Source organism: Elephas maximus, chromosome 7 (assembly GCF_024166365.1).
Source record: "Elephas maximus indicus isolate mEleMax1 chromosome 7, mEleMax1 primary haplotype, whole genome shotgun sequence".
Taxonomy (NCBI): Eukaryota; Metazoa; Chordata; class Mammalia; order Proboscidea; family Elephantidae; genus Elephas; species Elephas maximus.
The window spans coordinates 112706479-112778567 of NC_064825.1; the positions used below are offsets into that span (position 1 = coordinate 112706479).

The window sequence follows — 72089 nt, forward strand, 5'->3', positions numbered from 1 at the left end:
CAACAGTGGATAAGGCATTCTGTATGTCCGTGGATGGTTATTTTGGCAGAGAAGGCAAATCAGCAATCTGGTAATTGTGCACAAAGAAGGCAGATCCATATCCAGAGTAAGTGTCTATCCCAGTAAGTACAGAACACTGCTCATTCCATGATGGAAATGTTCCAGTTTAATCAACTGCCACCAGTTCATCGTCTCTAGGAATGGTGCCATATCAGGGACTCAGTGTTGGTCTCTGCTGATGGTAGAGTGGGCACTCAGCAGTGGCTGTAACCAAGTCAGCCCTGGTGAGTAGAAGTCCAGATTTGATTCTCAGTCCATTATGCCAGCTTGACTTTATACAGCAGAGTTGAACTTTGGTTTGCCTGAAGGATGGAAATTAGTTTCACGTCTGTTTTTGGAATCTATCATTTCAATTCTTGAAAAAACCAGTCACATAAATACTCTTATAGACAAACAAGCTCTGTGGTAAAAGCAAAAGTCTATGGACACTTTATTTACACTTGAAGTGCAACACATATTGCTGAGTCATTCAATGGGTACAGCACTAAGGGTGACCTACCATAATTAAACTCATTTGGACTTCAATCATAATTCAGAGAATAGATTCTGCATCTCCAGGTCCTAGGGGGAATAATCACAATGGAACAATCTGAGGTCAAATCATCCAAAAGGGAGAGTCCAGGGTGGACAGAATTTAAATATACGAAAATCATCACCTTCAAAATAGGCAGTCCTATTGGGTGTGTAAGTGTAAGCTATAAATTTTCAGATGACATCTGAACTCACTCCCAGAGGACCATGAAAGCTTATTTCAGAGCAAGTCATTGAAAACTTGATTCAAATGCATATAAATCAGAGTTCTCACCTGTTGTGAATTGAATTGTGTCCCTCAAAATGATAAATCGTAACCCTCGTATCTGTGAATGTGACTTTGTTTGAAAATAGGGTTTATGAAGATGTTCTCAATTAAGTTAACGTTAGGTTCTGCTGGAGGAGTGTGGGTCCCACCGTATTCCTAAAATGAGGAGAAGATACACAGAGACAGACAGACATGAAGGTTACCATGTGATGCGTCAGTTGCAAGCCCAGTAATGGCTGGAACTACCAGAAACTAGGAAAGAGGAGAAGAACTACTTTTCAGTCACAACCTCAGAAGTAATCAAGTTACCCTAAGGTAGGATTCTCAGCCTTCAGAACTGTGAGACAATAAATTTCTGTTGTTTAAATCTACCCACTTTGTAGTATGGCGTCCCGAGGAAACTGTATCCCCCAACCAGTCTTTAGTTTGTCACAGAAAGAGTTTCAGACAGGCAAATTGGTAAGATTTGTACTGAACATGGAGAAAAAAGTATAAAATATTTAAAGGGTAACTTCAAAATCCATGAGTTCTTAGCCCTTATCATACAGCCCTTTCTGAGGAAAATATTACCACTCTTTGTGTCTACACAAATTTTCAAAGATCTGTGTTGGTGTGGGAAAAGGAAATTCCATCACTTGGAAATGTGCATAAAGAGAAGGAAGACTAATAGGATTTGTAGAGTTCTGGTTGTTTTCTTTACATTTTCTCCCTTTCTGCCTCGACTATCCAAACCAAATCCACTGCTGTTGAGTCAATTCCGACTCAAAACAACTCTGCAGGACAGCGTAGAACTGCCCCACAGGGTTTCCAAGACATAAGTCTTTACGGAAGAAGACTGTCACATCTTTCTTCCTTGGAAAGGCAGTTAGGTTGGAACCTCTGGCCTTTGAGTTAGCAGTGCTGAAGCACTACACCACCCAGACTCCTTTCTACATTTTTATTAAACCTTATATTTTCAGGGAAAGCCATAGTCCCAGAATGAAAAATCACATTTCATGTCATCTTTTGATAGTTAAAATGTGCAGTAACGTACAAGTTAAGTCATTAATTGTGACTTGCAGGAAGAGAGATGATTCATTGGGAAGTCAAATATCCTTTTACCCTTTCTCCTTGATGCTTCTCTAGATCTCAGACAAGTTGTCCAGAGCTCCAACAGCCATCCTGTGGCCGTGTTGGTACCATAAAAATGCAAGTCAAGAGATTGAGAAATAAGAGTCCTCCTCTGCTTCCCTCTCCCCTCCCTAATATTGCTTACGCTTTTGGGGGCCCTTGGGAGGTACATATAAATTTGAGGAATGATAAAAAAAAAGCTATTGGAATTCTGAGCAGGATTGCATTGAATTTATAGATTGTTGTAGGTAGTATTGACATCTTGACAATATTGAGTCTTTGAATCCATGAGCATGGAATGCCCTTCCATTTATTTAGGTCATCTTTACTTTCTTTTGGAAACCCTGATGGTATAGTGCTTAAGAGTTTGGCTGCTAACCAAAAGGTCAGCAGTTTTAATCTACCAGGCACTACCTAAATTGTTTTAGTACTGTTTTGTTTTTGTTTTTTAATAATTTTTATTGTGTTTTAAGTGAAACTTTACAAATCAAGTCAGTCTGTAACACATAAGCCTATATACACCTTACTATATACTCCCATTTACTCTCCCACTAATGAGTCAGCCGCTCCCTCCCTCCAGTCTCTCCTTTCATGACCATTTTGCCAGTTTCTAACCCTCTCTACCTTCCCATCTCCCCTTCAGACAGGAGATGCCAACACAGTCTGAAGTGTCCACCTGATACAAGTAGCTCACTCTTCATCAGAATCTCTCTCCAACCCATTGTCCAGTCCCTTCCATGTCTGATGAGTTGTCTTCAGGAATGGTTCCTGTCCTGGGCCAAAAGAAGGCTTGGGGACCATGACCACCAGGATACTTCTGGTCTCAGTCAGACCATTAAGTCTGGTCTTTTTATGAGAATTTGGGGTCTGCATCCCACTGTTCTCCTGCTCCCTCAGGGGTTCTCTGTTGTGCTCCCTCTCAGGGCAGTCATCGGTTGCTGCCGGGTACCATCTAGTTCTTCTGGTCTCAGGATGATGTAAGTCTCTGATTCATGTGACCCTTTCTGTCTCTCGGGCTCATAGTTATCCTGTGACCTTGGTGTTCTTCATTCTCCTTTGATCCAGGTGGGTTGAGACCAATTGATGCATCTTAGATGGTCTCTTGTTCGCATTTAAGACCCCAGACGCCACACTTCAAAGTGGGATGCAGAACGTTTTCATAATAGAATTTACTTTGCCAATTGACTTAGAAGTTCCCTTAAGCCATAGTCCCCAAACCGTTGCTTTTGCTCCGCTGACCTTCAAAGCGTTCAGTTTATCCCGGAGTCTTCTTTGCTTTTGGTCTATTCCAGTTGAGCTGACCTTCCCTGTACTGAGTATTGTCCTTCCCTTCACCTAAAGTAGTTCTTATCTACTAACTAATCAGTAAATAAGCCTCTCCCACCCTCTCTCCCTCCCCCTCTCATAACCACAAAAGAATGTGTTCTTCTCAGTTTATACTATTTCTTAAGATCTTATAATCGTGGTCTTATACAATATTTGTCCTTTTGCAACTGACTCATTTCACTCAGCATAATGCCTTCCAGGTTCCTCCATGTTAAGAAATGTTTCACAGATTTGTCACTGTTCTTTATCGATGCATAGTATTCCATTGTGTGAATATACCATAATTTATTTAACCATTCATCCATTGATGGACACCTTGGTTGCTTCCAGCTTTTTGCTATTGTAAACAGTGCTGCAATAAACATGGGTGGGCATATATCTGTTCATGTAAAGGCTCTTATTTCTCTAGGATATATTCCGAGGAGTGGGACTTCTGGGTTGTATGGTAGTTCTATTTCTAAATTTTTAAGAAAACGCCAGATAGATTTCCAAAGTGGTTGTCCCATTTTACATTCCCACCAGCAATGTATAAGAGTTCCAATCTCTCCACAGCCTCTCCAACATTTTTTATTTTGTGTTTTTTGGATTAATGCCAGCCTTGTCGGAGTGAGATGGAATCTCATTGTAGTTTTAATTTGCATTTCTCTAATGGCTAATGATCGAGAGCATTTTCTCATGTGTCTGTTAGCTGCCTGAATATCTTCTTTAGTGAAGAACGTGTTCATATCCTTTGGCCCATTTTTGATTGGGTTGTTTGTCTTTTTGTGGTTGAGTTTTAACAGAATCATGTAGATTTTAGAGATCAGGTGCTGGTCGAAGATGTCATAGCTGAATTTTTTTTCCCAATCTGTAGGTGGTCTCTTTACTCTCTTGATGAAGTCTTTAGATGAGCATAGGTGTTTGATTTTTAGGAGCTCCCAGTTATCTGGTTTCTCTTCGTCATTTTTGGTAATGTTTTGTATTCTGTTTATGCCTTGTATTAGGGCTCCTAAGGTTGTCCCTATTTTTTCTTCCATGATCTTTATCTTTTTAATCTTTATGTTTAGGTCTTTGATCCACTTGGAGTGAGTTTTTGTGCATGGTGTGAGGTATGAGTCCTGTTTCATTTTTTTGCAAATGGATATCCAGTTATGCCAGCACCATTTCTTAAAAAGACTATCTTTCCCCAATTAACTGACACTGGGCATTTGTCAAATATCAGCTGCTCATATGTGGATGAATTTATGTCTGGGTTCTCAGTTCTGTTCCATTGGTCTATGTGTCTGTTGTTGTACAAGTACCAGGCTGTTTTGACTACTGTGGCTGTATAATAGGTTCTGAAATCAGGTAGAGTGAGGCCTCCCACTTTCTTCTTCTTTTTCAGTAATGCTTTACTTATCCAGGGCTTCTTTCCCTTCCATATGAAGTTGGTGATTTCTTTCTCCATCACATTACAAAATGTCATTGGAATTTGGATTGGAAGTGCATTGTATATATAGATGGCTTTTGGCAGAATAGACATTTTTACTATGTTCACTCTTCCTATCCATGAGCAATTTATGTTTTTCCACTTATGTAGGTCCCTTTTAGTTTCTTGCACTAGTACTTTGTATTTTTCTTTGTATAGGTGTTTTACATCTTTGGTAAGATTTATTCCTAAGTGTTTTATCTTCTTGGGGGCTACTGTGAATGGTATTGATTTGGTGATTTCCTCTTCGATATTCTTTTTGTTGATGTAGATGAATCCAAGTGATTTTTGTGTGTTTATCTTATAACCTGAGACTCTGCCAAACTCTTCTATTAGTTTCAGGAGTTTTCTGGAGGATTCGTTAGGGTTTTCTGTGTATAAGATCATGTCATCTTCAAACAGAGATCATTTTACCTCTTCCTTGCCAATCTGGATGCCCTTTATTTCTTGTGTAGCCTAATTGCTCTGGCTAGGACCTCTAGCACAATGTTGAATAAGAGCGGTGATAAAGGGCATCCTTGTCTTGTTCCCTTTCTCAAGGGAAATGCTTTCAGGCTGTCTCCATTTAGAATGATGTTGGTGTTGGCTTTGTATAGATGCCCTTTATCATGTTGAGGAATTTTCCTTCAATTCCTATTTTGCTGAGAGTTTTTATCATGAAAGGGTGTTGGACTTTGTGAAATGCCTTTTCTGCATCCATTGATAAGATCATGTGATTTTTGTCTTCTGTTTTATATCTAGGGTGTATTACATTAATGGTTTTTCTAATATTGAACCAACCTTGCATACCTGGTATAAATAACAGTTGATCGTGGTGGATTAATTTTTTGATATGTTGTTGAATTCTATTGACTAGAATTTTGCTGAGGAGTTTTGCATCTATGTTCATGAGAGATGTAGGTCTGTATTTTTCTTTTTTGTGGTGTCTCTACCTGGTTTTGGTATCAGGGATATGCTGGCTTCACAGAATGAGTTAGGTAGTATTCCATCATTTTTTATGCTTTGAAATGCCTTTAGTAGTAGTGGTGTTAACTCTTCTCTGAAAGTTTGGTAGAACTCTGCAGTGAAGCCGTCCCGGCCAGGGCTTTTTTTTTTGTTAGGATTTTTTTGAATACCTTTTCAATCTGTTTTTTTGTTATGGGTCTATTTAGTTGTTCTACTTCTGATTGTGTTAGTTTAGGTAGTAGTGTTTTTCTAGGAATTCGTCCATTTATTCTAGGTTTTCAAATTTCTTAGAGCACAATTTTTTGTAATAATCTGGTATGATTCTTTCAATTTCAGTTGGTTCTGTTATGATATGGCCCATCTTGTTTCTTATTCAGGTTATTTGTGTCCTTTCTTGTATTTCTTTTGTCAGTCTGGCCAACGGTTTATGAATTTTGTTAATTTTTTCAAACAACCAGCTTTTGGCTTTGTTAATTCTTTCAACTGTTTTTCTGTTCTCTAATTCATTTAGTTCAGCTCTAATTTTTATTATTTGTTTTCTTCTGGCACCTGATGGATTCCTTTGTTGCTCGCTTTCTATTTGTTCAATTTGTAGGGACAGTTCTCTGATTTTGGCTCTTTCTTCTTTATGTATGTGTGCATTTATCCATAGAAATTGACAGCTGAGCACTGCTTTTGCTGTGTCCCAGAGGTTTTGATAGGAAGTGTTTTCATTCTCGTTGCGTTCTATGAATTCCTTTATTCCCTCCTTAATATCTTCTATAACCCAGTCTTTTTTGAGCAGGGTATTGTTCAGTTTCCAAGTATTTTGATTTCCCTGATATTTCTGTTATTGATTTCCAATTTTATGGCCTTGTGGTCTGAGAAGATGCTTTATAATATTTCAAAGTTTTGGATTCTGCAAAGGTTTGTTTTATGACCTAGTATGTGATCTATTCTAGAGAATTTTCCATGTGCACTAGAAAAAAAAGTATACTTTGCAGCCGTTGGGTGGAGTGTTCTGTATAAGTCTGTGTGGTCAAGTTGGTTGATTGTAGCAATTAGGTCTTCAGTGTCTCTACTGAGTTTTTTACTGGATGTCCTATCCTTCTCCGAAAGTGGTGTGTTGAACTCTCCTACTATAATTGGGGAGGTGTCTATCTCACTTTTCATTTCTGTTAATGTTTGTTTTATTTATCTTGCAGCCCTGTCATTGGGTGCATAAATATATAATATGGTTATATCTTCCTGGTCAGTTGTCCCTTTAATCATTATGCAGTGTCCTTCTTTATCCTTTTTGGTGGATTTAACTTTAAAGTCTATTTTGTCAGAAATTAATATTGCTACTCTCGCTCTTTTTTGCTTGTTGTTTGCTTGATATATTTTTTTCCATCCTTTGAGTTTTAGTTTGTTTGTGTCTCTAAGTCTAAGGTGTGTCTTTTGTAGGCAGCATATAGATGGATCGTGTTTCTTTATCCAGTCTGAGACTCTCTTTCTCTTTATTGGTGTATTTACTCCATTTACATTCAGTGTAATTATAGATAAGTACGTATTTAGTGCTGTCATTTTGATGCCTTTTTGTGTGTGTTGTTGACAATTTCATTTTTCCACTTACTTTTTTCTGCTGAGACATTTTTCTTTGTAAATTGTGTGTTCCTCATTTTCATAGTACTTGAATTTATGTTTGCTGAGTTGTTATGTTTGTCTTGGTTTTTATTTTGAGTTATGGATTTGTTATACCTCTTTGTAGTCACCTTAGTATTTACCCCTATTTTTCTAAGCAAAAACCTCACTTGCATCGTCCTATATCACCTTGTTTTCCTCTTCATATGGCAGTTCTATGCCTCCTGTATTTATTCCCTCTTTTTGATTATTGTGATCTTTACATAATGACTTCGATGATTCCCTGTTTTGAGCATTTTTTTCTTTTTAAAATTAATCTTAATTTGTTTTTGTGATTTCCCTAGTTGAGTTGATATCCATATGTTCTGTTCTGTGATCTTGTGTTGTGTTGGTATCTGATATTATTGATTTTCTGACCAAACAATTTCCTTTAGTATTTCTTGTAGCTTTGTTTTGGTTTTTGCAAATTCTCTAAGGTTGTGTTTATCGGTAAATGTTTTAATTTCACCTTCATATTTGAGAGAGAGTTTTGGTGGTTATATGTTCCTTGGCTGGCAGTTTTTCTCCTTCAAACTATTTCTCAAGATCTTATAATAGTGGTCTCATACAATATTTGTCCTTTTGCCTCTGACTAATTTCACTCCTCATAATGCTTCCAGGTTCCTCCATGTTATGGAATGTTTCACAGATTCATCACTGTTCTTTATTGATGCGTAGTATTCCATTGTGAGAATATACCATAATTTATTTATCCATTCATCTGTTGATGGATACCTTGGTTGCTTCCAGCTTTTTGCTATTGTAAACAGTGCTGCAGTAAACATGGGTGTGCATATATCTGTTTATGTAAAGGCTCTTATTTCTTTAGGATGTATTCCGAGGACTGGGATTTCTGGGTTGTATGGTAGTTCTATTTCTAACTTTTTAAGAAAACGCCAGGTAGATTTCCAAAGTGGTTGTACCATTTTACATTCCCACCAGCAGTGTATGAGAGTTCCAATCTCTCCTCAGCCTCTCCAACATATATTATTTTGTGTTTTTTGGATTAATGCCAGCCTTGTTAGAGTGAGATGGAATCTCATCACAGTTTTAATTTGCATTTCTCTAGTGACTAATGATCGAGAGCATTTTCTCATGTATCTGTTAGCTGCCTGAATATCTTCTTTAGTGAAGAACGTGTTCATATCCTTTGCCCAATTTTTAATTGGGTTGTTTGTCTTTTTGTGGTTGAATTTTAACAGAATCATATAGATTTTAGAGATCAGGTGCTGTTCGAAGATGTCATAGCTGAAATATTTTTCCCAATCTGTAGGTGGTCTTTTTATTCTTTTGGTGAAGTCTTTAGATGAGCATAGGTGTTTGATTTTTAGGAGCTCCCAGTTATCTGGTTTCCCTTCGTCATTTTTAGTAATGTTTTGTATTCTGTTTATGCCTCGTATTAGGGCTCCTAACACTGTCCCTATTTTTTCTTCCATGATCTTTATCGTTTTACTCTTTGATCTACTTGGAGTTAGTTTTTGTGCAAAGTGTGAGGTATGAGTCCTGTTTCATTTTTTTGCACCTGGATATCCAGTTATGCCAGTACCATTTGTTAAAAAGACTATCTTTTCCCCAATTAACTGAGACTGGGCCTTTGTCACATATCAGCTGCTCATATGTGGATGGATTTATATCTGGGTTCTCAATTCTCTTCCATTGGTGTATGTGTCTGTTGTTGTACCAGTACCAGGCAGTTTTGACTACTGTGGCTCTATAATATGTTCTAAAATCAGGTAGAGTGAGGCCTCCCACATTCTTCTTCTTTTTCAGTAATGCTTTACTTATCCGGGACTTCTTTCCCTTCCATATGAAGTTGGCGACTTCTTTTTTCATCACATTAAAAAATGTCGTTGCAATTTGGATCGGAAGTGCATTGTATATATAGATGGCTTTTGGTAGAATAGACATTTTTACTGTTTTAAGTCTCCTATCCACGAGCAAGGTGTGTTTTTCTACTTATGTAGGTCCCTTTTAGTTTCTTGCACTAGTACTTTGTAGTTTTCTTTGTATAGGTCTTTTACATCTTTGGTAAGATTTATTCCTAAGTATTTTATCTTCTTGGGGGCTACTGTGAATGGTATTGATTTGGTGATTTCCTCTTCGATGTTTTTTTTTTGTTGATGTAGAGGAACCCAAGTGATTTTTGTATGTTTATATTGTAACCTGAGACTCTGCCAAACTCTTCTGTTAGTTTCAGTAGTTTTCTGGAGGATTCGTTAGGGTTTTCTGTGTATAAGATCATGTCATCTGCAAATAGAGATAATTATACTTCTTCCTTGCCAATCCGGATACCCTTTATTTCTTTGTCTAGCCTAATTGCTCTGGCTAGGACCTCTAGCACAATGTTGAATAAGAGCGGTGATAAAGGGCATCCTTGTCTGGTTCCCGTTCTCAAGGGAAATGCTTTCAGGCTCTCTCCATTTAGAAGGATGTTGGCGTTGGCTTTGTATTATGTTGAAGAATTTTCCTTCAATTCCTATTTTGCTGAGAGTTTTTATCATGAATGGGTTTTGGACTTTGTCAAATGCCCTTTCTGCATCAACTGATAAGATCATGTGATTTTTGTCTTTTGTTTTATTTGTATGGTGGATTACATTAATGGTTTTTCTAATATTGAACCAACTTTGCATAGCTGGTATAAATCCCACTTGGTCGTGGTGGATTATTTTTTTTGATATGTTGTTGAATTCTATTGGCTAGAATTTTGTTGAGGATTTTTACATCTATGTTCATGAGGAATATAGGTCTGCATTTTTCTTTTTTGTGGTGTCTTTACCTGGTTTTGGTATCAGGGATATGCTGGCTTCATAGAATGAGTTAGGTAGTATTCCATCCTTTTCTATGCTTTGAAATACCTTTATTAGTAGTGGTGTTAACTCCTCTCTGAAAGTTTGGTAGAACTCTGCAGTGAAGCCGTCCCGGCCAGGGCTTTTTTTTGTTGGGAGTTTTTTGATTACCTTTTCAATCTCTTTTTTTGTTATGGGTCTATTTAGTTGTTCTACTTATGATTGTGTTAGTTTAGGTAGGTAGCGTTTTCCTAGGAATTCATCCATTTCTTCTAGGTTTACAAATTTGTTAGAGTACAATTTTTCATAATAATCTGATATGATTCTTTTAATTTCAGTTGGGTCTGTTGTGATATACCCCATCTCATTTCTTATTCGGTTTATTTGTTTCCTTTCCTTATTTCTTTAGTCAGCCTGGTGAATGGTTTATCAATTTTGTTAATTTTTTCAGAGAACCAGCTTTTGGCTTTGTTAATTCTTTCAATTGTTTTTCTGTTCTCTAATTCATTTAGTTCAGCTCTAATTTTTATTATTTGTTTTCCTCTGGTTCCTGATGGATTCTTTTGTTGTTGTCTTTCTATTTGTTCAAGTTGTAGGGACAGTTCTCTGATTTTGGCTCTTTCTTCTTTATGTATGTGTGCATTTATCAATATAAATTGGCCTCTGAGCACTGCTTTTGCTGTGTCCCAGAGGTTTTGATAGGAAGTGTTTTCATTCTCGTTGCATTCTATGTATTTCTTTATTCTCTCCTTGATGTCTTCTATAACCCAGTCTTTTTTGAGCAGGGTATTGTTCAGTTTCCAAGTATTTGATTTCTTTTTCCTGATTTTTCTGTTATTGATTTCCACTTTTATGGTCTTGTGGTCTGAGAAGATGCTTTGTAATATTTGAATGTTTTGGTTTATGCAAAGGTTTGTTTTATGACCTAATATGTGATCTCTTCTAGAGAATGTTCCTTGTGCACTAGAAAAAAAGTATACTTTGTAGCTTTTGGGTGGAGGGTTCTGTATAAGTTCATGATGTCAAGTTGGTTGGTTGTAGCAATTAGATCTTCCGTGTCTCTATTGAGCTTCTTACTGGAAGTCCTGTCCTTCTCCGAAAGTGGTGTGTTGAAGTCTCCTACTATAATTGTGCAGTTGTCTATCTCACTTTTCAGTTCTGTTGAAATTTGTTTTACGTATCTTGCAGCCCTGTCACTGGGTACATAAATATTTAATATGGTTATATCTTCCTGGTCAATTGTCCCTTTAATCATTATGTAATATCCTTCTTTATCCTTTGTGGTGGATTTAAATTTAAGGTCTATTTTGTCAGAAATTAATATTGCCCCTCCTGCTCTTTTTTGATTGTTGTTTGCTTGATATATTTTTTTCCGATCCTTTGAGTTTTGTTTGTTTGTGTCTCTAAGTCTAAGGTGTGTCTCTTGTAGGCAACATACAGACGGATCGTGTTTCTTTATCCAGTCCAAGACTGTCTCTTTATTGATGCATTTACTCCATTTACATTCAGTGTAATTATAGATAAGTATGAGTTTAGTGCTGTCACTTTGTTGCCTTTTTGTTTGTGTTGTTCACAATTTCCTTTTTCCACTTTCTTTTTTGTGCTGAAATTTTTTCTTTGTAAATTGTGTGTTCCTAATTTTCATAGTAGTTGAATTTATGTTTGCTGAGTTGTTATTTTTTTCTTGGTTTTTATTTTGAATTATGGAATTGTTAGACTTCTTTGTGGTTACCTTAATATTTGCCAGTATTTTTCTAAGTAAAAACCCAACTTGTATCATCCCATGTCACCTTGTTTTCCTCTCCATATGGAAGATCTATGCCTCCTATATTTATTTCCTGTTTATGATTACTGTGAACTTTTACATAATGACTTTAATGATTCCCTGTTTTGAGCCTTTTTTTCTTTTAAAATTAATCTTAATTTGTTTTTGTGATTTCCCTATTTGTGTTGATATCCGGATGTTCTTTTCTGTGACCTTGTGTTGTGTTGGTGTCTGATATTATTGATTTTCTGACCAAACAATTTCTTTTAGTATTTCTTGTAGCTTTGTTTGGTTTTTGCAAATTCTCTAAGCTTGTGTTTATTGGTAAATGTTTTAATTTCATCTTCATATTTGGCAGAGAGTTTTGGTGGCTATATGATCCTTGGCTGTCAGTGTTTCTCCTTCAGTGCTCTATATATGTCATCCCATTGCCTTTTTCCTTATTGATTCTCCTTTGTAGGAGACTTTTCTTTTATCCCTGGCAGCTTTTAAAATTTTCTCTTTATCTTTGGTTTTGGCAAGCTTGATGATAATATGCCTTAGTGATTTTCATTTTGGATCTATCTTACATGGGGTTAGATGAGCATCTTGGATAGATATCCTTCTGTCTTTCATGAGGCCAGGGAAGTTTTCTTCCAGCAGATCTTCAGCTATTCTCTCTGTATTTTCTGTTATCCCTCCTTGTTCTGGAACTCCAATCACATGCAAGTTATTCTTCTTGTTAGAGTTCCACATGATTCTTAGGGTTTCTTCATTTTTTAAACTTCTTTTGTCTGATTTTTCTTCAACTATGTTGGTGTCAATTTCCTTATCTTCCTTCTCTCCCACTCTGCATTCCAGTTGCTTGATTCTACTCCACTGACTTCCTCTTGAGTTGTCTAATTCCATCATTTTACTGTTAATCTTTTGTATTTCTGAATGCTGTCTCTCTATGGATTCTTGCAGCTTATTAATTTTTCCACTATGTTCTTGAATAATCTTTTTGATTTCTTCAACTGCTTTATCAGTGTGTTCCTTGGCTTTTTGTAGATTGCCATATTTTATTTCTGAGGTCATCCCTGATGTCTTGAAGCATTCTGTATTTTAGTTTTTTTACTTTCTGCATATGGCAATTCCAGGATTGTCTCTTCATTTGGGAAAGATTTTGATTCTTTAATTTGGGGAGTTGTAGAAGCAATCATGGTCCACTTCTTTATGTGGTTTGATATTGACTGCTGTCTCCGAACCATCTCTAAGATATTATAGTGATTTATTTTATATTTGCCTACTGAGTCTTATCTTGTTTTGTTTTCTTTCAATGTATTTAGATGGGCTACTAGATTGTGCTGTCTTGATTGTTGTAGCCTTTGAATCACTTTTGTCCTATTAACAGCTGGTTTGGGCTGTTACCAGATATATAAGCCTAAGAGTCCTTTCACTATTCTTGAATCAGCTTAGGTGTTATGATGCTGTGTCACCAAATGTGTGGTATAGACTGTCACCTACACAATTAGAGAAGTAGTTGTGATAGTTGTGTGCATGAGACTGTAGTAGCAGCAGGGGTTAACACTCCATGGGGGGCAGGATGTTGATAGCCCTCCCCCACATGCCAGTGAGGTAGGTATGTCTCTATTCCTAAAGCACTTTGGTGGGTGGGCTCTGAAGCTGTACTTTAGGCACCCAATGTATGTACCTCTAAAGATTAGTAGGTGTCAGTATCCTCAGACCCCTTTGGCAGGTGGCTAGGTGGTTTGTGTGGAGCTTCAGCCCTCAGTTCCCCATCCTGTGTCAGTGAGGGCTCTTTTTAATAGGTAGAGATATCAGACCTGGAAAACTTGCCTTTCCAGTGATCTAGTAAAACAATTACAGTCAGATCTCTATCAGAATTGTCTTTCCACTATAATAGCCACCTTGTTCCCTGTAGGGATGAAAGCCAAAGACTGTGGATCTCATATGCTTGGCTGGAGCTGGTTCTGTATTTTTATTCCAATTTAGGGAACTCAGGGAAGGAACTTTTCGTCCCTGGGTTTTTAGTAGCTGCTTCTGTCAGGCCAGGAGAATGGGTTAGGAAAAGAAAAAAAGGAAAAAACAACAAAAAACTGCAGAGCACTTCACTCCCTGGCCAGGAAATTTCAATGTTAACAAAGCCGCCTGTGGCAGGGAGGGGAGGGATCAGATAGATAGGAGAGAGTAGCACCCAGCCATGTAGACAAAGTCACTTACATTGCTTGGTGATGACTTTTTTTATCTGAGATTTCCGAGGGGCCAGAGACTTGTAGACTGTGTGCGCTGGCTGGGTCGAGACTGCCCCTGTGGGTCTTGCCCACGGCTGGTGCTTGTGCTGTCTCAGAAGCCATGGTCTGCTCCTCCTCTCCCAGTCCAAAGCCCAGTGCCAAGTTTCCCCTGCTGGGACGCAGGACTCCAGGCTCCAAAACCAGTCACTGCCTCCTCGTGACTTCTCCTGTCAGCCGTGTCCTTGTGCTGTCTGCCTGCGCTGGCTGGGCTTCCCCCGAGATCACGTCAGGGGTCTAGGGCTGCATCCCGTGTTTGCGCCGTCTCAGGAAGCCGTGCTCAGCTCCCCTCTGCCCAGTCCAAAGCCCGGCACCAGGGTTTTCTGGCTGGGATGCTGGCTCCAGGTTCCGAAAACAGTCACCGCTTACCCATGGTTGCTCTTTCTCTCGTTAACCACATCAGTGTGCCACATGCTTGCACTGGTTGAGTCTCTTCCGAGGTTACCCTAGGGGGCTAGGGGTTAGGGCTGTGTCCCGTGCCTGCCCCGCCTCAGCAAGTCGCAATCAGCCCCGACACTTGGCACCCGGGAACTGAGAGGGCTTAAGGTTGTGGCACTGGAGGCCGGTTCTAGAGGCGGTCGCTGCTTCAATGTGCAGCTTTTTGCTCCCCTGTCACTCAGGTCAACTCTTTAGATCTTTCTTTGATGGTCAGAGTTCGTAGATTGTCATGTATGTGATTGATTCACTTGTTTTTCCGAGTCTTTGTTGTAAGAGGGATCTGAGGTAGCTTCTACCTACTCAGCCATCTTGGCCCCGCCTCGTCTCATAGTATTTTTGAGGAACGCTTGGTGGATTCTAAGTGCCAACCTTTTGGTTAGCATCCATAGCTCTTAACCATTATGCCACAGCAGCACTAGGTAATTAAGACACACAACAAATATTAAATATTTTTGGAACAGATTGTTTTGTTTTATGTAATGAATGCCTTTCTGATTCTCAGTAAAATAGACTACACATTCTTGTTGACTTAGGTGATAAATCACTGGTGTCTTCTGTGTTTACAATTGTTCTATAGTAGTTTGGTGCAATGGTTAAGTGCTTGTGTTCATTTCTCTCTTTTATATCTCAAAAGAGATTGACTTAAAACAACTTAATCTTGTAGATAGAGTCTTGCCTCATTAACATAACTGCCACTAATCCCGCCTTATTAACCTCATAGAGACAGGATTTACAACACACAGGTAAATCACATCAGATGACAAAATTATGGTCAGTCACACAATACTTCAAGTCATGGCTTAGGCAAGTTGGCAAAATTTTAGGGGGAAACAATTCAACTCATTACAGTAATTGGGACAATTATATAGATCAATTAGGCAAATAAAACAATAACTTTTGTTTGAATTACGTGTAAAAAGTGAGACTATCGGCTATTCCATGTAGGGAAAAGATAAACAGGTTGAGACTCAGGAAAGCTGAATTCTTATCCTTAATCTACCACCATCTGAATGTGCAATTTTGTAAATGTCTGTTTCTTTTCTCAATCTGTTATCCTCATTTGCAAAATGAAAAGAATCTACCTACTGACCCATCCATCCATCCATCCATCCATCCATCCATCCATCCATCCATCCATCCATCCATCCATCCATCCATCATCTATTATCTATCTACTTATTTTTTTTTATAGATCACATTCTGGCCTCCATGTGTTTAGTTTCTCAGAATATTCTCACTATAATATATGAGTAGGTTATTACTCTGCTCAGTAGGAAACATGGTCCAACTCTTTTCAGAGACTTCTGATTTAGGAGAAATCTTAAGTTAGATAGAGAACATAATGGAACTGAAACAGAATAAGCTGGCTTTTAGTTCTACTGCTTAGTAGTTATACGACACCGGGCAAGTGAAACAAAACATTCTGAACCTCAGCTCTCCCACCTATGAATTAGGAATAACATACTTATGGGGTTATTTGAGTTTAAATGTGAAAGTGCCTTGCAAATACTAAAAGATCAATATATGATACAAAAAATAAAAATCAAACCTATTGCCATCAAATTGATTTGCCTCATGGTGAGCCCATATATGACGGAGTAGAACTTCTGAATAGGGTTTTCTTGGCTGTAGTCTTTACAGAAGCAGGTCACTGGGCCTATCTTCCATGGAGCTGTTGAGTGGGTTCAAACCACCAACCTTTAGGTTAGTAGTCAAACGAGAACTGTTTATGCCACCCAGGGAACTACTTAGTTTTAATAACAAATTTAGGGTGGCTTAGAAATACTATTTTGACAAGGGTAGTAATGTGTTATTAGCTGACTTGAAATAAATAAGTATATACCCGTTGCATGCGAGTTGATTTCAGCTCATAAAGAACCTACAGGACAGAGAACTGCTCCATAGGGTTTCTAAGGAGTGGCTGGTGGATTTGAACTGCCAACCTTTTTGTTAACAGCTGTAGCTCTTAACCACTGTGCCACCAGGACCCCAAATAAGTATATAAGCAGTTCTAAATTCTCATTCTAAATTCTCGTAAAAGGGAAGATGGGAAATTCTCAGAGGAAATAGGGAGATAGGCATAGATCAAACCCCTGAGTGTTTTTTGAATCCAATCTTATGCCTCCATGAGTTAGGATGAGAGTCTTCTTAAAGCCTGTGTTGATACATAAATATTAAAGAAGGATCATGCTAACTACCTAGGTAAGGTAAGTTTTTACATGAGAAGTCACAAGTGATCAAGGTCAAGAGAAAAACTTGAGGCTAGAGAGGCTTGAATTAGGTCTTCAGACCTGCTCCTCATTAACCACATGTCCTGGGGTAAAAGGCTAAATCTTTTGTTGTCTCAATATTTCAATATGTAAAATAGAAGGAATAAGTTTCCTACTATATACAGTGCTTTAAAAAAAAATCAAAAGAGGTAATCTACGTGAAGTGTTTTGCACAGTGCCTAGCATATAAGAATATAAGAAGCAATCAATTAATATTAGTTTTTGATCATTGCATGTAATAATAATGTTTAACCTTTACATAGAACTTTATAATTTATGAAACATTTTAGTATCTCCTATGGGGAAAGCCGGCTTAATTTCTTCAGTCCTTTGTTTTCTCAGGACTCAGTCTGAGATTGCAAAAATGGAAGTAGAGAAAAGAAAGAAGCATTGGAAGGTGATGGAGGCCAGTGGACAGCAGAGATCTTTCTGGGGGTGGGGAATGCTGAACAGTAAGGTACAAAAAGGTGGGATTGAAGGGGAGGGCATCAGTGAGTGAGAACACTTGTAAGTAAATCTATATACTGATGCCAGAAAATTAGATGTGACATTCAGATTAAAACAGTAATCATGTGACAAATTTTGCCTCTATCTACTCTATGCCAAAATTAACCATTAATTCTGGTGATAGTGGTGGTGGTGTTGGTGGTTATGTGCATGTGTTTGTGTGTATGTGTGTGTTTGGAATAGCTTGTGATCACTTTGATAGAGAAGAAAAAAGATTCATGCTGGGTGTTTAAAAACCTTTCATAAAGAAGAAGAAAATACAGATTGCAGACAAATGAGAGAAAAATGTGTCCGCATTCTTTCTGATAACTAGGTGTTTTGGGGTGGCACAGATACAGCCTCACAGAAAGAACAGTATAATTTCAATAGTCACAGTCATGTTATCCACTTTCACAGGCAGTAACATAGATACCCTAGTGGTGTAGTGGTTAAGAGCTGTAGCTGCTAACTAAAAAGGTCAGCAGTTTGAATCCACCAGGCACTCCTTGGAAACCATAGGGGGCAGTTCTACTCTGTCCTATAGGGTCGCTATGAGTCAAAATCGACTCACCTGCAGTGGGTTTTGGTTTTACTCTTAAAAATTTCAATAGCAGATAAAAGCAGTTGACATTGATTGTGTACCTACTTTGGGCCAATTGCAGAGCTAGTAGCCTTGTCACTCTCACATCCATAGTTGTCCTCATTTGACAGAAAATAGTAGAGGGGTTCAGAAGCTAAACACATTCTCAGAATTACCTTTGTTAGCTCTTTATTTCAGTGTAAGTTTAGGGGTATGACCTAGTGACTAACATCAAAAAAGTTCCTTACCCTCTCTCTATCTTGGTTATTTCATCTACTAAATAAAGATAATAACAGTAGATGACTCAATATTGACACAAGGATTAAATGTGCTTGGCATTTGAAAAGCAGTCACGTAAAAGTTAGCCATGTTAATCGTGGCATCTGTACATGAAGTTGTCTCAATAAAGAGCAATACTATCTTTCAGAGGGTGAAGTCCAAAACTTTGGAATAATTTTTACCCTTCTTTCTTTCTGACACCCCACATCAAGTCCATCAGCAAGTATCATTGAAGCTACCATCATAATATATCTACCTCCGCTACTCCCATCCTGGTGCAAACCACCATCACATTCCTGCTCAATTGTTACAATATCTTATGTGTTTTAAATCATAATCTCTACCCATGGTAAAAGAGGATTAGTGTGTAACACCCTTCTTCAGGTCACATCTGTGATTCAGTGTAAAGGGAGTTTCCCTGGGGTGTGACCTGACAACCTTTTATCTTACAAAAGATGAAATGAAAGGGAAGCAAGCAGAGAGTGAGGGAACTCATACCTGCAAGAAAGCAGTGCCAGGAGCAGAGCATGACTTTTGGACCCGGGGTTCCTGTGCAGAGAAGCTCCTAGTCCAGGAGAAGATTGATGACAAGAACCTTCCTCTAGTGTCAACAGAGAAAGCCTTCCCCTGGAGCTGACCCCCTGAATTTTGGGCTTCCAGCTTACTAGACTGTGAGAGAATAAATTTCTCTTTTTTGAAGCTATCCACTTGGGCTATTTCTTTTATAGCAGCACTAGATTACTAAGACACTTTCTAAGGTACCTAAATGAACTGCCTATAGAAATAGTGAGACCTGTTTAAGATCATGCAATGAGATGGCGGCACAGTGAGAAAGAAAACCCATGTCTACTAATCCTGAAGCTGATGTTCTTAACCACCATTGTGTTTCAGAATCATAATAGCCTTGCTAAATATTGTTACATCATAGAGTTCTCTGACTTCTTCAGTAAAACATATGATACCCACGAAATGGAACTCTCTGTCAAAACAGGTAACTATAAAGACAACTATGACATACATTTGTCTCGTGGTAGCAGACTTCATTTCTGAAAAGAATCAGAAGTTATTTGCAACAAGCTCTTATGAGTTAGGTAAGTTGTTTAGCTGAGAAATCTTCCTTTGATCAACTGAGGAGTAATGATTTCTCTTTGCTTATAAGACTTATGCTTAAGCCATCTCTGAAAGCAGTTTGCTAGACGAGTCTCAGATATATACTTAACCATGTTAGATTCCAGTAACTAATTATATAGCGAAATTTTAATAATGAAATTGTTATGTTACCATGTGCTTTTGAAAAAAATCTGAACTTAATTACCACTAAGAAGTCCTAGTGGCCCAGTGGTTAAGAGATACAGCTGCTAACCAAAAGGTCGGCAGTTTGAATCTACCAGCCACTCCTTGGAAATGCTGTGGGGAAACTCTAATCTGTCCTATGGAGTCTCTATGAGTCCAAATGGGCTAGACGGCAATCTGTTTGTTTTTTCAATGATTTTATATCTAATAAAATGTCACTTCCTACCACATAAAGAGCCCTGATGGAGTAGTAGTTAAGAAGGGTTTGGCTGCTAACCAAAAGTTCAGCAGTTAAAATGCATCAGTTGCTCTTTGGTCTACAGGGTACTGTAGGGTCGCTAAGAGTACAGCATCAACTCAACGGCAGTAAGTATGACATACAATTAAAAAAAAAAATGGTTTTAAAAAAACAGGCCACAACTAAGTACCAGCACCAAAGAAGTATACATATAATGAAAAGTTCACAGGATGTGAAGTGAGAATATTTGAGCTCAAGGCTGACTTATTTGTTCTATGATCTAACTGTTTAAATTTTACAACCCTGCCCATTTTTTTATGTGTAAAATAATAACACTAACTGAATTTCAGTTTTATAGGGTCATTGTGACCACAAAAGGACACTTTAAAATTTCACATAGGTTTAAATGCAATTAATTTTTATTACTGTCAACTTTTACTCAACAGAAAAAGAAGCCCATATAATTTTAAACATTGGTATATTGACAGTGTACTGAGAGAGTATTTTCTTTCTAAACTGTATTGTGCACTCTCCTAGATACAAGTAGGGAATACAGGTTCTGAGTGCCAACAGCTTACACACGCAGGTCTGTTATACAACTCTGCTATTAGAGAAGAGAATTTTCCATTTGTAACAAAACAAGGAAGGCTTTGATAAAATTCTGCCTTTAATTCTGATACCATCTGAAATAGTGGAAAGAATGTGGGATTTGGAATTAAAACAATGCAAATAGCACTGACTCAGACTTTGGGCTGATCATTTAGCCTGTTTTAACTTTATTTCTCTTCATCTGTAAAATCAGAATAATTGTTGCAAAGTGTGGTGTGATGGATGACTTTTGTGAGGACTTTATAGCCATGGTCTTGTAATCCTCACCCAGGAGATTGGTGCGATTGAGTGGTGGGGTAATTATGGCCCACCAAAGGGATTGGTCAGTTTTGTCATCCTGCTGGGCTTGAAATCAGCCACCCCAGAGGGAGAAAAGAGAAGATCCCACCACTGCCAAGGAAGAACAGCCAGGAGCCAGTATGCCCTTTGGACCTGGGGTCCCTGTGCTGAGAAGCTCTAGTAAGCAGGAGACCAACAGAGAGAGTGAGCTGTAACCCTGAAGATGGTGAGAAGCAGTGGCAGAAAAGACCCAGTAGGAGACACCCAGCAGCAGGAGACGCCCAGCAGCAGGCAACTGCCCGGTGGGTTTCCAGGCTCATAGAGAAAGTTGAGTGCCTTTGGACATATGTCTAAGACCAGGGAGAGGTGTGCCTTTCAGCACAGCTGGAAAGAGGCTGTTCTTATGGAAGAACTGTATCTTGAATGTTATTGGGCCTGAATTGCAACTGTTACTTCCCTAATAAACACCATAATAGTGAGTATTGTCTGTGACTTCTGTGTGGTCATTGCAATGAATTATTGAACCCAGCAGAGAAGTAGAGACTGCCATAGGAAGGGCAGCTGGTGTCAGAATTAGTAAAGATGGTGGAGAGAGGAGGCATATCTGACTTCTGCAAGGAATCAGGCTTGGGTTGCTAATTTTGATTCTTCTTCCTCCTTGTGAAGATAGAGGAGGTCAGACACCACCTCCATGCCATTCTTGCGTAAAGGTTCTATGGAAGTTAAGTGATATATGTGAGAAAGAGCTACATATATATATATATATATATATATATATATATATACATGCACAAACATATACATTTTTACACATATATGTATGTAACATAAAACAAAAATGTAAAGATTATGATAGAAATAAAATCTTCATATTGGGTCATTTATTATCTGAAATTACATTTCTTTTCAATAATATTTTGATGGCATTTTTTACTTCTGCATTCCTTACTGTGTAGATAATGGGATTTAACATGGGAGTGACAAGAGTATAGAATACAGTTATGGATTTATCCATGGAGAAGGTGGCTACAGGTCGCATATATATAAAAATACAGGGCACAAAGAACAAGACAACAACAGTGATGTGGGAACCACAGGTAGAGAGGGCCTTTTTCCTCCCTGCAGAGCTCTGAGTCCTCAAGGAATATGGGATGACGACATAGGATATCGACAACATTAAAAATGATATTCCACAGATTACCCCAACATTGGTAGCAACTAAGAGACCAACAAGGAAAGTGTCTGTGCAGGCAAGTTGTATCAGAGGAAAGACATCACACATGAAGTGATCCATGATGTTGGGGCCACAGAATGGGAGCCAGAAAGTGACAAGAATCTGTCCAATAGAGTGGAAAAAACCCACTGTCCAAGATACCCCCACTAAAAGGCAGCATACATGGTGGTTCATGATGGTCACATAGTGCAGAGGTCTACAGATGGCCACATAACGGTCATAGGCCATGACCACAAGGAGGGCAACCTCAGAACCACCTAAGAAATGTTCAGTAAAGATCTGTGTCATGCAGCCATTGAAGGAGATGGTTTTTGTCTCAGAGAGCAAGTCAACTAGCATTTTAGGGATTATGGAAGAGGAGTAGCAGGCATCTATCAAAGATAAGAAGGCCAGGAAGAAATACATTGGGGATTTCAATGTCTGACTGCAGATTATGGTGACCACAATGAGCAGGTTTCCTGTAACAGTGACAATGTAGGTGATAAACAACACAGCGATTAGAATTCTCTGCATCTGAGGATTCTGTGTAAGTCCTATTAGAATTAAATCGGTCACATTCATCCTGTTTTCTTTCACTTCAGGGCTGATGATGGACACACAAATTGGGATTATCCTGTAAAGACAACATTTTTAATAGCAGGGTGATGAGATTTTGGGTTTGCAAATAAGAACAAAACATTTTAAAAATACAAACTCTTTTCCTTTACGGTATAAAAAAAGAGAAAAAAATATGCAATTTCTATTTTACAAAAAGATTAGAACCATTGAGGCTGTCTAATCCAGCTTTTTCTGTTGGTGCTGGAATGCCATCTACAACATCTTGTGACAAGTGGTCACTGGGCATTTGCTGGAGGATATTCAGGCACAGGGAGCTCATCATGTAATAAACCCAACTCCTTCTCAGCCAGCAGGAAATGTTAGGGAACTCATCTATGTGTGGGTGTGGAGCCCTGGTGCCACGACAGTTAAGCACTCAGCTGCTAACCAAAAAGATTGGCAGTTCAGACCTATGAGTCCCTCTGTGGGAGAAAAGACCTGGCCATCTGCTTTCATAAAGATTTCAGCCTAGGAAACCCTATGGGGCAGTTCTACTGTGTAATAGAAAGTCACTATGAGTAAAAATCAACCCCACAGCACACGACAAAGGCAACAACACATACACATAGAAACATACACATATATAAGTATATATATACCTGTATATGAAGGAAAAAAAAGGTTTTTATATGAAGGGCCCTGGTGGGGCAGTGGTTAAGAGCTATGGCTTCTAACCAACTCTTGGTTCTTGTTTTAACTGTTGATATACAGATTAAGACTGAATCACCTCACTCTTCCATTCAAAAACTGTTTAAATAAGCCACAGAGAAGGAAAGCTGTATCTGCCTTCTCCACCTCTTTATTCCCAGATCTACTTTAATGTTTGAACCAGAGTGAAGGTCAATAAACATTAATTGTACAAATTTAAGTTGGAAGACAATTTACTTATTTCTCCCATGTTCTCTGTTTTCCAAAATAGGAATGCTCACCATCTTACCTAGGAAAATAATTTAATAAAGTGTTGGAAAGTGAGCAAGATATACTCCTCTCAGCCCTTCAGGTCTATTCTCACTCTTCTCTTCCATGGTGGGCTTCCATGGTGTTCCTCAACCAGGCCTCCTTCTTCTCTGGTCAACAGGAAGTACTAGATGAATGTTAGAGGACAGGGTGGGAAGAAAAGAATGTCAGGGTTTATTCTCCTGGGTCCCTCCCATGGTTTATCAGTAACAGGGTACCTTAAACTAGGGTCACAGGTCTTGTTGGGTAGGCGTCTCCTACTTTCATATTTCCTTTTGTAATCATTCATTCTACTCATTCCCTCAGCCATAATTGTGGCAATGGTTTCCTACTGGTAGCTAGGCCTGGAATGCTTTATCATCATCCCTAATTAATTCCCCTTAAACTTTTTCATACATCAATAAATAATCTTCTTTAATTTTTTTAATCTGCCATTTTGAGTATGTTTCTTGTGAAGACTCCAATGGATATAGAAAGTTTGCACTTTTCCTTTGTAAATAATAAAAATAAATGGAAAAATAGTTTTCCCTTTATATAATTTTATGTTATTTCAAAATAATTTCTACTTCTTTTGATGTATAGCTGCTAAAGAAATTTAGCTTCTGTGAGAAAAAAACTGTGAAAGACTTTGAAATATAAAAAGATTACTGGCGATCTTCAATGAAAGCTATGTGTTATCTATAGCACTCCCCTTGGGGATACATGATTCTATGAGGATTATGCCTTTCAGTGTCTTTGAGATATTTTATAACTCTTCGAGTTATTGAAAACTGATAACACAAATAATTCTTGTCCTTAACACTGAAAATGTTGTCTGATGGAAGTGCAATTGATTTCCCTCAATCATTGTGGATAAAGTCAGTTTTGCATCTATTTGTAAATTCATTACACATCCCTGACTGAACAAATGTGCTACACTGGATTCTCCTTTAAATGGATTACAACATATTCCTGGTTCATTCATTAATTAATGTGTTAAATAAACACTTTGCCATGTGTTCATTTTAAATTTGTATGAGAGCCATGATTTTATCTTTTTCGGAAAAGTATTTGTCTTTGTATATTAGAATTACTTTAGAAAGTAAGCTGAAAAACTCAAAAAATCCAGATTCTCTTTCTCTGTGTGTTATTGCATCATGAGTTTTTCTGTTTTATTTTAGTGCGGAGAGGGGGGGACAGTTTTAATCAATTTATAAAATCTCTTTTTGAGATTTTGAAGTCAAACAGAAACAAGATATAATATTAAGGAACATTTTATCAGTCTGCCGAACATCCATACAAAATTAGACAAAATGAATATTCTTATTAATGAAAATAAAACCTGTAGAGTCTGGGGAGAAGGATTACCTAATGAAATATAGCTTTAAGCTCCATTTAATAAGTCATTTACCAAATATTTATGAATCATCTACTATGTGCCCAATACTCTAGAAAGTTGAAAGATAGCAGTGAACAAACAGATAAAGCCTCTACACTGATGTAGCTTACATTCTAGTAAGGGAAGACAGAAAGTAAGCAAATAAAACAGAAAGTAGATAGTATTTCAGATCATAATATCTGCTATGGGGAAAATTAAGTAGGGTAATGGATATTTGGAATCTGGGGGTAGGGTGTTATTTTCTATAAGGTAGTCGCAGAAGGCTTCATTGAGAAGGGAATATGTGAACTAGACTAGAAAGAAGTGAAGAAAGATGCAAGAAGACATCTAAGGAAAGAACATTCCAGACAAAAAAATCACTAAGTGAAAACACTCTGAGGAGGGAATGTGGTTGGCATCATTGTCTAAAGGAGATCAGTGTAGCTGGAGAGCAATGAACAAGGACTGATAAGTGGCAGGTCTGATAGGGCTTTGTAGGATCATTTTAAGGGGTATGAATTTATTCTAAGTGAAAAACAAAGCCTTTGAAAGGTTTTGCACAGCAAAATGGCATGGTCTGACTGAATCTTAGAATTGATTGTTCTGGCTACTGAGCGGGGAATAGACTATGGAGGGGCAATGGTAGAAGCAGGGAGATGATTAGTTAGGAGGATATTGTAACCATTCAGCAGAAACGTGATGGTGATTTGCACCAGGACGGGCTTAGTGGAGAGAGATGTATGATGAAGGTAGCTGCAGTAGTATCTGCTGATGGACTTGATGTGGGGTGTCAGAAAAAAAGAAGAGTAAAAATTATTCCAAAGTTTTGGACTTCACTCCATGAAAGGCACTGTTGCCCTTTATTGAGACAACCTCACGTACAGGTGCCATGATTTACACGGCTAACGTTTACTTGGGTGCCTTTGAAATGCCAGGCACATTTAATCCTTGTATCAATATTGAGTCATACACTATTATTATCCTTATTTAGTAGATAAAATAACTAAGATAAGAAGAAGGTAAGGAAGTTTTCTGATGTTAGTCAGTGGTTGGTAACCCTAGTCTTACACCGAAATAGAGCTAACAAAGGTAATTCTGTAAAATGTGTTTAACCTCTGAACCTGTCAACTATTTTCTGTCAAATGTGGTCAATTAGCTTGAAGTATGGCTGTGAGAATGACAAGGCTACTAGTTCTGCAATTGGGCCAAAGTAGGTGCACAATCAATATCAACTACTTTTATTGAAATTTTTAAGAGTAGGGTATGTTTACTGCCTGTGAAGTCCATAACATATGACTGTGACTATTAAATTTATAGTGTACTTTCTATGAGGCTGTATCTGTGCCACCCCAAAACAAATACTTATAAAAACAGATGAGGACACATTTTTCTCTCATTCATCTGCAACGTTTTTAACCACCGCCATGAATCTTTTTTTTACTATTATTATTCTTTATCATAGTGTTTATAAGATATTTCACATACACATGCACACACGCACACACCCACACATGCACATCACCACCCCTACCACCAGAATTAGGGGTTAATTTTGGCATTGAGTAGGTAGAGGCAGAATTCGTCATATGATTAGTGTTTTAATGTGAATGTCAAATCTAATTTTCTGACACCTATATATAGATTTACTTACGAGGGTTCTCACTCACTGATGTCCTCCCCTTCAATCCCACTGTTTTCTACCTTATTGCTCAGCATTGCCCACCCCCAAAAGATCTCTAGTGCCCACTGGTCTCCGTTCCCTTTTCGTATCTCTTTCTTACCTCTACCTCCACTTTTGTGATCTCAGCGTGAGTCCTGAGAAAACGAAGAACTAAAGAAATTAAGCCTAATTTCCCCATAGGAGATACAAAAATGTTTCATAAATTATAAAGTTCTATGTAAAGGTTAAACATTATTATTATAGGCAATGATCAAAAACTAATATTAATTGATTACTTCTTATGCTAGGCACTGTGCAAAGCACTTCACGTAAATTACCTCATTTAATATTTTTTTAAAAGGACTATATACAGTAGTACTCGATGGCACTGGGTTATATACAGTAGGAAGGTTATTCCTTCTATTTCACATATAAAAAAAACCCGTAGGAAGGTTATTCCTTCTATTTTACATATAGGAAAATTGAGAAAAAGAGGGAGTTAGCCATTTACCTCAGGACGTATAGTTAGTGAGGAGCAGGTCAGAAGATCTAATTCAAGTATCTGGCCTGAAGTCTTGTTCTCGACCTTGACCCCGTGTTATCTGCCATTTAAAACCTTACCTAGGTAGTTAGCATGACCCTTCTTTAATATTCATCTAGCAACAAAGCCTTTAAGAAGACTCTCACCCTAACTCATGGAGGCATAAAATTGGATTCAAAAAACACTTAGGGATTTGAACTATGCCAGACTCTGTACTTCCTCTGAGATTTCCCAACATCCCTCTCAGGAGAATTTGGAACAAGAATTTAGAACTACTTATATACTTGTTTGGGGCTGTGGTGGTACAGTGGTTAAGAGCTACAGCTGTTAACAAAAAGGTTGGCCATTCAAATACACCAGGCACTCCTTGGAAACCCTTTGGATCAGATCTACTCTGTCCTGTAGGGTCTTTATGAGTCAACATCAGCTCGAAGGCAATGGATAAATACTTATTTTTTGTTTGTTTGTTTTATGTCAGTTAATAACACATTGCTACCCCATCCAAATATTATTTCTAACCCACCTTAAATTTGTTATTAAAAGTAAGTAGGTCCCTGGGAGTCAGAATCGACTTGAAGGCACTGGGTTTGGTTTTTTTGGTTTAGGTGTCTGGGTGGTACAAATCGTTTTCATTAGACTACTAACCTAAAGGTTGGTGGCTTGAACCCACCCAACAGCTCCATAGAATATAGGCCTGGTGACCTCCTTCTGTAAGGACTACAGCCAAGAAACCCCTATGCAGCAGTTCTACTCTGTAACTCATGGGGTCACCATGAAGTGGAATCAAGATGATGGCAACAGGTTTGATTTTGATTTTTTTGCACTTAGTATTTGGAAGTCATTTTCACTTTTAAACTCAAACAACCAAGTCAGTATACTTTTCCTAATTCATAGATGGGAAATCTAAGGCTCAGAATGTCTCATTTCACTTGCCCAGTGCGGTATAACTGCTAAGCAGTAGAACTAAAAGCCAGCTTATTCTGTTTGGATTCCATTATGTTCTCTAATTTAAGAGTTCTCCAAAATAAGAAGTCTCTGAAAAGAGTTGGACCATGTTTCCTACTGAGCAGAGTAATAACCTATTCATATTACATTCCAATGAAAACTTTCTGAGAATTTAAGCACACTGAGACCAGAATGTGACCTATAAATAAATAAGTAGATAGATAACGGACGGACGGACGGACTGGTTGATAGGTTATTCAGTTGGCAGATAGGTAGACAGATTTTTTTTCATTTTGAAAAGGAGGAAACAGATTAAGAGAAAAAAAAGACATTAACAAAATTACACATTTAGGTGGTGGTAGATTAAGGATAAGAGCTCAGGTTTCCTGAGTCTCAGCCTGTTTATCTTTTCCCTACGTGGAATAGCTGATAGTCTCACTTTCTACAGAATAATTCAAATAAAGGTTACTGTTTTGTTTGCCTAATTGATCTATATAGTTGCTTCGATTACTGTAATGGATTGAATTGTGCCCTCCCAAAATATGTGTCAACTTGGCTAAGCCATGATTTCCAGTCTTGTGTGATTGTCCACCATTTTGTAATCTGAATTTCCTATGTGTTGTGATGTTAATGAGATGGGATTAGTGGCAGTTGTGCTAATGAGGCAGGACTCAAATACAAGATTAAGCTTTTCTTAAGCCAATCTCTTTTAAGATATAAAAGAAAGAAGGGGACAGAGAGACAGAGGGACCTCATACCACTAAGAAAGTAGTGCCAGGAAAAGAGTGAGTGTTTGGGCCTGGGATCCCTGCACTGAGTCCAGCAGAGGATTGATGATAAAGACCTTTTTACAGAACTGACAGAGAGAAAAAGCTGACACCTTCATTTGGACTTCTAGCCTAATAGACTGAGAAAATAAACTTCTGTTTGTTAGAGCCATTCGCCTGTGGTATTTCTGTTACAGCAGCACTAGATAACTAAGACAATTACCCATGTTGTTTCCAAGAGAGACCTGCTTTTTGGGAAATGAAGATGTTGAGATATAATAACCAAATATAGCTTTGAATTTATTCTATAGGATTTATCGTATGAAGACAAATCACAAAATGTAAAGATAAATGATTTGGAATTTTTAAGCTTCCATTTTCCGCACTTATTAAGTCTGTCTCTCCATCTTTTTCCAAGCCAAATAAGTTAAATGGGAATGTGAGAATAATCTCCCCCGTATCTTTCAAGTATGTGTGGTAACCTACAAACACAAGCTGTATATTATAGGCAAGAATGGATAATTCAGAAAGCAGAATCAAAATACCAAAGGTATTTAGGGGCAAGATGCATGGAAAAATCACTACCAGAAGTCCTGGACAGATAACCAAGAATCTGGAAATAACATGTTTCTAAATAGATTGTCAAAATTTCTATGGAACATCACTGCTGCGCACCTCTCATGTTTCCCCTTTTTGAACATAAGTGTATAAAGAAGTTATTCCATACCTGTCAGAGCATTTTACACTGGGGTGGGGGAGGAGCACAGATAATGTATTTATAGTTCATAGGTCTTCAGACCGAACAGTACTAAAAGAGTTGTGTCCAAGGAACCACACCTCACGAGCCTCATCCCCACTTGGATGTAATTTAGTTGATAAGATCTTGAACCTTAAGTCAAAACCTGATACTGTAATTGGATGAGTGTTGAGAGAGGGACCTTGGGAAAGGGGACAGTGAGTATGTTTTTCTTGTGGGGGGCATGCGTATTGTTGCGGCCAAAGGGGAGATTTTGGCATATTTCCACCACATTATAGCCTGTTATATATGCTCTTTCAGAATGTTGACATTTCCTCCTTAAGTGGTAGAGTCCATGCCCTTTCTACTTGAAAATGGAAGGAAATTTATGACTCTGGACAAATAGAATACGACAGAAGTGATTCTATGTGGCTTCAAGGTTTTTCCAAGGTTAGGTAAAAAAAGACATTGCACTTCTACCTTGCTCAATCTCTTGACACACACACTTTTAGAGCTCTGATTCACCATGTAAAAGTCTCCATGCTTGAGAGACCATGCTTGAGAGACTATGTAGACAGACCACATAGAAATAGAGGGAGATGCCCAAACAGTGCCAGTTATTTCAGCCATCACTGTTCAAGACTTTCAAGACCAGGTACCAGATATATGATAAAGAAAACTGTTAGATGACCTCATCCCCAATCACCTCTGATTTTAGCCTCATGAGAAACCATGAACTGTATTCATGACCTAGAGAAACCATCTGGAAATAAAGTGATTGTTGTTGTTTTCAGCAACTAAATATTGGAGCAATTTGTTACAGAACTATAGGGTCTATCTGAAACAATACAGTAATTTAAACACTATAGTTTTGGCTCATGGATAGACAAATTGAAGAAAATAGAAATTCAAGAAACAGAACAATGGATCTAGAGATATTTTATCTATAAAAATGATGATATTTCGGTGTAGTAGGAAATGAAATGGTTATTCAATAAATGGTGCTGGAAAAATCTAGTTATCCTTATCCATATTTCCACTTCAATCACTACCTTAAAATTCAAGCTCTATATGGATTAAAGAGGTAAATGTGAAAAAGTAAAGCTTTAAAACTTTTGAAGTAAATTATCTTTTTAAACTCTGAACAGGGAAGTACTTTGAGAAGTAGTGGCAGTGGACTTTCTTTTCGAATCCACAAATCTAAAAGTCAGCTCCTCCAACCCCTCCAATGATTATGTAAGTTTTTAATTTCACGCACCGGATTCATTTGTTATTAAAAGATCTAGAGAAGTTTTTATTTCCTTTGCTGAAGAATAAATGTAAGTACATGATTGGCATTTATTCCATATTTGCTCAATAAATGGAGGTATTAATAGCTCTAAGTGCCATAATAGAATCCAATTATAAATTCAGAAAATGATTAAGGGGGACAAAACACACACACACACTAATTTTAATGCCTTAGTATGTATGTTATGGGTACACTTACCAAGAGGGAAACATCTAAGGTCAAAGCCTTAAACAAATGATTTTTGTAATATAGAATTGTTGTTATTGGGTGCCATCAAGTTGATTTTCGAGTCATGGTGACCCACATGACTGTAAAACTGCCCCATAGAATTTTCTTGGCTATAATTTTTAAGAAAGCAGATCCCCAGGTCTTCTCCTGAGAAGCCACTTGCTGGATTCACTTTTTTTTTTTTTTATAATTTTTAAGAAAGCAGATCCCCAGGTCTTCTCCTGAGAAGCCACTTGCTGGATTCACAATGTCAGATTTCGGTTAGCAGCCAAGCACTTATCCGTTGCACCAAACTGCTACAGAACAATTACAAACAGAGAGACACCTGTGATTTATCACCTAAGTCAACAAGAATGTATAGTTCATTTTACTGAGAATCAGAAAGGCATTCATCACATAAAACAAAATAATCTGCTCCAAGAATATTTAATATTTATTGTGTGTCTTAATTATCTAGTGCTGCTGGTGACATAGTGGTTAAGAGCTATGACTGCTAACTAAAAGCTTGGTGGTTCAAATTCACCAGGCATTCCTTGGAAACCCTATGGGCAGTTCTACTCTGTCCTATAGGGTGGCTACAAGTCAGAATCGACTCGAGGACAGTGGGTTTGGTATTATTTTATTTGCTATGACACAAATACCAAAAGTAGGTAGCCTTAAATAAACGAAATTTATTTTCTCATTGTTCTGGAAGCTAAATGTCCAAATAAAGTACTGGCTGTGTCAATTCCTTGCTTGTGAATAGCCCTGTGCATTCCTTGGTTCCTTGACATTTTTGGCTTTTAAACAATCCTCACATGGTTTGGGTGTCTGTGTATTTTCTGGTCTTTTAATAACTCAGACAAGATTAGGTTTAAGATCCACCCTATACTGGTATAGCCTCATTAGCATAACAAAATGAAACTGCTATTTCTAAACAGGATCATATATGCAAGTGCAGGGGTTAGACTTTGAACACCTATTTTGGAAATGGCACAATTCAATCCATAACATTGTGTCAAAAAGAAAAAAAACAGTGTATTCAAAGAGTTTAATGTAGGCAGATCCTGAAACTCTGCTCTGCGATATGTTGTTGTTGTTAGGTGCCATTGAGTAGGTTCCAACTCATAGTGACCCTGCGTACAGCAGAAGTAAACATTGCCCCGTCCTTAACCATCCCCACAATTGTTGCTATGTTTGAGCTCATTGTTGCAGCCACTGTGTCAATCCATTTCATCCAGTGTCTTCCTCTCTTTCATTGACCTTCTATCTTACCAAGCACAGTGTTCTTCTCTAGGAACTGGTCCCTCCTGGAAAACATGTTCAAAGTACGGGAAGCAAAGTCTGGCCATTCTCCCTTCCAGAGAACTGCCTGTTCCTCTTCCAGGACAGGCTTGTTCATTCTTCCGGCAGTTCATAGTACTTTCAAAATTTTTCAGCAACACCATAGTTCAAAGACATCGATTCTTCCTCAGTCTTCCTTATTCGTTGCCTAGCTTTTGCATGCACATGAGGTGATTGAAAACACCACGGCTTGAGTCAGGCACTCATTAGTCTGCAAAGGGACATCTTTACTTTCGACACTTTAAAGAGATTTTTGCAGCCGATTTTTCCAATGCAATACTTCATTTTATTTCTTGACTGCTGCTTCCAAGGGGGTTGATTGTGGATCCAAGTAAAATGAAATCCTTGACAACTTCAATCTTATCTCTGTTTATCATGATGTTTCTTATAGGTCCAGTTGTGAGAATTTTTCTTTTCTATATGTAGAGATGCAATCCATACTGAAGGGTGTAGTCTTTGATTTTCATCAGTAAGTGCTTCAAGTCCTCTTTGCTGTCAGCAAAACCAAACCAAGAACCAAACCCATTGCCATTGTGTCAATTCCAACTCATAGCAACCTTATAGCACAGAGCTGAACTGCCCCATAGAGTTTTCAAGGAGCACCTGGTGGATTCAAACTGCTGACGTTTTGGTTAGCAGCTGTAGCACTTAACCACCAGGGTTTCAGCAAGCAGGGCTATATCATCTGCATATCGCAGATTATTGATGAATCTTCCCTCTATCCAGATACCACATTCTTCTTCATATAGTCCAGTCTCTCAGATTATTTGCTCAGCATACAGATTGAATAAGCATGATGAAAGATACAACCCTGATGCACACCTTTCCTGATTTTAAACCATACCGTATCCCCTTGTCCTGTTCAAACAGCTTCCTCTGGGTCTTTTTACAGGTTCCATAAGAGCACAATTAAGTGTTGTGCAATTCCCATTCTTTGCAATGTTTTCCATAATTTGTTATGATCCACACAAATGCCTTTCTATAGGCATTTAATAAAATACTGGTTAACACCCTTCTGGTGTTCTTTGTTTTAGGCAAAATCCATCTGACATCAGAGATGATATCCCTCGTTTCATGTCCTCTTCTGAATTCACCTTGAAATTCCGGCACTTCCCTGTGGATGTACTACTGCAACTGTTTTTGAATTATCTGCGATATGAATGACTTTAACCATGTATTTCAACTATTGGAGGAGGTCGATTAACTAGATATACTAAATGGGATTGAACTACATTTCTGTTCAAAAATCAGTCACAATTCACAAAATCGACTGTATGCTACTTGGTTATCCTTGCTTCATCACAGTACAAAGTTAACAAAGTTCATTTCTTATATGCCATGTAAATTTAATTAATTTGACAAGGTCACTTTTTTTTGTTAGATAACCTTTTTTAAAAATCTTAATTTTTAATTTTAAAATCTCATTGCCTTGCACTAAAAGAAATATTTGATTAGGTCACATTTTTATGTTTCAGGAAGGTACCATGCTTCACAAATAAGAATTTGAAATAAAACCAAATATTGTTGTTCACAAAGGAAAATTAACACAGTATGATTCAATGTATAGGGGTTTAAACCTATGAAATTTTCTTTGTCTCTAAGGGGTATAACAAATTCTACTTATATAAAGAATATTTTTTTTAATAATTTTTATTGTGCTTTACGTGAAAGTTTACAAATCAAGTCAGTCTGTCACATATAAGCTTATATACACCTTACTCCATACTCCCACTTATTCTCCCCCTAATGAGTCAGCCTGCTTCCTCCTTCCGGTCTCTCCTTTCGTGACGATTTTGCCGATTTCTAACCCACTCTACCCTCCTATCTCCCCTCAAGACAGGAGATGTCAACACAGTCTCAAGTGTCCACCTGATACAAGTAGCTCACTCTTCATCAGCATCTCTCTCCAACCCATTGTCCAGTCCCTTCCATGGCTGATGAGTTGTCTTCGGGAATGGTTCCTGCCCTGGGCCAACAGAAGGTTTGGGGACCATGACCGCCGGGATTCCTCTAGTCTCAGTCAGACCATTAAGCCTGGTCTTTTTATGAGAATTTGGGGTCTGCATCCCACTGATCTCCTGCTCCCTCAGGGGTTCTCTGTTGTGCTCCCTGTCAGGGCAGCCATCGCTTGTGGCTGGGCACATTCTAGTTCTTCTGGTCTCAGGATGGTGTAAGTCTGGTTCATGTCATCCTTTCTGTCTCTTGGGCTCATAGTTATCGTGTGACCTTGGTGTTCTTCATTCTCCTTTGATCCAGGTGGGTTGAGACCAATTGATGCATCTTAGATGGCCGCTTGTTAGCATTTAAGACCCCAGAAGCCACATTTCAAAGTGGGATGCAGAATGTTTTCATAACAGAATTATTTTGCCAATTGACTTAGAAGTCCCCATAAGCCATAGTCCCCAAAACCCTGCCCTTGAGCCGCTGACCTTTGAAGGATTTAGTTTATCCCGGAAACTCCTTTGCTTTTGGTCCAGTCCAGTTGAGCTGACCTTCCATGTATTGAGTATTGTCCTTCCCTTCACCTAAAGTAGTTCTTATCTACTAACTAATCAGTAAATAACCCTCTCCCACCTTCCCTCCCTCCCCCGCCTCGTAACCACAAAAGTATGTGTTCTTCTCAGTTTATACTATTTCTCAAGATCTTATAATAGTGGTCTTAAACAGTATCTGTCCTTTTGCCTCTGACTAATTTTGCTCAGCATGCCTTCCAGGTTCCTCCATGTTATGAAATGTTTCACAGGTTCCTCACTGTTCTTTATCGATGCATAGTATTCCATTGTGTGAATACACGACAATTTATTTTACCATGTATCTGTTGATGGACACCTTGGTTGCTTCCAGCTTTTTGCTATTGTAAAGCGAGCTGCAATAAACATGGGTGTGCATATATCTGTTTCTGTAAAGGCTCTTATTTCTCTAGGATATATTCCGACCAGTGGGATTTCTGGGTTGTATGGTAGTTCTATTTCTAACTGTTTAAGATAATGCCAGATAGATTTCCAAAGTGGTTGTACCATTTGACATTCCCACCAGCAGTGTATAAGAGTTCCAATCTCTCCGCAGCCTCTCCAGCATTTATTATTTTGTGTTTTTTTGGATTAACACCAGCCTTGTTGGAGTGAGATGGAATCTCATCGTAGTTTTAATTTGCATTTCTCTAATGGCAAATGATCGAGAGCATTTTCTCATGTATCTGTTAGCTGCCTGAATATCTTCTCTAGTGAAGTGCGTGTTCATCTCCTTTGCCCACTTTTTGTTGGGGTTGTTTGTCTTTTTGTGGTTGAGTTTTGACAGAATCATATAGATTTTAGAGATCAGGCGCTGGTCGAGATGTCGTAGCTGAAATTCTTTCTCAATCTGTAGGTGGTCTTTTTACTCTTTTGGTGAAGTCTTTAGATGAGCATAGGTGTTTGATTTTTAGGAGCTCCCAGTTATCTGGTTTCTCTTTGCCATTTTTGGTAATGTTTTGTATTCTGTTTCTGCCTTGTATTGGGGCTCCTAACGTTGTCCCTATTTTTTCTTCCATGATCTTTATCGTTTTAGTCTTTATGTTTAGGTCTTTGATCCACTTGGAGTTAGTTTTTGTGCATGGTGTGAGGTATGGGTCCTGTTTCATTTTTTTGCAAATGGATATCCAGTTATGCCAGCACCATTTCTTAAAAAGACTATCTTTCCCCAATTAACTGACACTGGTCCTTTGTCAAATATCAGTTGCTCATATGTGGATGGATTTATATCTGGGTTCTCAATACTGTTCCATTGGTCTTTGTGCCTGTTGTTGTACCAGTACCAGGCTGTTTTGACTACTGTGGCTGAATAATAGGTTCTAAAATCAGGTAGAGTGAGGCCTCCCACTTTCTTCTTCTTTTTAATAATGCTTTACTTATCCAGGGCTTCTGTCCCTTCCATATGAAGTTGGTGATTTGTTTCTCCATCACATTAAAAAATGTCATTGGAATTTGGATCGGAAGTGCATTGTATGTATAGATGGCTTTTGGTAGAATAGACATTTTTACTATGTTAAGTCTTCCTATCCAGGAGCAAGGTATGTTTTTCCACTTATATAAGTCCTTTCTAGTTTCTTGCACTAGCACTTTGTAGTTTTCTTTGTATAGGTCTTTTACATCCTTGGTAAGGTTTATTCCTAAGTATTTTATCTTCTTGGGGGCTGCTGTGAATGGTATTGATTTGGTGATTTCCTCTTCGATGTTCTTTTTGTTGATGTAGAGGAATCCAAGTGATTTTTGTATGTTTATCTTACAACCTGAGACTCTGCCAAATTCTTCTATTAGTTTCAGTAGTTTTCTGGAGGATTACATAGGGTTTTCTGTGTATAAGATCATGTCATCTGCAAATAGAGATAATTATACTTCTTCCTTGCCAATCCGGATGCCCTTTATTTCTTTGTCTAGCCTAATTGCTCTGGCTAGGACCTCTAGCACAATGTTGAATAAGAGCGGTGATAAAGGGCATTCTTGTCTGGTTCCTGTTCTCAAGGGAAATGCTTTCAGGCTCTCTCCATTTAGAATGATGTTGGTGTTGGCTTTGTATACATAAAAAAAAAAATGTATAGATGCCCTTTATTATGTTGAGGAATTTTCCTTCAACTCCTATTTTGCTGAGAGTTTTTATCATGAATGGGTGTTGGACTTTGTCAAATGCCTTTTCTGTATCAATTGAAAAGATCATGTGGTTTTTGTCTTTTGTTTTATTTATATGGTGGCTTACATTAATTGTTTTTCTAGTATTAAACTAGCCTTGCGTACCTGGTATAAATCCCACTTGGTCATGGTGGATTATTTTTTTGATATGTTGTTGAATTCTATTGGCTAGAATTTTGTTGAGGATTTTTACATCTATATTCATGAGAGATATAGGTCTGTAATTTTCTTTTCTCGTGGTGTCTTTACCTGGTTTTGGTAACAGGGATATGGTGGCTTCATAGAATGAGTTAGGTAGTATTCCATCCTTTTCTATGCTTTGAAATACCTTTAGTAGTAGTGGTGTTAACTCTTCTCTGAAAGTTTGGTGGAACTCTGCAGTAAAACGGTCCGGGCCAGGGCTTTTTTTGTTGGGAGTTTTTTGATTACCTTTGCAATCTCTTTTTTTTTTTATGGGTCTATTTAGTTTTTCTACTTCTGAATGTGTTAGTTTAGGTAGGTAGTGTTTTTCTAGGAATTCATCCATTTCTTCTAGGTTTGCAAATTTGTTAGAGTACAATTTTTCGTAATATTCTGATATGATTCTTTTAATTTCAGTTGGGTCTGTTGTGATGTGGTCCTTCTCGTTTCTTATTTGGGTTATTTGTTTCCTTTCCAGTATTTCTGTAGTGAGTCTAGCAGTGGTTTAAGAATTTTGTTAATTTTTTCAAAGAACCAGCTTTGGCTTTGTTAATTCTTTCAATTGTTTTTCTGTTCTCTAATTCATTTAGGTCAGCTCTAATTTTTATTATTTGTTTTCCTCTGGTGCCTGATGGATTCTTTTGTTGCTCACTTTCTATTTTTTCAAGTTGTAGGGACAGTTCTCTGATTTTGGCTCTTTCTTCTTTATGTATGTGTACATTTATTGATATAAATTGACCTCTGAACACTGCTTTTGCTGTGTCCCAGAGGTTTTGATAGGAAGTGTTTTCATTCTCATTGCATTCTACGAATTTCTTTATTCCCTCCTTAATGTCTTCTATAACCCAGTCTTTTTTCAGGAGGGTATTGTTCAGTTTCCAAGTATTTGATTTCTTTTCCCTGATTTTTCTGTTATTGATTTCCACTTTTATGGCCTTGTGGTCTGAGATGACGCTTTGTAATATTTTGATGTTTTGGATTCTGCAAAGGTTTGTTTTATGACCTAATATGTGGTCTATTCTAGAGAATGTTCCATGTGCACTAGAAAAAAAAGTATACTTTGCAGCCGTTGTGTGGAGTGTTCTGTATAAGTCAATGAGGTCAAGTTGGTTGAGTGTAGCAATCAGGTCTTTCGTGTCTCTATTGAGCTTCTTACTGGAAGTCCTGTCCTCTGAAAGTGGAGTGTTGAAGTCTCCTAGTATAATTGTGGAGATGTCTATCTCACTTTTCAGTTCTGTTAAAGTTTGTTTTATGTATTTTCAGCCCTGTCTTTGGGTGCATATTTAATTTGGTTATATCTTCCTGGTCAACTGTCCCTTTAATCATTATGTAGTGTCCTTCTTTATCCTTTGTGGTGGATTTAACTTTAAAGTCTATTTTGTCAGTAATTAATATTGCTACTCCTGCTCTTTTTTGCTTGTTGTTTGCTTGATATATTTTTTTTCCATCCTTTGAGTTTTAGTTTGTTTGTGTCTCTAAGTCTAAGGTGTGTCTCTTGTAGGCAGCATATAGATGGATCATGTTTCTTTATCCAGTCTGCGACTCTCTGTCTCTTTATTGGTGCATTTAGTCCATTTATACTCAGCATAATTATAGATAAGTGTGTGTTTAGTGCTGTCATTTTGATTCCTTTTTGTGTGTTGTTGACAATTTCATTTTTCCACTTACTTTTTTGTGCTGAGATGTTTTTCTTTGTAAATTATGAGTTTCTCATTTTCATAGTAGTTGACTTTATGTTTGCTGAGTTGTTAAGTTTTTCTTGGTTTTTATTTTGAGTTATGGAGTTGTTATACCTCTTTGTGGTTACCTTAATATTTATCCCTATTTTTCTGAGTAAAAACCTAACTTGTATTGTCCTATATTGCCTTTTTTCCCTCTGCATATGGCAGTTCTATGCCTCCTGTATTTAGTCCCTCTTTTTGATTATTGTGATCTTTTACATATTGATTTCAATGATTCCCTGTTTTGAGCACTTTTTTCTTTTTAAAATTAATCTTAATTTGTTTTTGTGTTTTGCCCATTTGAGTTGATATCAGGATGTTGTGTTCTGTGACCTTGCGATGTGCTGGTATCTGATATTATTGGTTTTCTGACCACACAATTTCCTTTAGTATTTCTTGCAGCTTTGGTTTGTTTTTTAGAAATTCTCTAAGCTTGTGTTTATCTGTAAATATTTTAATTTCACCTTTATATTTGAGAGAGAGTTTTGCTGGAAATATGATCCTTGGCTGGCAGTGTTTCTCTTTCAGAGCTCTGTATATGTCATCCAATTGCCTTCTTGACTGCATAGTTTCTGCTGAGTCATCTGTACTTATTCTTATTGATTCTTCTTTGTAGGAGACCTTTCTTTTATCCCTGGCTGCTTTTCAAATTTTCCCTTTATCTTTGATTTTGGCAAATTTGATGATAATATGTCTTGATGATTTTCTTTTTGGATCAATCTTATATGGGGTTCGATGAGCATCTTGGATAGGTATCCTTTCGTCTTTCATGATGTCAGGGAAGTTTTCTGTCAACATATCTTCAAGTATTCTCTCTGTGTTTTCTGTCCTCCCTCCCTGTTCTGGGACTCCAATCACACACAAGTTATTCTTCTTGATTGAGTCTCACATGATTCTTATGCTTTCTTCATTTTTTTTAATTCTTTTATCTGATTTTTTTTCAGCTATATTGGTGTCAATTCCCTTCTCCTCCAGATCCCCCACCCTGCATTCCAATTGCTAGAGTCTGCTCCTCTGACTTCCTATTGTGTTGTCTAATTCTGTAATTTTAATGTTAATCTTTTGGATTTCTGAATGTTGTTTCTCTATGGATTCTTGCAGCTTATTAATTTTTCCACTATGTTCTTGAATAATCTTTTTGATTTCTTCCACTGCTTTATCAGTGTGCTCCTTGGCTTTTTCTGTAGATTGCCTTATTTCCTGTCTGATGTCATTCTGGATGTCTTGAAGCATTCTGTAAATTAGTTTTTTATATTTTGCATCTGTCAATTCCAGGACTGTATCTTCATTTGAGAAAGATTTTGATTCTTTAATTTGGGGAGTTGTAGAAGCAATCATGGTCTCCTTCTTTATGTGATTTTATACCAACTGCTGTCCTGAGCCATCTATAAGATATTGTAGTGATTTATTTTATATTTGCTCACTGAGTCTTATCTTGTTTTGTTTTCTTTCAATATACCTAGATGGGCTACTAGATTGCACTGTCTTGATTGTTGTAGCCCTTGAATCACTTATGTCATATTACCAGCTGGTTTGGGCTGTTACCAGATATATAAGCCTAAGAGTCCATTCCCTCTTCTTGAGTAGAATCTGATTTGGGGTCATCAAGTGTGTGGTGCAGACTGTCACCTATCCACCTAGAGAAGTAGTGGTGATAGTTGTGTGCACCAGATTGTAGTAGCAGCAGGGGTTCACACTCGGGGGGGGGCAGGATGCTGACAGACTCCTCCCAAGTTCCAGTGAGGTAGATGTGTCTCTATTCTTAAAGCACTTTGGTGGGTGGGCTCTGCAACTGTACCTTAGGCCCCCAATGCAAGTACCTCTACAGATTGATAGGTGTCACCCTCCTTAGACCCCTAAGGCAGGAGGCTAGTTGGTCTGGGGGGAGCTTTAGCCCTCAGTTCCCTGTTGTGGGTCAGTGAGGGCTCTGTTGAATACACAGAGATATCAGACCCGGGAAACTTGTCTTTCCAATAATCTGCTAAAACAATTGCAGTCAGATCCCTATCAGAATTGCCTTTGTTTTATAATAGCTACCTTGTTCTGTGTAGAATGAAAGCCCAGGACTATGGATCACACATGTTTGGCTGGAGCTGGTTCTGTATTTTTCGTCCAATTAGGGAAGGATTTTTGGTCCCTGGGTTTTTTTGTAGCTGCTTCTCTCAGGCCAGGAGATTGGGTTAGGAAAAGAACAAAAAAGAAAAAAAAAAACGCAGAGCACTTCACTCTCTGGCTCCGGAAATTCCAATGTTAATGAAGCTGCCTGGGAAGGGGAGGGGAGGGTTCAATAAATAGGAGAGAGTAGCACCCCAGAATATAGAAAAAGTTACTTATCTTGCTTGGGATGACTGTTTTATCTGATATTCCCGAGGGGCGCTTCGACTGTGTGTGCTGGCTGGGTAGAGATTGACCCCAAGGGTCAGGCCCACTTCCCATGCTTCCCCTGTCTTAGAAGCCGTGGTTAGTTCCCCCGCTCGCAGTCCAAAGCCCAGCGCCAAGATTCCCCGGCTAGGACACTGTGCACTCCAGGCTCCAAAACCTGTCACTGCCTCCCAGTGACTTCTCCTCCTGTCAGCCACATTGCTGCGCTGCCTGCGTGCACTGGCTAGGCTTCCCCCTAAGTCACTTCTGGGGTCTAGGGCTGCAACTCGTGTTTGTGCCATCTCAGGATGCTGTGCTCAGCTCCCCTGAGCCCAGTCCAAAGCCCTGCGCCAAAGTTTCCTGACTGGGACGCTGGCTCCAGGCTCCGAAAACAGTCACTGCTTCCCCGTGGTTGTTCACTCTCAGTCTCTGTCACTCAGGTCAACTCTTTAGATCTGTGTTTGATGGTCAGGGTTTGTAGATTGTCATGTATGTGATTGATTCACTTGTTTTTCCAAGTCTTTGTTGCAAGACGGATCCGAGGTAGCTTCTACCTAGTCAGCCATCTTGGCCCCGCCTCCTATAAAGAATATTTTATATATAAGTTTAAAAATAAATAGTCTAAAGAATCCTACAAAAATGATTAAAAAAAAAAAAAAAAGACTGGGATCACTGATAGTGAAAGCATTCCTTGGCTCTGTGAAATAATGAATATCATGTTCTGAATGAGGGCTATAGCCCTCTTCCAACTAAGGTTACTTTTTTACTCCAAAGTTTCCTCACGGCATTTTTCTTTTCTGAGTTTCTCAGGGTGCAGATAGATTAAATTTTTTAACATAGGGGTTATGAAAGCTAAAACCACAGTCATGGATATATCCGTGGGAAAGGAGATGTGGGCCTTGCATACAGGAAGATACAGAAAATAAAGAATAAAATGACCACAGCCATATGAGATGCACAGTTGTCTCCCTTCCAAACAATTAATTTGCAAGGAGTGTGAGATGGCCCCATAGAAGACTAGTAGGATGAAGATTATCACAGTGAAAATTGCCTCTCCGTTGGCTATCACAGAAACACCTGTTCATGCAAGCAAGTTTCAATAAGGAATACATATCACACACAAAGGTGTCAGTGACTTTGGGGCCACAGAAAGGGGGCTGATAAATAAACAGAATTGAACCAGAGTGTAGAAAGCCTCCAATCCAGGCTGTCATCAGCATGAGAACACATATCCACCAAATAATGAAGAGGTTTATAGATGGACACATATTAGTCATACGCCATCACCACCAGAAGAATAACTTCAGCACTGGCAAATAAATGATCTATAAAGCCTTGTGACATGTAAGCATGGAAGGAAATGAACTTTTTTTTTCTAGTACAGCATGTCTACGATCATTTTGGGAGCAATAGAAGTAGAATACACAGTCTATGTAAATGAGAAATAGGCGAGAAAAAAAAAAAAAACACTTGGGGAAACCCAGGGATTGGCTGGCTATGATTGTCACCACGATAAGCAGATTGACCACTACCTTCACAATGTAGATGGGTAAGAATGTGACAAATGAAACTTTTTCCATCTTCAGGGTACTGAGTGAGTATAGGGAGGACAAACTCAGCCACAATGTCCCCATTCTTCATGTTTTCTTTTGAAGATGTTGAACTCGGTGTCAGAGCCTGCAAACCAAAGGGTCAATAATAAATTTGAGAAGAACAGAAACTCTAGGCCAAAATTTGATGCCCTACTCAACAATGTTTCCTCCATAGAGCCTTGCACACAAGAGTTCTTTAGAAAATGGGTCCTTGAAACCTTCTCCCACAATAATTTTCCCATGTTTTTTGCTTCACTCTCCATGATGACACTTTGGAATTAAAGCTGGGTTCTATATGTGAGCGGCTACATCTGTGACATGATCTGCTGAAATAAGAAGGCTTGCTCCACAATGTCCTTCAAAATACTGAATTTAACATTATATATCGTTTATTTCATTTTATGAGCTCTATATTATAACCAGAAACCAACCTACATTATGCAGATTACACAACCTTGCTTGCTGAAAGTGAAGAGGACTTGAAGAACTTACTGATGAAGATCAAAGGCCACAGCTTTCAGTATGGATTACCCACACAAACAAACAAACCCACTGCCTTAAAGTCGATTCTGACTCATAGCGACCCTATAGGACAGGGTAGAACTGCCCGATAGAGTTTCCAAGGAGCACCTGGTGGATTCGAACTGCTGACCTCTTGGTCAGCAGCCATAGCACTTAACCACTACGCCACCAGGGTTTCCGTATGGATTACACCTCAACATAAAGAAAACAAAAATCCTCACACGTGGACCAATAAGCAACATCATGATAAATGGAGAAAAGACTGAAGTTGAGAAGAATTTCCAGGGTTGCATCCATTTGTTAATACGTCTCAACCGGTATTCAATCAATTCCTGGAGGCTTGTTTTTCACCAATGCCTTCAGCACAGCTTAGATTTTTTGCTTCAGTACCATCAGTTCTTGATTATATGCTATCTGCTGAAATGGTTGAACTTCACCAATTCTTTTAGTACAATGACTGTTTTCCTTCCATCTTCTTTTTTCAGCAGTTTATTTTATTTTGTTTTGTTGATAATATACTCTGCGGAATATACACTGATTCAACAATTTCTACATGTACAATTCAGTTACTTTTGTTATATTCTTTGAGTTGTGCAACCATTCTCCTCCTCTTTTTGTGAGTTTTTCCTCCACAATTGTCGCAAACTCATTGCTCCTAAGCTAGGCTGTAATCTTTACAGAAGCGGATTGAGACAGGTCTTTCCCCTGCAGAGCCAGTGAATGGGTTCCAACCACCAACCTATCGATTAGCAGCCTAGTGCTTAAATGTTGCAGCACCAGGACTCCTTCTTTAGTAGGGAGTAATAAAAAAAAGAAAAACCCATTGACATGGAGTCAATTCCAAATCACAGTGGCCCTATAGGAGAGAGTAGAACTGCCCTATAGGGTTTCCAAGGCTATAATCTTTACGGAAGCAGACTGCCACATCTTTCTTCTGTCCATCCATCTTCTTTAGATGCTGCCAGCATTGTTTAATATTTTCCCCATAGATTTCTTCAATATTGCAAATCAGGCTTAATTTTTTTTTTCAGCTTGGGAAATGCTAAGTATCTTCTTCCGTTTTGGTTTTCTATTTGCAGGTTTTTACACATTTCATCATAATACTTTGTCTTCTCAATCCAGCCTTTGAACTCTTCTGTTCATCTCTTTTTCTTCATAATTTGTCCCATACACATTAGCTGTTCTGCCTTCAAGAGGAAATTTCAGGGCCTTTTCTGTCATACATTTTTGTGTTTTCTTCCTTTACCATCTTTTTAGTGACCTTTTAATTTCTTCATGTATGATATCCTTGATGTCATTCCACAACTCATCTAGTCTTTGGTCGCTGGAGTTCAGTGCATCAAATCTAGTCTTGAGAAATAGTCTCTAAATTCAGGTGGGATACACTCAAGGTTGTACTTTGGCTCTCATGGGCTTGTTTCAATTTTCTTCTGCTTCAATTTGAACTTACACATGACTGATTGATGGTCTGTTCCTCAATCAGCCCCTGTCCTTGTTCTGACTGATGATATTGAGCTTCTTCATTGTCTCACTCCACAGATGTAGTCCATTTGATTCCTGTGTATTCCATCTGGTAAGGTCCACCTGTATAGTCACCGTTTATGTTGTTAAAAAAAGGTGTTTCCAATGAATAAGCCATTGGTCTTACAGAATTCTATCTTGCAATCTTTAACATCATTTCTATGACCAAGGCCATATTTTCTAATTACTGTTTGTTCTTCCTTGTTTCCAACTTCTGCATCCCAATCACCAAAAATTATGAATGCGTCTTGATTGCATGTTTGCTCATTTTCAGACTGCAGAAGTCTGAATCTTCAGTTTCTTCATCTTTGGCATTAGTGGTTTGTGTGTAAATTTGAATAATAGTCGTATTAGCTGCTCTTCCTTTTAGGTGTATCACTATTACCCTATCACTGACCACATTGTTCTTCAGGATAGATAGATCTTGAAATGTTCTTTTTGACAGTGAATGTGATGCCATTTCTCTCCAACTTGTCATTCCAGGCGTAGTAGACCATATGACTGTCTGATTCAAAATGGCCAATACCAGTCCATTTCAGCTCACCAATGCCTAGGATATCAATCTCCAAATGTTCCATTTCATTTTTGAGAATTTCCAGTTTTCCTTGATTCATACTTTGTACATTCCATGTTCTCATTACTAAGGGATGCTTGCAGCTGTTTCTTCTCATTTTGAGTTGTGCCACATCCGCAGATGAAGGTCCTAAAAACTGGACTCCATCTACGTCATTAAAGGCAGCTGTACTTTGAGGAGACAGCTCTTCCCCAGTTGTATGTTGAGCGCCTCCCAACTTGAGGATCTCATCATCCAGCACTATATCAGACAATGTTCCGTTGCTATTCATAAGGTTTTCACTGGTCAATTTTTCTTTTTTTTTGGAAGTAGTTTGCCAGATTCTTCCTCCTAGTCTGTCTTAGTCTGGAAGCTCTGCTGAAACTTGTCAGCCATGGGTGATCTTGCTGGTATTTGAAACACTGATGGCATATTTTTCACCATCAGAGCAACACATGAGCCTTGACAGTACAAGAAGCTGACAGACAAGTGGTTGTTATTATTATTGTATTAGACCCAGTCAATCATGAAAGAGGCAGTGATTTCTCTTCACAGGAAGAGATAATGTTCTCTTTTTAGCTCTGCTGTATGTAGATTTGCAAGAAACTTTTTATTCATTGCCATGAAGTCTCACCAAAGATTATCTACGACCAAGAAATACATTTCATAACAAAGCAATCAGCTAATATGCATGAACTTTACTGGTCTTACTAATGCCCCCATTACCCATCAGACATGATAAAATTATAGATTTGGTTCTGAATACTCTATGATAGTGCTGCCTGGAAAACAAAAGACAACAAAAATGGCATTGGCATGCTATCCCACAGAATGTGGTATATACTGAAACCAAGACCATCTCTCCTGTCACCAGAATAAAAAGCTTGTGAACAAAACATAGATGTCAGAGTGGCCCTTGTCACTATTATGTCTGATAGTCATAATAAACCACTTAAAGTATTTCTGCTTTGTGTACTCAAAATTTTGAGCTAGCTGTGTTTGGAAGCCCTAGTTGCTAAGAAAGAAACGTGTCTGCCAATGAACACAGCCATTCTTCCATTACATTTAAATGGAGTTAGTCCCATTTTTATTTGGGGATCCTACGCTGATGAAAAAGACAGAAAGTATAGATTACTGTGCTGATGTCATGTTTAGCTATAAAAATAAAATATTCAGTAGATTTAAATCAGGTATTAAAAATTCAAAAATTTGAAATCTTTAGAAGACAATATAGAATGTTTTCCTGTCCTTGTATTAGAGGATGGAGCCCTCGTGGTACAATAGTTAAGAGTTTGGCAGCTAACCAAAAGGTTGGCAGTTCAAATCTACCAGTTACTCCTTGGAAACCCTATGGGGGCAGTTCTAATTTGTCCTGTAGGGTCGCTATGAGTCCAAATCTACTCGACCCCAACAAGTTTTGCTTTTATATTAAAGGACATCTTAAGTAAGACATAGAAGTGTTAACCAAATACATAAAGACTGAGAAATTTATCTACATTAAGAAGTATTTCAAATGAAATTATAAAAGTGTAAAAAGAAAAAACACAAACAGGGAAAAGGCTTTTGTACTACTTTTAAATGAAATTTAAGAACTTGTACACAGGATACATAAAAAAAAATTAATAACAGAAAGACAACCCAGTTGAAAAACTAGCAAAAGGCAAGAATATGCTATACATGTCATAGAAGAGGGGAACAAAGTGACATCTAATAAACATATGAAAACATGCTCAACTTCAATAGAAATAAGAAATGCAAATTAAAACCACAGTGAAATCACAGTTTTATACCCACTGAACGACCAAAGTATCAAGCATCTACAATATCTGGTGTTGGTAAGTATACAGAGTAATGGAACTGTTCAACTCTGGTGGCAGGAGTATAACTGAGGATACCACTTCAGGGAAAAATTGCAACCATCTGTAAAAGTGAACATGTAAATACCCTATTTAATACAAAATATTTTCTTTTAGAGTGTCCACAACGACACTGCTTATGATAACAAAAACTGGAAACAATCTGTACTAGCACTGACCAAGGATGGATACATAACCTATGGTATATTCAAACTATGAAATAATATGCAGCAGGAAAAATAATTGGACAGGAGCGACATGCAGATATATAATCAAATATTAAATGGTAAACATTGATAAAAATAAAGGTTCAGAAAACTATGAGATACATAATGTAATTTTAATAAAAGTAAGAAATAAGAAATCAAAATATACATTAAGGATATATACATTCAAAGTTAAACTATTTTTAACGATGATTAAAAAACTAGGAATGGAATTACTTCTGAGAAGGGGTGGAAAAATGGCATCAGGGAAGTGAAATCAGGCAGTTTCAATGATATTGATAATATTCTAGGTAAGAGGCTACAAGATTTATAAATAATTGTGTATGTTGTTGGATACACATGAAAAATTACACACTAAAATTGAAAAATAAGAAAAATTCTAAAATCTTTCTTTTAGTTAGAAAAGTAAAGTTTTGTTAAGCATAGATAAAGAACCATGTTACACTGAGAAAATTATTCCTGCTTTCTGGCTTTGAGATGTCCCTGGATGGGCTGTAGACTGAGAAAAACTTATTTTTTTACATAAAGTTGAAAAAACAAATTTTGCTTTTTCCAAAACAAATCATTACTAAATCTTTAAGTAAAAAGCATTTAATTTTAATACAACTTTTAGGGAACATGCTGTTTATGTGACATAACACATTTCTTTCCATACCTTCAATTTTATGGAGATAAAATCAGAAGCTCTATCTACTCTTTTAAGAACTGCAAAAAAAAAAAATGCACATAATAATTAATGAGGAATGTATAAAATATGTTTATAACTTAGATTGTGATTTTCAAATCCAGATTGAAATAGTATCTGTCCTCTAATCAAGAACTAGAATGAGTTTTCTTCATCGACCACATCCCATCTATCAAAATTACTCATAGTGTCTCAAACAAAACACAATATCATGTCCCACTTAAATAAGCAGAATTAGAAATACATGGACTTTGGCCAGAAGAACAGAAGTAATTTTAAACACAAAACGCATAGTACAGCTAAAAAAAGCTGTTGTGCTAAGAGGATAATGAACAGTAAAATTTTACATCACTCTCTTGGCCTCAGAAATTTGTTCTAAGTGTTAGCCAAAATGTTTTCTCATTAAATTCAATGATAGAAAAGTTTCAAAAGTAACTTGTTTTACTCTTTTTAAAAGAGAAAAAAAAAATTTTCTTCTAAGTCCTGTTTCAATATATACTCAGAAAAATAAATTTACAATGTGAGCTTAGTTTTATTTTTGTTTATAAGAGGAAAAATACCTATGCTGTTCATCCAGCCTCCAGAATGACTCTATTAGGTTAATTCTAAACTAGAAGAATAATTTATTCTACATTTTGGATGCCTTTTTTTTTTTGTATCAATAAAGAGAAGTATACCTAGAGAATCCATAGAATTGACTAAATCAGTCATTGTGATAATTTATTTCCTATTTCTTCCTTTAGTATTAGCAATAATATTTTCAGTGTGGAAGCATATTCTTAGTCTACCTGTGGTTAATCTTCTATTCCAGATTTTTTCCATAGCATTTTTCATCTCAGAATTTCTGAAGCTGTATATCAGAGGATTCAACATGGGAGTGATAACTGTAAAGACTGCAGTCATAGATTTGTCAATGGGAAAGTTGGAAACAGGTTGAACATACAAGAAAATAGAGGGAACAAAAAAGAGGACAACTACTGTGATGTGAGAGCTGCAGGTAGAGAGGGCTTTGCACCTCCCTTTCTGACTATGAGTCTTCAGGGAGCTTAGAATGACCCCATAGGAGATTAGTATAAGGATAAAAATTACCGTACAGATGGCTTCACCATTGGCAAAAATAGTGAGCCCTATAAAATAGATGTCAGTGCAAGCAAGTTCCAACAACAGGTGCATGTCACAGCTGAAGTGATCAATGACATTGGGGCCACAGAAGGGGAGGTTGTACACAAAGAGAAGTTGAACCACAAAGTGCAAAAACCTCCAACCCAGGCCACCACCAGCAATAGAATGCAAACCCGTTGATTCATGATGGTCAAGTAGTGCAGTGCCTTACAGATGGCCACATAGCAGTCGTAGGCCATTGCCACCAGAAGACCTCAGCACCACCAAATAAGTGTTCTGTAAAGTGCTGGCCCATGCAAGCTGGGAAGGAAATAGTCTTTTTATCATAGAGTCAGTCTACAATTATTATAGGGGAATAAGCAGTGGAAAAAACAACACCCAAGAGTGACAGATACGCAAGGAGCAAGTACATGGGGGAGTTCAGAGAGGGGCTGACAATAACAGTCATGACAATGAGCAAGTTGGCCACCATCATTACAATGTAGATGACCAAAAACATGACAAATAATGCTTTTTGGCCCTCAGGATCCTGAGTGAGTCCCAGGAGGACAAATTCTGTTACATTGTTACTGTGTCCCATTTACTCTTTTAGAAGACCTGTTTCAGAGATGGGAGGTTAGTAGAACAAGACCTGTAATGAAATCATGAACACAATTTTTAGTATGTCCATTAGGTCATGGAACACTTCTTCACTATTAATCTTCTACAGTGGCTTATACTTAATAAACATTTAGAAATGTCTACTGAGTTTCTCTTCCAAATATCCCAATTCCCTCAACAATTCTACTTCTCAGATGTCTGGATTGGACCTACAAATAAGAGGTTCTATCTCTAAATGTTAGTGGATCTTCTATAGAGAAGAGCAGTCAGAGACCCAACAGTTAATCCTTTTTTAGAATATGACAGTGCTTGGCACTGAAGTCAGTAATGACAACAAAAGAAATTATTTCTGCTCTCAAGAAACTTATTCTCTGGTGGTGAAGATAAACCCTAAATAAATAAATTTACATAGAATCAGTACTTAGAGTTGGTACTACTTTTGGTGAGTACCTTTACAATATGATCTATATAGCACCAAAAATTACCCCTCTTCAGGAATATCTCATTAAATATTATGATGTTCCACTATTAGAAGATGAGTCCCTCCTGCCTCAAAGGTTGTCCAGTCTTCATGAATCCTTAAATTTGAAGAGGCTGGAATTTGAAATGTATCAATTATTTAGCACAAAATTCCCTGTAGCAATTATTTGGACATAGATTGTCGGTCTCTTCTTAAGGGTCCATAATGCTTTCTATTTCCTCTTTGCCTATCCCACCACTCTTAACACACTTCTATGCTCTTTTGGGATAGAGTCGTAACTTTAAGTTGGTAGTATTTGTGGTGAGAACCCTTGCAATACGATTTATATTTTCAGCAAATATTTTTGAACTGAAGTTACCAACTAGTACTTTAGCAGCCAGTATTTTCAAACCAACTGAGGGTGAGCTGGGCAGTGATGGGGGGAGAAAATAGACACTGTAAAGATAGGTAGAAGACAATGGAACAGCGTTTTATATACAATGCTTCTTAGGCACCGGGAGTAGTCAATATTAGAACTTCAAAGCCCAGATATCAAAAAGGAACATATTCAAAGGAAAAGTCCAAACTCAGCATAAGAAAGTATGAGTTGTAGTCATTTTCTAAATTTAGTCACAAGTCTGTCTCAATTTACTCATTGGAAAATAAAAGGATTAAATTAGATAATCTTGGAATCCTTCCTAGTTCAATTGTCTATGATACTTTCAGTGAAAACCCACCTAATTTGATTCTGCTGGATACTTCTATTTATATATTTATATATTTATAATTAAACAACAATCTCCAAGCTCATCAATGTTACTTTGAAAATGCTAGCAAGTGTTTAGATTTGACCTTTACAGTGAGCAGATAATGGGTAAGGTATCTCACTCAGTTTGTGCCTATTTAAGGCCCAGGACATCCTTAGAGAGAACATAGCAGTGAAGAATAATGTGAACTCTGGAAAAACAGTGTTTGAATTCCACCTTCACCGCTTACCGTCTATGTGACCTTGGGCAACTTAATAAACCTCTTTGTGGCTCAGTTTCAGAATTTGTAAAATGGGGATACTAATAATACCTATCTCTTAAGGTTGTGTGTATCTTTTTTTGCATGTAAAGCACCTAGATCACTGCCTGGAACCTGATAAAGAATCAACAAACCATAACTTTTATTATTGTTCTTGAATGTTTCACTATAGATATCGGATCAAAACAAATCATCTGGATCTTTGTCTATTTGGTAATATGTACATTATTTATAAAAAAATATTATAGACCTATAACTCATGAACTCCCAGTTTTGGACATAGATAAAGCTGTACATTGTAAGAATTATCTATTTTGGTGCATATCTGTAGTAATATCTACCTGTCATGCTATGTATATTGATGGAAGTTAAGCAGAAAAAAGGAAAAGATTGTACCCATGCATCAGATGGAGGCCTAAAGAGTAGAAAATGAAAGAAAAGAAAAATCAAATCAGGAAGCAGAGAAATTATATTTAAGAAATATTATACCCAGTAAATTATACACGAGTAATGTGTTCAGTGTGGATAGTGTTTTTAACAAATCTTCTTCAGGAAGATTTCTTCAAGTGAAAGAGTGCTGGAAGGTCAACCTCTGAGGCTTCCTGAACTTATTCAGGAGGCTTCTTGGGAAGGCATTGCAAATAGAGAACCTCCTAGCAAATAAAGAACAAAAAAGAAAAGAAAATGAAAACAAAGGAAGGTGAAAAGGGAGAGAAGACGAAAAGATAAAAGAAAGATGGGAGGAGAGGAGAAGGAAAGGGAAGAAAAAAGAAAGGAAGGGAAGGAAAAGGGGAAAAAGAAAAGAAAATTCAAAAGGAAGAACAACAACAAAAAGAACAAGAACATTGACTCCTCAAAAAGTCCCTAGCTCTTATGGTTAAGGACAAATTCAAATAAGAGTGAATAATACATAGATATAAATACAAACTTTAGGATTATTCATTGTTGGAGAAAGTTGCTGAATGACTAAACCTCAGATGTAGACAAGCTGATTTCATTTATATTGATTTGGTTTGGCGGGGGTGGGAACATGTACAGAAGAATTTTGAGCTTTCTTTTAGAAACCAGCTGTAATGAGAGTTCTGTATGTCCGGGTGGCTCAGGAGTTCTATCATTTTAGAAGCTGTAGATTAATAAAGGCACATCTGCTGAACAATATAATGGTAAAGATAGTTTATATCTAATTGTTTTTAACTATCTTCTGCAAAGCCTAATGTTCTTAATCTTATTAATAATTAACGCTGGATTTCACTGAAATAAATATTCTATTGGCCAGCTAAATTACATGTAAAGAAAATGAGTATGTAAAGTATCCACTATAGTTTCAGTCCTCAAGGTTTTGATACTATAAAAACTAAAAATATTAGTAGGCTTTCAACTTAAAAGCCTATGTTAACATCTTTCTAGAAAAATATCCTTTAACATATTTTTATAAGAACCTAGCTTTTTACAAGTAAAAACTAAAATGCCATAGTAACAAAAATAACCTCTATAAAAAACACCAAAAAACCCAGTGCCGTCGAATTAATTCCAACTTATAGCGACCCTATAGGACAGAGTAGAACTGCCCCATAGAGTTTCCAAGGATCACCTGGAGGATTGGAACTGCCGACCCTTTGGTTAGCAGCCGTAGCACTTAACCACTACGCCACTAGGGTTTCCTAATAACCTGTATAGTACATTACAATTACAGTTTTATAAGTCTCTAAGTTACAGTAGACAAGGTATTTCCTGATTCCCTGTTTCTTTTCTTGTATATCCTAAGGTTGTTGTCATAATTTTAAAATATTCACACATAAAAGCACATATCAAGCTTGCAAACACAACAGGCATTTGTTCTTTATACCCTGACACACTTGATATAATAAAAAAAACTATAGTTTTAAATTCTCTAGCTACGGCTGCTAACCAAAGGGTAGGCAGTTCGAATCCACCAGGCGCTCCTTGGAAACTCTATTGGGCAGTTCTACTCTGTCCTATAGGGTCGGTATGAGTCGGAATCGACTCGACGGCACTGGGTTTTATTGGGTTAGTTCAAATACAAAGCCTTGGTAGCTCAGTGGTTAAGAGCTTGGCTTAACCAGCCACTCCCTGGAAACCCTGTAGTTTTACCCTGTGCTACAGGGTTGCTATGAGTTAGAATCAACTCAATTGGATAGCAACGGGCTTGGTTATTTGATTTAGTTCAAATACATCTAAATTAATTATGAATCTTTATTAATATATCACATTACCTATGAACCAAAATTACAAATCTATAGACTTATTTTTAATGCACATATTTCTTTTGTTATTTGGCAAATGGACAGTAAATGTCTACCAGGCTAAAATACTGAAGCCAAATAGACTATGTATATTCTGATTAATTTTTGTGTTTCACTTGCTTAATTTTACAAATTCAGAATTAACCTAATGAAATATATTTAAGACAGTAGCTACATTTCAATATATCATGTAAATTTATAATGAGCGTTTTCCATTAGAAATTTCAAAAACTCATCTCTTGGGTCTTGTCCTTGGTCCTGAAAATCAGGGCTTCTTTCATTGAGAATAATTGCAGATATCTCATGTATTTATCTACAAACACAGAACACATGGAAATGTGTGTTCAGTGGATCTAGAAATAGTTCCAAGTGGTTACACTTTTCATACTTCCATACAAGCTGTTCATCATATGTATATATATATATATATATATATTTTTTTTTTTTTTTTTGGATTAATGTGGAGGTGTATATGTTTCCAAAGTAGATGCCTGGAATATGAAGACACTTAAAAATATTGTCAGTTTTTAATGGAATCCCTGGTATTTAGTAGTTAAGTGCTATGGCTGCTAACCAAAAGATTAGTAGTTCAAATCCACCAGGTGCTTTTTGGAAACTCTATGGGGGCAGTTCTACTCTGCCCTATAGGGTCGCTGTGAATCAAGATTGACTTGACTGCAAAGGGTTTGGCTTGATTTTGGTTTTGGTCAGTTTTTACAGTACAAAGATAGTATATAGATGAATGTTCTTACCTGTTGGGAAAATGTGTTCAAAGAACAACGAAGATGCTATGTTTGCATGAGTCTGTAAAAACTGGGCAGATTAATGGAAATTAACCTGGCCAAGCCTGTTATTTAGTGACACAAACAAAGAAAAAAGGAAAAATTACTGATATTAGTTATTTGAATTTTTTTCTTTTAATCAATTAAGATGAAGCAACCAAAAAGTATTTTACTTTGACTGAGGATTTAGGGTAACGCTCATGTCCCTAGTCATTAATTCTGTACCTAACAAGACAAATGCTGGGATTTATCGTCCCAGAAAAGTCAAAGACAGAGTTTTCTCACGGATAGGAGAAGAACTTTTCAGCAATTCAGTCATTCAAAAAGCATATCCAAAGACCATTTCTTTCTTCATTAGAAGAATGCCCCTACATCCCTCCAACTTCACTTCAGGAAATCATGCACTTCCAGAAATTCCTACAAGCAATGAGAGATACGTATTAACAGAAAATATAACAAGAAAACATCTACAGATCGAGATGCCAATTAAAGAGAACTTCCAGCCTGGATAGGAATTGGAGTTTTCAGAAATCTCTTGGGTCGTCTGTCAGGAAATAATTCTTCCATTTATAAATGCAGACGTAGTGCGTGGCTTTTTACATCATCACTGTTTTAAATGAAAGACAGTGCAAGTTCATTATAAATTAGTTTGTTAGAATATCTGGAAAAAATTCAAATGAAATTACCTCTCCTGGACAGTTTTCCTCCCTAGACAATCCCTAAAGGAAAAAGACTTGGGTCTTGCCAAGAAAAAGTAGCAGACAAGCAAGTAATGAGAAAAGTCTGTAATGTGAAGAGAAAATTCTAAAATAAGTTTAATAATAAATTATGAGTTTTATATTAGTAAATCTTTAGGTAATGCAGATAATGTTTATTTCAAAATAAAGGGAGAACAAGCCCCAGATTCCCTTGCCTAACCATATTCCTAGCAGAGGAAGGCCTTAGTCTGACTGTTAGAGCGTGTATACCCAATAAACCCTACGGCTCAGAGGCAGAGAACGTTGGAACTAGCTAAGTGACTGATATTTACCTTCCAATTCTTGAAAAGGCAGATAGGCACAATTCTGCAGCTCTGGATAGGAACAAATGTTGATCTAGGTCAGCTGGAACCGTACTGATCTATTTCTGAAACACGATCAACAATTGCTTTCATCAATAGTCACAACATAAAGATTTAACTCCCAATCCAAGAGGATGTGTCTTAATTTAATCACTTTATTCTCAGTTGGACCAAGACTCAACTTGACTAGGACTTCACACTGGTACCTTAACTTTGAGCCAGCTAAAATTTTACTTGCATGCATGGCTCCTTTACACAAAATTGATATATTTTATCAGCTCACCCTGAAGCTTGCCATAACCTTGAAGTTTAGAGTTGTGATGTCCAATTAATAAATACTTCATATTCAAAAGGTTTTAGTTGAGTTTTCTGTCATTTGCAACCAAAAGCAACCTAACTGAAACACCCTGATCTTAAATGTGTATATGAATTTAGATTAATTTATGTGTATGAGTGTGTTTTTGAGCCAGTGTCAATTGATTTAATTTTTAGATTATAATCTGTCATAACTGTTTCAAAATTTAAATACAATTTCCATATTGTTCTTCTTTGAAATGAACTTTTAGAATCAGAGAAATGTTAGGCATAGTTATATGTGGAAAAAAAAAAGAAAGAAGTGAAATACATGTTTACTTTTTTCCCAAGGATATACTTAGCATACTCACAATTTTGTGAGATAAAATTTAGACATGAGCACACTCTAAGTTAATTCACTACATTCTTCTGGCAGTCCATGGCATGTTAATTATCCTTTGCTAATACAACAATTAAGATGTATCATTTCTGTTTTTGTCTTCTTTTTTTCTTTTTTTCTTAGCACAGCTTTTGCATTAGAAATCCATAATCCTAGTGCTCAGATAACTTTGGAAATGTCTATTTTATGAACATATATAGAAGGACATATTGGCAGAAGCCTAATACTGCCACCCCGTGATGAACAACACTCGGAGGTGGAATTCAAAACTTCCCTGAAAAAGTTGCCAGATGCATGCTATTTGAAAGACAACTAGTAGAAGATCACTGGGCTCTCATAGAGACGTGAGTAAATGACATCATGAGTGCCCTTTATGTCATGGGTGATGTCAGAGGCTCATTTGCTAAGAGATTGATCAGCATAACAAAACTCCTTAAAAAAACAAGACAGTACATACAGATATATGGCAAGGAATGTGGCTCAGGGAAGTCTATCATATTCATAAGTATAATTTTCAAAACAAAATGGAAACTCTGGCAAGATTTCCACTTCTCTTGTTGAGAGATATGAATGCAATATTCACTTCCTGCTAAAGAAAAACAAGATACTTTGTTTTCAAAAGAAAGTTCTCATATAGAAGGGTGTGATTCAATATGGAAATCTGCTGAAATTCTCCCTCTGAATGGTACAAACTTAGTCAAAAAAGGCAAAGTTCATTCTACCCAGTGCCCAGATGTATGAGCAGTATATTCAGCATGCAGGAAGCACTTGGTTCTCACAGTCAGAGCTATGCCTCGCTCTTTACACACTCATGGGTTGTGGTTAATGCACTCACCATTTGGTCAGGCAAACAATCTCTTGAGAAATGGACAGTCAAGAAATGAAGTGGTAGAGAATGCTGTTACGGAAGGCGTTATGGGTATTCTGAGGGAAGATTAAAGTGGGTCATGTAGATGACAACAAAAAACCCAGGCATTGGCTCAAACAACAATAGAATGCCTTTGGCATAACCCCCAGAAGTGGTCACTTGAATATTTAAAATAAATGACATACAATTACGCCCACAATAACAATATATTCCCCTAAGCCAACCAAAGTAACTAATGTGGTAGGACAACATGCTGTCTAGCAATAGCAGGAAAGCTCTTAAAACAGGGCCAAGGACCAATGCATAGTTGTAGAGAAATTGCAAAGAACCACTTGCTACAACTCCTGGTGGCTTAAAATGAATTTTTCCCGAAATAATTTTTTTTTTTTTTCTGAAGGATTTTTAATTCCACTTTGGGCTTCACTTAGTCTGTAATTCAAACCACAGCTGAAAACACTCAGAAACTATTCAAATAAGACATTACATACCAATTAATTCTTCCAAATTACATCTCATTGGACCAAATCAAAAATTTTCCCATGGCCAGAACCAAAAACCAAACCCATTGCCGTAGAATTAATTCCAACTCATGATGATCCCATCTGTTACAAAGTAGAACTTCCACACAGGATTTTTTTTTGGCTGTAATTTTTTTTTTTTATTAACTTTTATTGGGCTTCAAGTGAGCGTTTACAAATCAAGTCACACTGTCACATATAAGTTTATATACACCTTACTCCGTACTCCCACTTGCTCTCCCCCTAATGAGTCAGCCCTTCCAGTCTCTCGTGACAATTTTGCCAGCTTCCAACTCTCTCTATCCTCCCATCCCTCCTCCAGACAGGAGATGCCAACAGTCTCAAGTGTCCACCTGATACAAATAGCTCACTCTTCATCAGCATCTCTCTCCTACCCTCTGTCCAGTCCCTTTCATGTCTGATATGTTGTCTTCGGGAATGGTTCCTGTCCTGGGCCAACAGAAGGTTTGGGGACCATGACCGCCGGGATTCCTCTAGTCTCAGTCAGACCACTAAGTATGGTCTTTTTATGAGAATTTGGGGTCTGCATCCCACTGATCTCCTGCTGCCTCAGGGGTTCTCTGTTGTGCTCCCTGTCAGGGCAGTCATCGATTGTGGCTGGGCACCATCTAGTTCTTCTGGTCTCAGGATGATGTAGGTCTCTGGTTCATGTGGCCCTTTCTGTCTCTTGGGCTCTTAGTTGTCGTGTGACCTTGGTGTTCTTCCTTTCCTTTGCTCCAGGTGGGTTGAGACCAATTGCTGCATCTTAGATGGCCGCTTGTTAGCATTTAAGACCCCAGATGCCACATTTCAAAGTGGGATGCAGAATGTTTTCATAACAGAATTATTTTGCCAATTGACTTAGAAGTCCCCTTAAACCATGGTCTCCAAACCCCTGCCCTTGCTCCACTGACCTTTGAAGCATTCAGTTTATCCCGGAAACTTCTTTGCTTTTGGTCCAGTCCAGTTGAGCTGACATTCCATGTATTGAGTATTCTCTTTCCCTTCACCTAAAGCAGTTCTTATCTACTAACTAATCAGTAAAAAACCCTCTCCCACCCTCCCTCCCTCCCCCCCTCGTAAGCACAAAAGTAGGTGTTCTTCTCAGTTTATACTATTTCTCAAGATCTTATAATAGTGGTCTTATACAATATTTGTCCTTTTGCCTCTGACTCATTTCGCTCAGCATAATGCCTTCCAGGTTCCTCCATGTTATGAAATGTTTCACAGATTTGTCACTGTTTTTATCGATACGTAGTATTCCATTGTGTGAATATACCACAATTTATTTAACCATTCATCCGTTGATGGACACGTTGGGTGCTTCCAGCTTTTTGCTATTGTGAACAGAGCTGCAATAAACATGGGTGTGCATATATCTGTTTGTGTGAAGGCTCTTATTTCTCTAGGGTGTATTCTGAGGAGTGGGATTTCTGGGTACTATGGTAGTTCTATTTCTAACTGTTTAAGATAACGCCAGATAGATTTCCAAAGTGGTTGTACCATTTTACATTCCTACCAGCAGTGTATAAGAGTTCCAATCTCTCTGCAGCCTCTCCAACATTTATTATTTTGTGTTTTCTGGATTAATGCCAGCCTTGTTGGAGTGAGATGGAATCTCATCATAGTTTTAATTTGCATTTCTCTAATGGCTAACGATCGAGAGCACTTTCTCATGTATCTGTTAGCTGCCTGAATATCTTCTTTAGTGAAGTGTGTGTTCATGTACTTTGCCCACTTCTTGGTTGGGTTGTTTGTCTTTTTGTGGTTGAGTTTTGACAGAATCATATAGATTTTAGAGATCAGGCGCTGGTCAGAGATGTCATAGCTGAAAATTCTTTCCCAGCCTGTAGGTGGTCTTTTTACTCTTTTGGTGAAGTCTTTAGATGAGCATAGGTGTTTGACTTTTAGGAGCTCCCAGTTATCTGGTTTTTCTTCATCATTTTTGGTAATGTTTTGTATTCTGTTTCTGCCTTGTATTAGGGCTCCTAAGGTTGTCCCTATTTTTTCTTCCATGATCTTTATCATTTTAGTCTTTATGTTTAGGTCTTTGATCCACTTGGAGTTAGTTTTTGTGCATGGTGTGAGGTATGGGTCCTGTTTCATTTTTTTGCAAATGGATATCCAGTTATGCCAACCCTGTTTGTTAAAAAGACCATATTTTCCCCAATTAACTGACACTGGGCCTTTGTCAAATATCAGCTGCTCATATGTGGATGGATTTATATCTGGGTTCTCAATTCTGTTCCATTGGTCTATGTGTCTGTTGTTGTGCCAGTACCAGGCTGTTTTGACTACTGTGGCTGCATAATAGGTTCTGAAATCAGGTAGAGTGAGGCCTCCCACTTTCTTCTTCTTTTTCAGTAATGCTTTGCGTATCCGAGGCTTCTTTCCCTTCCATATGAAGTTGGTGATTTTTTTCTCTAACACATTAAAAAATGACATTGGAATTTGGATCGGAAGTGCATTGTATGAATAGGTGGCTTTTGGTAGAATAGCCATTTTTACTATGTTAAGTCTTCCTATCCATGAGCAAGGTATGTTTTTCCACTTAAGTAGGTCCTTTTTAGTTTCTTGTAGTAGTACTTTGTAGTTTTATTTGTATAGGTCTTTTACATCTTTGGTAAGATTTATTCCTAAGTATTTTATCTTCTTGGGGGCTACTGTGAATGGTATTGATTTGGTGATTTCCTCTTCGATGTTCTTTTTGTTGATGTAGAGGAATCCAAGTGACTTTTGTATGTTTCTCTTATAACCTGAGACTCTGCCAAACTCTTCTATTAGTTTCTGTAGTTTTGTGGAGGATTCCTTAGGGTTTTCTGTGTATAAGATCATGTCATCTGCAATTAGAGATAATTTTACTTCCTCCTTGCCAATCCGGATGCCCTTTATTTCTTTGTCTAGCCTAATTGCTCTGGCTAGGACCTCTAGCTCAATGTTGAATAAGAGCGGTGATAAAGGGCATCCTTGTCTGGTTCCCGTTCTCAAGGGAAATGCTTTCAGGCTCTCTCCATTTAGAGTGATGTTGGCTGTTGGCTTTGTATAGATGCCCTTTATTATGTTGAGGAATTTTCCTTCAATTCGTATTTTGGTGAGAGTTTTTATCATAAATGGGTTTTGGACGTTGTCAAATGCCTTTTCTGCATCAATTGACAAGATGATGTGGTTTTTGTCTTTTGTTTTATTTATATGGTGGATTACATTAATGGTTTTTCTAATATTAAACCAGCCTTGCATACCTGGTATAAATGTCACTTCGTCGTGGTGGATTATTTTTTGGATATGTTGTTGAATTCTATCTGCTGGAATTTTGGTGAGGATTTTTGCATCTATGTTCATGAGGGATATAGGTCTGTCGTATTCTTTTTTTGTGATGTCTTTACCTGGTTTTGGTATCAGGGAAATGATGGCTTCATAGAATGAGTTAGGTAGTATTACGTCATTTTCTATGCTTTGAAATACCTTTAGTAGTAGTGGTGTTAACTCTTCTCTGAAAGTTTGGTAGAACTCTGCAGTAAAGCCATCCGGGCCAGGGCTTTTTTTTGTTGGGAGTTTTTTGATTACCGTTTCAATCTCTTTTTTTTGTTATGGGTCTATTTAGTTGTTCTACTTCTGATTGTGTTAGTTTAGGTAGGTAGTGTTTTTCCAGGAATTCATCCATTTCTTCTAGGTATGCAAATTTGTTAGAGTAAAATTTTTCATAATAATCTGATATGACTCTTTTAATTTCAGTTGGGTCTGTTGTGATGTGTCCCATCTCGTTTCTTATTCAGGTTATTTGTTTCCTTTCCTGTATTTCTTTAGTCAGTCTGGCCAATGGTTTATGAATTTTGTTAATTTTTTCAAAGAACCAGCTTTGGCTTTGTTAATTCTTTCAATTGTTTTTCTGTTCTCTAATTCATTTAGTTCAGCTCTAATTTTTATTATTTGTTTTCTTCTGGTGCCTGATGGATTCTTTTGTTGCTCACTTTCTATTTGTTCAAGTTGTAGGGACAGTTCTCCGATTTTGGCTCTTTCTTCTTTTTGTATGTGTGCATTTATCGATATAAACTCACCTCTGAGCACTGCTTTTGCTGTGTCCCAGAGGTTTTGATAGGAAGTATTTTCATTCTCGTTGCATTCTATGAATTTCCTTATTCCCTCCTTAATGTCTTCAATAACCCAGTCTTTTTTTCAGGAGGGTATTGTTCAGTTTCCAAGTATTTGATTTCTTTTCCCTAATTTTTCTGTTATTGATTTCCACTTTTATGGCCTTGTGGTCTGAGAAGATGCTTTGTAATATTTCGATGTTTTGGATTCTGCAGAGGTTTGTTTTATGACCTAATATGTGGTCTATTCTGGAGAATGTTCCATGTGCACTAGAAAAAAAAGTATCCTTTGCAGCAATTGGGTGGAGAGTTCTGTATAAGTCAATGAGGTCAAGTTGGTTGATGGTAGTAATTAGGTCTTCTGTGTCTCTATTGAGCTTCTTACTGGATATCCTGTCCTTCTCTGAAAGCGGTGTGTTGAAGTCTCCTACTATGATTGTGGAGGTGTCTATCTCACTTTTCAGTTCTGTTAAAGTTTGTTTTATGTATCTTGCAGCCCTGTCATTGGGTGCATAAATATTTAATATGGTTATATCTTCCTGGTCAATTGTCCCTTTTATCATTATGTAGTGTCCTTCTTTATCCTTTATGGTGGATTTAACTTTAAAGTCTATTTTGTCAGAAATTAATATTGCTACTCCACTTCGTTTTTGCTTATTGTTTGCTTGATATATTTTTTTCCATCCTTTGAGTTTTAGTTTGTTTGTGTCTCTAAGTCTAAGGTGTGTCTCTTGTAGGCAGCATATAGATGGATCATGTTTCTTTATCCAGTCTGAGACTCTGTCTCTTTATTGGTGCATTTAGTCCATTTACATTCAGCATAATTATAGATAAGTAAGTGTTTAGTGTTGTCATTTTGATGCCTTTTTATGTGTCTCGTTGACAATTTCATTTTTCCACTTACTTTTTGTGCTGAGATGTTTTTCTTTGTAAATCGTGTGTTCCTCATTTTCACAGTATTTGACTTTATGTTTGCTGATTCGTGACGTTTTTCTTGGTTTTTATTTTGAGTCATGGAGTTGTTATACCTCTTTGTGGTTACCTTAATATTTACCCCTATTTTTCTAAGTAAAAACCTAACTTGTATTGTCGTATATCGCCTTGTATCCCTCTCCCTATGGCAGTTCTATGCCACCTGTATTTAGTCCCTCTTTTTGATTATTGTGATCTTTTACATATTGACTTCAATGATTCCCTGTTTTGAGCATTTTTTTTTTAAATTAATCTTATTTTGTTTTTGTGATTTCCCTATTTGAGTTGATATCAGGCTGTTCTGTTCTGTGACCTTGTGTTGTGCTGGTATCTGATATTATTAGTTTTCTGACCAATTTCCTTTAGTATTTCTTGTAGCTTTGGTTTGGTTTTTACAAATTATCTAAGCTTGTGTTTATCTGAAAATGTCTTAATTTTGCCTTCATATTTCAGAGAGACTTTTGCTGGATATACGATCCTTGGCTGGCAGTTTTTCTCCTTCAGTGCTCTGTATATGTCATCCCATTGCCTTCTTGCCTGCATGGTTTCTGCTGAGTAGTCTGAACTTATTCTTATTGATTCTCCCTTGCAGGAGAGCTTTCTTTTATCCCTGGCTGCTTTTCTAATTTTCTCTTTATCTTTGGTTTTGGCAAGTTTGATGATAATATGCCTTGGTGTTTTCCTTTTTGGATCGATCTTAAATGGGATTCGATGAGCATCTTGGATAGATATCCTTTTGTCTTTCATGATGTCAGGGAAGTTTTCTGTCAGCAGATCTTCAAGTATTCTCTTTGTGTTTTCTGTCCTCCCTCCCTGTTCTGGGACTCCAATCACACGCAAGTCATCCTTCTTGATAGAGTCCCACATGATTCTTAGGGTTTCTTCATTTTTTAAAATTCTTTTATCTGATTTTTTTCCAGCTATGTTGGTGTTAATTCCCTGGTCCTCCAGATTTCCCAGTCTGCGTTCTAATTGCTCGAGTCTGCTCCTCTGACTTCCTATTGCGTTGTCTAATTCTGTAATTTTATTGTTAATCTTTTGGATTTCTGCATGCTATCTCTCTATGGATTCTTGCAACTTATTAATTTTTCCACTATGTTCTTGAATAATCCTTTTGAGTTCTTCAACTGCTTTATCAGTGTGTTCCTTGGCTTTTTCTGCAGTTTGCCTTATTTCATTTCTGAGTTCATCCCTGATGTCTTGAAGCATTCTGTAAATTAGTTTTTTATGTTCTGTATATGATAATGCCAGGATTGTATCTTCATTTGGGAAAGATTTTGATTCTTTTGTTTGGGGGGTTGTAGAAGCTGTCATGGTCTTCTTCTTTATGTGGTTTGATATCGACTGCTGTCTCTGAGCCATCACTAAGATATTGTAGTGATTTATTCTACATTTTCTCACTGAGTCTTATCTTGTTTTGTTTTCTTTCAATATACATGGATGGGTTACTAGATTTTGGTGTCTTGATTGTTGTAGCCCTTGATGTACTTATGACCTATTACCAGCTGGTTTGGGCTGTTACCATGTATATATATGTGAGTCCATTCACTATTTTTGAGTAGAATCTGATTTGGGGTCATCAAGTGTGTGCTGCACCCTAACACCTATCCACCTTGAGAAGTAGTGGTGATAGTTGTGTGCACCAGATTCTATTAGCAGCTGGGGTTCACACTCCAGGGGAGGGGCAGGATGCTGACAGGCTTCGCCCAAGTTTCAGTGAGGTAGGTGTGTCTTTATTCCTAAAGCACCTTGGTGGGAGGGCTCTGCAGCTGTACCTTAGGCCCCCAATGCAAGTACCTCTACAGATTGGTAGGTGTCACACTCCTTAGACCCCTAAGGCAGGAGGCTAGGTGGTCTGGTGGGAGCTTCACCCCTCAGTTCCCTGTTGTGGGTCAGTGAGGGCTCTGTTGAATACGCTGAGATATAGGACCTGGGAAACTTGTTTTTCCGGTAAATCCGGTAAAAAAAAATGCATTCTGATCCCTATCAGAAATGCTTTTGCATTATAATAGCCACCTTGTTCCCTGTAGGGATGAAATCCAGAGACTGTGGATCACATATGCTTGGCTGGAGCTGTTTCTGTGTTTTTAGTCCAATTAGGGAAGGATTTTTGGTCCCTGGGTTTTTTGTGGTTGCTTCTCTCAGGCCGGAAGAATGGGTTAGGAAAAGACCAAAAAAAAAAAAAAAAAAGGGAAAATAAAAGCCACGGAGCAGTTCTCCCTCTGGCTCAGGAAATTCCAATGTTAATGAAGCCGCCTGGGAAGGGGAGGGGAGGGTTCAGAAAAACAGGCGAGAGTAGCACCCCAGAATATAGACAGTTACTTATCTTGCTTGGGATGACTATTTTATCTGAGATTCCTGAGGGGCGTGTCGCCTATGTGCGTTGGCTGGGTAGAGATTGCCCCCAAGGGTCAGGCCCGCAGAAACTGCGGTCATTTCCTCTGCTGCCAGTCCAAAACCCAGCGTCAAGGTTCCCCAGCTGGGACGCTACACTCCCTGCTCCAAAACCAGTAGCTGCCTCCCAGCGACTTCTCCTCCCACCAGCCGCGTAGCCGCGCTGCCCGTGCTGACGGGCTGAGCCTCCTCCCAAGGTCATTTCAGGGGGTAGGGCTGGGCCCCATGTTTGTGCCATCACAGGATGTTGCGTTCTGCTCCCCTGCACCCAGTCCTAAGCTTGGTGCCAAGGTTACCTGACTGGGACACTGGCTCCAGGCTCCAAAAACAGTCTCTGCTTCCCCGTTTTTGTCCGTTATCCATCTCTGTCACTCAGGTCAACTCTTTAAATCTGTGTTTGTTGGTCAGGGTTCATAGATTGTCATGTATGTGATCTATTCACTTGTTTTTCCGAGTCTTTGTTGCAAGAGGGATCCGAGGTAGCGTCTACCTAGTTAGCCATCTTGGCCCCTCCTCTTGGCTGTAATTTTTACAGAACCAGATCAACAGGCCTTTCTTTCACAGTGTTGCTGGGTGTGTTCAAATCACCAACCTTTAGGTTATTCATTCAGTACAAACCACTTGCACCACCCAAGGATGGAATACAGATATATGAGAGGTTGGTTATAGCTAAATCCTTGTTTGGCTGGATATAGATCCATACCTGGTTGAGTACACACCCTTGTGAGGTCATATAAAAAACCATGTGGGGTTGAATACAGGCCATATGTGATCAGATACATGCCATTGTATGGTAAACTGTAGCATCATGTGTAAATGGATATAGACCTGCGTTTAGTCAAATAGTCATCTCAGTAGGAAGATAAGAACCCGTGTGTGATCGGAAACAGATCCACATATATTCACATACAAATGTGTGCGTGCAGTTTCAGTACACAGAATTAAAAACTTACATAATCATTGGAGGGATTGGAGGAGCTGGCTTTTGGATATTGGAGTGGACCCAGTTGAGATCAAGAATTGACAATCTAAGGTGTGATCCAGAGATTAGGAAGCTAGACTCAGAAAGAAAGGCCAATGAAACTACTTTTCAAAGTCCTTCCCTGCTTGGAGGTTAAAAAGATAATTTACTTCAAAAGTTTTAAAGCTTTGCTTTTCACATTTATGTCTTTAATCTATATAGAGCTTGAATTTTAAGGTAGTGTTTGAGGCGGTAATATGGATAACTAGATTTTTCCAGCACCGTATATTGAACAACCATTCCATTTCCTACTACCCTGCGATGCCATCACTATTATATATAAAATATCTCTGGATCCATTGTTCTGTTTGTTGAATTTCTATTTCCATCAATTGGTCTGTCTATCTATGAGCCAATACTATAGTGTTTAAATTACTGTATTGTTTCACATACTATAGTTGTGTAACAAATTGCTCCAAAATTTAGTGGCTGAAAACAACAATCACTTTATTATCTCAGATGGTTTCTCTAGGTCATGAATCTGTAAGCAGCTCAGCTGGGTACTTCTGGCTCATGGTTTCTCATGAGGTTAAAATCAGAAGTGATTGAGGACGAGGTCATCTAACAGGTTTCTTTATCATATACCTGGTCTTGAAAGTCTTGAAAAGTGATGGCTGGAATAACTGGCACTGTTTGGGCATCTCCCTCTATTTCTATGTTGTCTGTCCATATAGTCTCTCAAGCATGGAGACTTTTACATGGTGAATCAGAGCTCAAAAAGTATGTGTACCAAGAGAGTGAGCAAGGTAGAAGCGCATTGTCTTTTTTTTTACCTAACCTTGGAAGTCACATAGAATCACTTCTGTCATATCCTGTTAGTCCCCAGAGTCATAAATTCCCTTCCATGTTCAAATAGAAAGGGCATAGATGCCACCATTTGAGGAGGAAGTGGCAATGTTCTGGAAAAGCATATATAACAGGATATAATGTGATAGAAATATAATACTCCACAATATGTCCTTTGGCCTCAACAATGCACATCCCCTCCACAAGAAAAATATACTCACTCTTCCCTTTCATAAGATCCCTCTCTCAAACCTCATCCAAATACAGTATGGAGTTCTGACTTAAGGGTCAGTATCTTATCATCTAAATCATGTCCAAGTGTGAATGAGACTACTGAGGTGTAGTTCCATTCAATCTGAAGACCTATGAACTAGAGATACATTATCTGCTTCCTCATCCCCACTGCCCCCCACCTCCTGCCCACTCTGACAGGTATGGGATAACTTCTATACACACTTACGTTCAAAAAGGGCAAACATGAGAGGTGAACAGAAGTGATGTTCCATAGAAATTTTGACAACCTATTTAGACACATGTTATTTGCAGATTCTTGGTTATCTGTCCAGGACTTTTGGTAGTGATTTTTCCAGGCATCTTTCCCCAAAATACCTTTGGGATTTTGGTTCTGCTTTCTGAATTATCCATTCTTTTCCATAATATATAGTTTGTGTTTGTAGGTTACCAAAGATAATTGAAGGATGTGGGGGTGATTTTTTTCACATTCGAATTTAATTTACTTGCTTGTCTTGGAAAAGATGGAAAGACAGATTTAATATATGTGGAAAATAGAAGCTTAAAAATTCCATATCATTGATTTTTACATTTTGTGATTTGTCTTTATATGATGAACCCTTTAGAACAAATTCAAAGGCTACATTTGCTTATGATCTTTCAACATCTTCATTTCCCAAAAGGCTGGTATAGTTTGGAAACCAACGTGGGTAACTGTCTTATTATTTACTGCTGCTATAACAGAAATACCAAAGTGGACGGCTTTAACAAACGGAATTTTATTCTCTCACAGTCTATGAGGCTAGAAGTCCAAATTCAGGGCATTGGTACCAAGGGAAGGACTTTTCTCTCTGTCTGCTCTGTCAGAAGGTCCTTATTATCAAACTTCCTCTGGACTAGGAGCTTCTCAGTGCAGGGATCTTGGGTCCAAGGGACATACTCTTCTCCTAGCACTACATTCTTGCTGGTATGAGGCCCCTCTGTCTCTCTGTTCATTTCTCTCTTTTACATCTCAAAAGAGATTGGCTTAAAACACAACTTAATCTTGTAGATTGAGTCCTGTCTCATTAACATAACTGCCTCTAATCCCAGCTCATTCACGTCATAGAGATAGAATTTACAACACATAGGAAAATCATGTCAGGTGACAAAATGGTGAGCAATCACACAATACTGGAAATCATGGCTTAGCCAAGTTGACACATATTTCTGGGGCACACAATTCAATCCGTTACAATTATTGAAGCAATTATATAGATCAATTAGACAAACAAAGCAATACCTTTTGTTTGAATTACTCTGTAACAACTGAGAATATCAGCTATTCCATGTAGGGAAACGATAAACAGGTTGAGACTCAGGAAATCTGAATACTTATCCTTAGTCTACCACAGTCTGAATGTGCAATTTTGTAAATGTCTGTTTCTTCTCTCAGTCTCAGTTTCCTCATTTGCAAAATGAAAAGAATCTATCTACCTACCTACCTTCCAACCGACCAACAGACCAGGCTACCGACCAACCAATCCATTCATCCATCTATCCATCCATCCATGCATCCATCTATTCATCCATTTATCTTCCTATCTGTCATCTATCATCTATCTGCTTATTCATATATAATCACATTCTGGCCTGTATGTACTTAAATTCTCAGGAAATTCTCATTATGATGTCATATGAATAGGATTTTACTCTGCTCAGTAGGAAATGGGGTCCAACTCTTTTCAGAGACTTCTGATTTTGGAGAACTCTTAAGTTAGATCGAACACACAATGGAACTGAAACAGAATAAGCTGGCTTTTAGTTCTACTGCTCAGTAGTTACACTACACTGTGCAAGTGAAATGAAGCATTTTGAGCCTCGGCTTTCCTATCTGTGAATCAGGAATAATATACACATGGGGTTATTTGAGTTTAAATGTGAAAGTGGATTGCAAATACTACGTGCTCAATATATTATCCAAAAAATCAAAATCGAACCTGTTGCCATTGTACTGATTCCATCTCATTGTTACCCCATGTGTTACAGAATAGGACTGCTTCATAGAGGTTTCTTAGCTGTAATCTTTACAGAAGCAGGTCATCAGGCCTATCTTCCGTGGAGCTGTTGGGTGGGTTCAAACCACCAACCTTTAGGTTAGTAGTCAAATGAAAATTGTTAGTGCCACTCAGCGGCCTACTTACTTTTAATGACGAATTTAGGGTGGGTTAGAAATACTATTTGCACAGGGGTAGCAGGAATGCATTACTTACTGACTTAAACAAATAAGTATATATCCACTGCCTTTGAGTTTATTTCAACTCATAGTAACCCTACAGGGCAGAGTAGAACTGCTCCATAGGGTTTCCAAAGAGTGGCTAGTGGATTTGAACTCCCAAACTTGTGGTTAACAGCTGTAGCTCTTAACCACTGTGCCACCAGGGCCCCAAAGAAGTATGTAAGTAGTTCTAAATTCTTGTTCTAAATTCTCCTGAGAGGGAAGATGGGAAATTCTCAGGGGAAGTAGAGGGATAGGCATAGTTCAAATTCCTAAGTGTTTTTTTGAATTCATTTTTATGCCTCCACAAGTTAGGATGAGAGCCTTCTTAAAGGCTTTGTTGATAGAAAAAAAATAAAGAAGGATCATATTAACTACTTAGGTAAGTTCTTACATGGGAGATAACATGGGGTCAAGGTCAAGAGCAGGATTTGAGGCCAGAGAGAGCTGAATTAGATCTTCTGACCTGCTCTTCACTAAGCATATGTTCTGGGGTAAAAGGCTAACTCTCTTTGTCTCAATTTTCCTATATGTAAAATAGAAAGAATAATCTTCCTACTATATATAGTGCTTTAAAAAAAATTAAAAGAGGTAATTTGTGTGAAGTGCTTTTCACAGTGCCTACCGTATAAGAATATAAGAAGCAATCATTTAATATTAGTTTTTGATCAATGCATGTAATAATAATGCCTAACCTTTATACAATTTATGAAACATTTTCGTATGTCCTGTGGGGAAAGTAGGCTTAATTTCTTCAGTCCTTAATTTCCTCAGGACTCACTCTGAGTTCTGAAAAATGGAGGTAAAGATAAGAAGGAGGTATGAGAAAGAGTTGGAGACCAGTGGAGAGCAGAGATCTTTTGAGGCATGGGAAATGCTTAGCAATAAGGAAAAAAAAAGTGGGATTGAAGGGGAGGGCATCAGTGAGTGACAGCCTTGTAAGAAAATCTATATATTGATGTCATAAAATTAGATTTCACCTTCATATTAAAACACTAATCGTGTGACAGATTCTGCCTCTATCTACTCAAGCCAAAATTAACCATTAATTCTGGTGATAGTGGTGGTGCTTGTGGTGGTGGTGGCGGCGGTGGTGTGTGTGTGCATGTGTGTGTGAAATACCTTACAATCACTTTGATAAAGAAGAAAAAAAATAAAAGGCTCATGCTAGGTTCTTAAAAACCTTGCAGATAAATGAGAGTAAATGTGTCCTCATCCTTTTTTATAAGTATTTGTTTTTGGGTGGCACACATACAGCCTCATAGAAAGAACACTGTAATTTTAATAATCACAGTCATATGTTATGAAATTTCACAGGCAGTAAACATAAAAATTTCAATAAGAATAAAAGTATTTGATATTGATGGTGCCTCTACTTTGGGCCAATTGGAGAGCTAGTAGTCTTGACACTCTCACAGCCATCCTTCAAGCTAGTTGTCCTCATTTGGCAGAAAAATAGTTGAGAGGTTCAGAGGTTAAACACATTTTACAGAATTACTTTTGCTAACTCTTTATTTCAGTGTAAGACTAGGGTTACGACTTACTAACATCCAAAAACTTCCTTACCCTCTCTCTATCTTAGTTATTTCATCTACTAAATAAAGATAATAACAATGTATGACTCAATGTTGATACAAGAATTAAACGTGCCTGGCATTTCAAAGGCACCCAAGTAAACGTTAGCCACGTTAATCATGGCATGTATAGGTGAAGGAGTCTCAATAAAGGTCAACAATATCCTTCATGGGGTGAAGTCCAAAACTTTGGAATAATTCTTACCCTTCTTGCTTTCTGACACCCCACATCAAGTCCATCAGCAGGCAGTATTGAAGCTACTATCATCATACATCTACCTCCACTACGCCCATCCTGGTGCAAATCACCACCACGTTCCTGCTGAATTGTTATGATATCCTCTTAACTAATCATCTCCCTGCTTCTACTATTGCCCCTCTATAGTCTATTCCCCACACAATAGCCAGAACAATCAATTCTAAGATTCAGTCAGACCATGCCATTTTGCTGTGCAAAACCTTTCAATGGCTTTGTTTTTCACTTAGAATAAATTCATACCCCTTAAAATGATCTACAAAGCCCTATAAAAACTGCCACTTATCAATCCTTGTTCATTCCACTCCAGCCACACTGACCTTCTTTAGACAATGATGCCAACCACATTCCCTCCTCGGAGTGTTTTCACTTCCTGATTTTTTTTTTTTTTTTGTCCGCAAGTTCTTTCCTTAAATGTCTTCTTGCATCCTTCTTCACTTCTTTCTAGTCTAGTTTACATGTTCCCTTTTTAAAGAACCCTACTCTGACTACCTTATAGAAAATAACACCCAACCCCCAGATTCCAAATATCCATTACCCTGCTTAATATTCCCATAGCAGATGTTACAACCTGAAATTCTATCTACTTTCTTTTTTATTAGCTTATTTTCTGTCTCTTTTTTTCCCTACTAGAATGTATGCTACGTGAGTGTAGAGACTTTATCTGTTTGTCCACTGCTATCTCTCAACTTTCTAGAGTGTGGGGCACATAATAGATGATTAATAAATATTTGGTAAATGGCTTATTAAATGGACCTCAAAACTATATTTCATTAGGTAATCCTTCTCCCCCACCTCTCCCTAGACTCACAGGTTTTATTTTGATTAATAAGGATATTCATTATTTTAGTCATCTGGTGCTGCCATAACAGAAATACCACAAGTGGATGGCTTTAACAAAGAGAAATTTATTCCCTCACAGTCTAGTAGGTTACAAATCCAAATTCAGGGTGTCAGCTCCAGGGGCCAGTTTTCTC

General features: G+C 37.8%; 1 protein-coding gene across 1 annotated transcript; it reads right to left on the reverse strand.

Annotated features, from left to right (window-relative positions):
* Nucleotides 1-21498: 21498 nt before the first annotated feature.
* Nucleotides 21499-49841, reverse strand: LOC126080397 (olfactory receptor 140-like). Its single transcript, XM_049891622.1, has 2 exons — nt 49657-49841; nt 21499-22468 (listed from the first exon to the last, which is right to left on the reverse strand). Exons 1-2 carry the CDS (start codon nt 49839-49841, stop codon nt 21499-21501), a joined length of 1155 nt encoding a protein of 384 aa, XP_049747579.1.
* Between the last annotated feature and the right edge of the window lie 22248 nt (nt 49842-72089).

Bases quoted from the DNA above. Each gene is read 5' to 3' on its own strand.
- LOC126080397 (XM_049891622.1), bottom strand. From the start codon at position 49,841: ATGGGACACAGTAACAATGTAACAGAATTTGTCCTCCTGGGACTCACT. The intron at 22,469-49,656 runs GTATCTGTCACT...TTGTCTTTACAG, and splicing joins CCCATGTACTTGCTCCTTGC to GATAATCCCAATTTGTGTGT.